Here is a 72089-nt window from a genome sequence, read left to right on the forward strand (position 1 = left end):
TATTTAACTGCTCTTTGTTATATATTTACATATTACATTTTATTATTTGCTATTGAACAACAGTATTTACCATGAATACTTGTACTATCGTTAAGTATAACTTTATTCTGGAATAAAAATTCACTTCAAGGTCAAGTTATATCTTTCAATTTGTAGGCAAGAGTCAGTGTTTCTTTAAATCAGAGTTTTATTTGTCTAACACAGTTCTAAATGAAAAAATCACTTGTGAGCTTTAGGGTGCTATAGAAGCAGGTTAATAAAGCTATTCAAAAAGTGATTCCTATGAGTATGTCTTTTCATAGTCCTCACGGGAAATTCCATTATATACTTGAAAAATTCCATTGAAAAGACCTGAGAGGAAGATGCCTAGACTGTGACATAGCCATACTTACCACGCTATTATGTATATTTTACCACCAAAATTTCTCAATGTGATAGATTTACCTTCAAAATAGAGGAGAAGCTACCCACCCCTCAGTAGGAGCCTTTAAAAAATAATCTCCCATTCAGTCCTCTCAAGCAAAGCATCATAATTCAATCCAGTAGTCTCTTTCAAGAAGAATTGTTTTATCTAATAAAATGGTTCCATAAGGAGCTTTGGTTTACATCTTTTCAGTCATTAAGCAGTTGGAGTTGGTGACATGGGAAGGTGGGTAGGCAAACTGATAGGTAGATATGCTCTCAGAGGCAATTTGTAGAAAGGAAGAAAGGTCATGTCACATTTTTTTATTGTCTTTGTTTGTAAGAAAGAATGCTGGTTTCCTGGGTGCCTTCACTCCAGCATTCAATTGAGGCAATTATTTTAGGCAAAAGACTTTCCAATGGAAGTGTTCCATTTTTCAAGGCAAAACAGGGACCTTGCACTGCACCCTCCAGGCTTTAACTTCAGCTGTGTCAGCTGAGAAGATTCTGATTCTGAATATAAAAATCTGATTCGTAACGAGTTTGACACATGCTGCTTCAAAGAAGTGAGGGAGCCTCCAAGTCTCATTCAGAGCTGCAGCCGGCAACAATTTCATTTTTGTCTTATAAGTTGTTTTTCTTTCACCCTTTTGCTTAACAGAAACCAGAAAATGACTCTGAGTGGAGCTGCAGACTGCAACAGATGTATTACACATAAATATACAGAAACATACAGAGAGCTCTGGAGAATATAAGCTGGTGTGATCCATAAAATCTGTCAATTACATACAATTCAGTGCATAAAACAAAAACAAACATTACACTGATCTTGCCAATCATTATGAACAAAAGAGCTTTACCTCCCAAGTAATGATTACGAAAGTCTGTGAGACAAAGAGAAAATAAAATCCAAAAGTGGACTATTTCTACATAATAGTAAAGGAATTGGCAGAGAATTTTTAACTTGGTAACTTTCCTCATACCCCTGCAGAGGCTTCTGATTTCTTAGTTGTACTGAATGTACTGATTATTTAAATATCTCAATGTGATAACTATTGTTAGCTTAAAATTATCCCAGTTCTGTGTACAGTTCATTTCCCATAGCTTCAGTTCAATTTCCTTCATCACATCAATATCCTTTAAACACAAAAATAGGTATGTCTAATTATTCATACTTTGTGCACTGTGGATTGAATCTTTATGTCCCCCACCCCACCTAAATTTATATGTTGAAACCTTAATCCCCAATGTGATTGTACTTTTGGATAGGGCCTTTGGGAGGTGATTAGTTCATGAGATCAGAGCCCCCTTGGATGAAATTAGTACCCTGGTAAAAGAGACCCCACAGAGCACCCTATCCCTTCTGCCATGGGAGGTTAGAGTGAGGAGACAGCTGTCCATGAAGAAGCAGTTTCTCACCTGACATTGTATCTGCCTGAGCCAGTATCTCGGATTTCCAGCCACCAGAACTGTGAGAAATCAATGTTTATTGTGTACAAGCTACCCAGTTTGTGGTAATTTTGTTACAGCAGTCTGAACAGCTAAGACATTGTGAGTCCCAGTCAATATTTTATTTTCCACAAGAATGTTTGCTCTTTATGGCTCATGCAATATTATCTAATCGTGACTCTGGCTCACATAAAGAAATTTTCTATTCCCATGTGTAGAAAAGGGAAGACATGTTTCATGAGGTAAGAAAATCCTTTTATAAGAATATAACTTATCTACTCTGACTCTACTTGAAATTCATCCTATTCCAGTATTTGGACTTTCAGTAGACCAATATTTAAATGCTAGTTGCAATTAAAATAATTAAATTTTATTATTTAAACATTTAAAATTATTTTAATGTTGGCCTTCAAAGAATATTAGTTTCAGTAATCTAAAAAATAGGTTAATCCCTTTATTACCTAGTAAAAACAGGTGAACATATATATTCATATATATATATAGAGAGAGAGAGAGAGAGAGAGAGACCAAAAAGTTCATTCAAGTTTTTCTAACATCTTATGGAAAAACCCGAACGAACTTTTTGGCCAAACCCAGTATGTACACAGACTGCTGTCTTTATGTAAATGTGTGACCATCTAAAATATTAATCAATTCAAGCATATTGAGGAAGAAGTCTTTGTCATATTCCTTGTGCCTGTCATCATGCAAGGCAATATAGAAATTATCTAAATTAATGATGGATTGAAATAAAGGAAAACAATCAATCGACCTGTTTCTTTGGCTCAGTACATGAGGAAGAATTGTTGCTGGGACAAGTAAATAACCAATTTTTAATTTAATTGAGTAAACTTTTCTTAATCTTTATAAAATTCTAATTTTGGTGAGAACCTAATATTGATAAAATTCAATATCAGGAAAACAACCACCAGGTAAACAAATAATACTTTAAAAATGATATTAATAATTAATTCACATAAAACTAAACTGGATTGTAATAGCACACTGGTCTTCCTGGAGTGACATGACTTTTCCTGTAGGAAGTCAAAAATATATATCAACAGTAAGGTGCCTGGAGGTCTCCATGAAATGCAAGTAGAATATGCACATAACAAAATCCCAAAATGAAAATACAGAGCTTTATATTAATCAGTATGAATTATAACTTTGACTTGCATTGTAATCTAAATAAGCAAGAGTGATGGGTTATGCAGGTGAGAGAGGAGTAAAAATTAATAATTTTCATTGAATCAATAAAACAATGGTATGAAATTTGGTAATTAATTCTGAGACTAGAACATTATAAGTATTAGATGCAAATTTTTGAGAAACTATACACATTGTATAGACTTCAATTTCTTACATAGTAATATATTTTGCTCATGAATACATTTTTGTATTTCTATTTAATATTTCTCTGTACCTTATTTTGATCTTCTACTTATTTTATTAATATGGGAATATATTTCACACTATGATTTATAGAATGTTAGACTGTATATTTTCTGATGCATAGTTTTCTCACAGTGAGGAAACACTTCCTTGACTGGGTTTTGGTACCCCTGTTTCCATAAAACAAAAGCAAATCAAAACCAAAGGACACAATAGAATTTAACACTAAATTAGAAAATATTATCTACTCAAGCATTTTGAGGAATGACAAAGGGAGGAATAATTATAGAGTGTATTTATTCAGGAATTACTAGCTGGTGATTAAAACCTTTCAATAGTCTGAATGATTCCCTGATGCCACAGTAATTAATGTTAATAATAAGAAGTCCCCTACATATGAATGGGTTCCATTCTGAGAGTGCTTTCATAAGTCCAGTTTGTTCATAAGTCCAACAAAGTTAGCCTAGGTACCCAACTAAAACAATCGGCTATATAGTACTGTACTGTAATAGGTTTATAATACTTTTCACACAAATAATACATAAAAAACAAACAAAAAATAAAGAAAACTTTTTTTTTTTTTTTTTTTTTGCAGTACACGGGCCTCTCACTGTTGTGGCCTCTTTTGTTGCGGAGCACAGGCTCCGGACGCGCAGGCTCAGCGGCCATGGCTCACGGGCCCAGCCGCTCGGCGGCATGTGGGATCTTCCCGGACCGGGGCACAAACCCGTGTCCCCTGCATCGGCAGGCGGACTCTCAACCACTGCGCCACCAGGGAAGCCCAAAGAAAACATTTTTAATCTTACAGTAAAGTAGCTTGAAAAGTACAGTAGTACAGTACAACAGCTGGCATACAGGGGCTGGCCTCGAGTGAACAGGCAACAAGAATTACTGAGTGGAGGAGGGAAAGGACGTGGGAGATGGTAGAGCTGAAGGGTCATCAGCGATAGGAGATGGAGGGCAAGCTGCAATTTCACTCACGCCTGATGTTGATGGCACAGGTTCTGGCTTCTTGCTGGATTCAATTCTGTCTACCCTTTGGGTAGATGTGTCTGGGTAGTGGCTCTTTTTTTTCTCATCATAGATGAGACTGCATTCTGAGCAGCTGCTGCAACCTTCGTGTACTGTTCTACTGTTCTACATTCAGGTCCTGTGCCCTCAAAAACTAACAGTGCCTCCTCAAATAAAGAAAATCCCCTTGCCATTTCCTGTGTCGTGAATCTTTTCAGTTCTTCAGGTACTTCTTCCTCTTGTCTCTCTTTGTCCTTTCTCTGGGCCTCCAATTCCATCAGCTCTTCATTAGTAAGCTCCTCGTGTTGCACAGCAAGTTCCATCGTTATCGCTTGGCGCTTCTTAACAACACCAGCTACATCGCTCCTGCTTTTACACTTGCTTCTGGATATCCTGGGCTTGAAATAAAGATATTATACCTCTGTACAGTACTGTACAGTAAAGTACACAAAAGCACAACCACTTGAGGATGCATGCACGTGACATTATACACCAGACGTGAACTAACTCGTGATTGGACAAGCAAACACATGTTCACATTTTTGAAAGTTCACAACTTGAAAGTTCATATGTAGGGATTTACTGTACCACAAAACAAACACCACGATCAAGGGGCCCTCTTCTGTTTTGCCTTTCTCTTCTGTCATTTACAAAGAGGGGTACTACAGATGAGAGACATAGCATCTATACAGGTAAAATGAAATGTCATTGACATGATAGTAATATCACCTAAAGAAAAATATTTCACTTGAAGGAATATTTGACAGAAATGAGGATGAATATAATCTTTACATTTCTAATGGATTTAAAAAAATTAGCCCTTGTTTACTGCAAGGGTAATGTAATGGTTAGTTTTATGTGTCAATGTGACTGGGCTACAGGATGTCAAGACGTTGATCAAATATTATTCTGAGTGTTCCTGTGAGGGTGTTTTTGGATGAGATTAACATTTAAATTGATAACGTGAGTAAAGAAGCTAGCTCTCCCTAATGTGTGTGGGCCTTATCCAATCAGTTGAAGGCTTGATTAGAATAAAAAGGCTGAAATTCCCTCCAGTGAGAGACAGTTCTCCCTGCCTGACTGCCTTCAAATGGCAGCAGCTGCTTTTCCTGGATCTTGAGTCTGCCAGTTTTCAGACTGGAACCACTGCATTGGCTTTCCTGGTTCTCAGGCCTCTGGATTTGGACCGAAACTACACCATAGGCTCTCCTGGTCTCCAGCTTTCTGACTTTCCCTGAAGATCGAGGGACTTGTCAGCCTCTATATTGGCATGAGGAAATTTCTTAAAATAAATTTCTTTCCTATTGGTTCTGTTTCTCTGGAGAACCCTAACAGCTAATATGAAGTCCTTTCTATATTTTTTTCTTTTTTTATTGAAGTATAGTTGATGTGTGATATTATATATTACAGGTGTACAATGTAGTGGGACTCGCAATAAAGGTTATGCTCCATTTATAGTTATTATAAAATATTGGTTATATTCCCTGTCTTGTACAATATATCCTTGCAGCTTATTTTATACCTAACAGTTTGTACCTGTTAATCCCCCGCCCCTATATTTCCTTTCCCCCCTTTCCTCTCCCCATTGGTAACCACTAGTTTGTTCTCTATATCTGTGAATCTGCTTCTTTTCTGTTATATTTACTAGCTTGTTCTACTTTTTAGATTCCACATATAAGGGTTATCATACAGTATTTGTCTTTCTCTATCTGACTTATTTCACTTAGCATAATGCCCTCAAGTCTATCCACATCATTGCAGATGGCAAATTTCATTATTTTTTTACGGCTGAGTAGTATTCCATTCTATATATAAACCACATTTCTTTATTTATCTATTGATGGACACTTAGGTTGCTTCCATATCTTGGCAATTGTAAATAATGCTGCTATGAACATTGGGGTGCATGAATCTTTTCAAATTAGTACTGTTGCTTTTTTTTGAATACATACCCAGGAGTGGAATTGCTGGGTTATATGACAGCTCTGGTTTTAGTTTTCTGAAATACCTCCATACTCTTTTCCGTAGTATCTGCACTAATTTACATTCTCGCCAACAGTGTATGAGGGTTCCCTTTTCTCCACATTCTTGCCAACATTTGTTATTTGTGGTGTTACTGATAATAGCCATTCTGACAGGTGTAAGGTGATATCTTATTGTGGTTTTGATTTGCATTTCCCTAATGATTAGTGATGTTGAGCATTTTTTTCATGTGCCTGTTGGACATCTGCATGGGTTCATGGAAAAATGTCTATTCAAGTCTTCCGCCCACATTTTTTGTTGTCGTTTCTTTTGTTTTTTGCAGTACGCGGGCCTCTCACTGCTGTGGCCTCTCCCGTTGCGGAGCACAGGCTCCAGACACGCAGGCTCAGCGGCCATGGCTCACGGGCCCAGCTGCTCCGCGGCATGTGGGTTCTTCCCGGACCGGGGCACAAACCCGTGTCCCCTGCATCGGCAGGCAGACTCTCAACCACTGCGCCACCAGGGAAGCCCGAAATTATATTTATTTTTATTATACCACATCCTGCTATTATTTTAATCAATGTAAGTACAATTATAGTGAGTACTACAAAATATATCTTATTTCATTACCACATCAAAAATCATTACAAGTACATGATCACCAAAATGGATCATTTCTAACAACAGGAGTAAGGCATCTAAATTGAAAAGTGTTGGAATGCATTTAATACAATGATACATCTCAAAGTATCGACTATGAATCTTGATACCTAGGTTTTGCAAAGTGAAATATGTCCCATCAAATAACTAAAAATATGAATATATACAGAAACTAAATATACGCACACATACAAGCACATACACTAAAATTTGGTGATTATCTAGGGTCCACATGTCATAGATGTTATATAAAAGCAACAATGAATAATAAATTTGAAAATTTAGAAAAATTCTGTAATTAAAGCCTTAATGTGGATTTTTTTCCTCAAAACTTTCTATTCCTTTATTGGCATCAATTATTTTAATTAAAAATGTGTGAATTTAGGGCTTCCCTGGTGGCGCAGTGGTTGAGAGCCCGCCTGCCGATGCAGGGGACACGGGTTTGTGCCCCGGTCCGGGAGGATCCCGCATGCCGTGGAGCGGCTGGGCCCGTGAGCCATGGCCGCTGATCCTGCGCGTCCGGAGCCTGTGCTCCGCAACTGGAGAGGCCACAGCAGTGAGAGGCCCGCGTACCGCAAAAAAAAAAAAAAAAAAAAGTGTAAATTTAAGTTCATAATGTCAGAGTTTCATTTGGTTATGGTGCCAATCTTAACAAGTAAAATGGATCAGCTGTATATCTTTTTAGTTTCTGAGCCTCATTGATGTGTGGAATAGTGCACCAATGGTAGTTACTCTACAAATATTGAATAAATAAATTGAAGGTGAAAATATTTAAAATTCTAAGACTATCATTTTATAGTCTATATATTATTGATGGTTCTCAGTTTTTAAAAAGGAAATACTTTTTCTACTGTAGATCTAATCAGGCCATAAGTTCATTTCAAATCAGTGTTCTTTCTTGTATACAGGCATAATCACAAAGACTGAAAGGTCAATATTTCTCTGAGTGTATCACCAATTTGATAAAGTTGATGCACAATGGACAAGGTTTGACCTGTCCAGATAGTGGTTATAAGAATTCCAAAATGGATCTTTGTCATTGACTGGACCCTAAGAAACTTTTTCTGAGTTTGTATTCTAGTATAAGTATTCATTTCAGAAATCTACCAGTAGTTTGTTTTAAAAGCATAAAAATATTAAGTATTATGCATATATTGCAGGAACTATGATTATGATCATGCCATCATCATCGTCATCATGATTATCATCTGTTACTAAACACATTAATGACTTATTGTCTCTATTTAATCAACTAATATTTTGAGAGCTGTTTTCTAATATACTTCATTAAAAATTTCTTTAGCAATTTTATGCATTTAGTGGTTCTATTAAAAAAAAGAGTTCTCTCCTTATTAGTTTTATTATTTATATTACTTTCGTAGTAAGTTGTAATATTTTGTATTATAACTGTAGTTACTCCAGATTTTTAAAAAATGTAGTTCTACATTTATATTCATTCTATATTCACTATCAAATTATTAACTATATTTTCATTCTAGTTGAAAGTTACAAGCACGTTGATTAGGGTTTCTGAGAAGCCGACACCAAGATACTGTTCGGAATGCAAGATATTTATTGAGAGAAACAGGTCAGAACAGGAGGGGTGATCAGGTCTGAATTCTGTGAAGGATAGAGGGAAGGAAGAATTTCAGACTGTAGAACAGTTCAAAGAAAGTTTCAGTCAGACTGATGGGGAATCCTCGAGCCTGTGTCATCATTTAGAAGAATCCCACAGTTTGACATGAATGCACCTACATTCGATCCCTGCCCCATTCAGTTAATTTTGGGAAACTACTGGGGGAAAGAGAGCTTCAAAGCTAATGTGGTCCTGGATTCTGAGTGCAGTACCTGAGGCTATCAGTCATGGTCCCTGCAGTGTAAGATAGGGATGGGCATTTGCATGACCACCACAGTCCACCCTACTTCTCTGTCCCTGCTGAGGAACAGCTCTTTATAGTGGCTTCTCTTCCTAAGAGAAGTTAGTGGCATGAACTATAGTCCCCACTGATGCAGTGGATCTCTGGGATACACTGGCACTGATCATCTTCCTCCTGTCAAATTAATTAAACAGAGAAGCCTTTAGAATGATGTGGCTTTAATGCCCTAGTGACCTTCATAAGCAAACCAGAACCTAAGCCTGTAATGCCTTGAGGTTAAGAAAATGAAAACCTAAGGACAATGAATTACAAACAGCCAACTAAGCTCTCCCAAATAATGCAACCACTTACGCTAGAGCCAATCAGTCTCTTGTTTTGCTTCCACCTCTTCTCTACAAAAGTCTTTTCCCTGGCTCCTAGAAGTGGTATAAATTTTCAGCGAGAAAGGAAGACAAATTTGGATTTTCATTGGCCCTCATCTTTGGGCCATCAGTGGTTTCAGCATCCACACTTGTTTTTAAAATCTCCTCATCTTTTTTCTTTTAGGTTTTTTTTCTTATTGTTGGAAATATCTTTTGGTAATTATAATAAAATAGATAGAATATATATAGTGTATATATATATATATATAATTTTTCCCCATACTTCTACTTAGTGATAGCAAATGACAAATCCCAGTGAATTTCACCTTTTCTGGTGATTATCCTAGCGAATACCCTGAGGTTTTTCTTAGCAGTGTATGTATAACATGTAGTGCACCTAATAATGGGTGTGCATAAGTGAGGATTGAATGGTTTCTGTTTCTTTCCTTTATGTCTGGGTAAAAGCTATGCATGGATTCCTAGAATCTATTATTGTCATTTTCCTGTGACTGCTTTCAAATAATATGGTAAGCACTACTGCCATTTGCTTTTCTTGTTTTAATTATTTTTTTCATTTATTTAAGTACGGGGTTAGAGGAGTACATTGTAGTATGTTTTAATATTTCATTACAAACTGGAACTCTGTATAGAGTCTTAAATGTCATAAAATAAAAGGAATTTGATTTCATGTTAAAGATATTACTTTCTGTGTTATGTAGTTTTCTTTAAGTAGTTAGTTTCATTTAACAAGGCAGCTATTTCAAGGAAAGCACTAGAATTGCAATAATTTTAGATTTGAGTACACTCGAGTGAATAAATTATTGAAAAAAACAGATTTATTTACTCACCTTATGAGTTTTAAAACAAAAATGTTTTGTGGAATTTTTATTTTCTTCAGTTTTACCATTAGGAATATATGTTAAAGATAGTAATATAATGCCATCTACTTGTTACTTTGGAAAATGACTTGGTGAAACTTTGCCTTGAAAGTAACAATATACAAATGTATGTGCAATTAGCATAGCTGCTATATAATACAGCAGAATAGTACATTAAATTAAAAAATAATAATTTATATTTTTTAGTTTTTCTTTCTTCCTGAAATTTTCATGAATCAAGCATTTCCAGTGCTGATACAAATTTTTAGAAGTCTATAATGTCAGTTCTCATTTTTTGACAATGCAAATGCTTTGAAGTTTGTGGAATTTTTTCCATAATATTGAGTGTTTTCCTTTAAGGATACTGCAAGACTTAGATCTTCAAATTCAGTACTATGCACAAATGTTTTATAGGCTCATTCCTTTGTGCTTTACTTGCAAAAAATAAACAAACCCAAATTAGAACTCTTTTAAAGAAAATGTTACTAATTAAGTTATAGTTTAAGGTAAATACAAATGGATTTGACTTAAATTACACTAATTTATTTTTATTCTCCCAGTTTGCCATCACAGAATTCAGGAATACAAATGCCCTTCAAGGGCTTCCCTGGTGGCGCAGTGGTTGAGAGTCCGCCTGCCGTTGCAGGGGACACAGGTTCGTGCCCCAGTCCGGGAAGATCCCACATGCCGCGGAGCAGCTGGGCCCATGAGCCATGGCCGCTGAGCCTGCGCGTCGGGAGCCTGTGCTCCGCAATGGGAGAGGCTACAACAGTGAGAGGCCCGCGTACCGAAAAAAAAAAAAAAAAAAGCCCTTCAAAAGAATAAAACCATTACATATTCTTCATTTGTTTCTTCTCTTTGAGTAAATACCAATCTTTTCTATCATGAGGCAAGCCTGTTGAGGACTTTGATAATGTAATTTCCACCACCTGTTCTGCATTCTTCATTTTCTATGCCCCAAATCACTGATGCTTCAAATGTAGACTTTGTTTATAAGTAACATCGGATACTTTCATTCCCTACATACTCTGTAGACTCTCAAGGAATGAAAGCGGTAAAAGGACCGTAAATGAAAATAAGAATGAGAAACAAAAAGAATATATCCGATTTTTTTTTTTTTTTTTTTTTTTTTTGGCGGTACGCGGGCCTCTCACTGTTGTGGCCTCTCCCATTGCGGAGCACAGGCTCCGGACGCACAGGCTCAGCGGCCATGGCTCACGGGCCCAGCCGCTCCGCGGCATGTGGGATCTTCCCGGACCGGGGCACGAACCCGTGTCCCCTGCATCGGCAGGGGGACTCCCAACCACTGCGCCACCAGGGAAGCCCTATATCCAATTTTTATGTGCAAACATGTTATCTAAAACCTAAAGATGAAAAAGGTGCAGCCTTCCTTAACCTTGCTTAGAGTTATAGATGGAGATTAAGGACAGGGATACAGCAGCATTTTAGAGATGCCTGTGATTAAAATTTGTTGCTATTTAAGATAAGACTACCACTCAGATTCTATAAACAATTATCACTAAGTAATATTTACATGTTTACTTGTGTGTTATCTCACTTAAGAAGTGTCACAACCCACTTGTGATGTAGGAATTATTATCCTCATATCCCATATAGGTAAACTAAGCCTCAGTGAGCTTCAAAGACTTTCTAAGTGTTACTCAATCAGTAATTTACTGTGCTAGAATTACAAGTAGATAATTTTACACACAGTGATATACAGCAGAAAAGAGAGGCATTTAGATTCTTAATTGTCAATGTAGTCAAGAATAAATGATGAAAAGATCTAATTTTTTATACAAAGGCCTAGGTCTAATGACATGATAAAAAGATATTGGTCTAAAAATTTTAGAATAAGACAGAGCTCAAATTGTTGACTCTTCAAAAACAAATATTATAAACAAATGGAATTTGCACACAAATAGCCCAGTGTGCATGCTGTTGATTCAGGGTCCTCTAAAATGATGACAAGAAAAGATCTTCAACATGATCTTGGTGTAATTTCCAGAAATGTCAAAGGATGAAATTCTTATTCAATATCTAAAATAACACAAAACTAAATGTAGTTTTACTATAATTAGGGAGAGCTTGCTGGTTAAGCTTAATCTCTCCAGGGAGACTCAACTGCTTATTTTCTATAAAATATTTTGAAAACATGGAATCCAAGGATTGGTGGAATTTTATAGGTAAGTGGGTTGACATAATTTGTCGATACTGAGACTGCTGTTGAGTGGTTGACATTCATAAAAGAATCCATTTTTAATTGCTTGACTTTTAGAAGCGAGGAGCCGTCATTGATTGGTAGGCGTGCAAAAGCATGTTCACTGAGGTGAGGTATTGTTACTTAATGATTAAACTGCTTTAAAAAATGGTTCCAGTGGCTGTGTGTTATCATAAATATAGACTTCCATTTATTAATTAGGTGTGTTCAAACTGGTTCTGGTGACCGTTGTTACCATGGCTACAGAATAATACACATTTTCCTAGGAATGTGGGAATATTTTTATCATACATAAGTACTTACTATTATTATTATTATTAGTCTAGGTGTTCCATGAAATATATTCTACCCCTATGTTTTGAAATGTGAAATGTGTACTCTTTGTGAAGGATGCCAGCTGGTTTGACAGATTTAATTTAAACTGAGACTTGTACTTATCTACTTCAGCTTGACTTCTGAGGGGACAGTTGTATCTTTAACTCATGTCATGAGTCCTTATAACATAGCTCTATTACTCTCACAAATATTATATAACTCTAAGTTAATGAAAACTTCTAAGCTGTTACAGACATTATGAATTCGCATTATGGCATGTGATGGTTGGAGGATCTTCCTGGATCAGTATATTTGTTCAGTTTCCTAGTAGGAATTTTTTTTCAAAATTTCTAAAGAAAAATTTCTGGTTTTTTGGTAAAGCTCATTAATTTGGAAATATTGAAAACATGGGCAAAAGCTATGAAAATATATGCACTTTGGGAATAAGAATGTTTCAGTTTAAATTAATAATGTAAACAAGATTATGCAAGTAATACTTAGTTGACATCAAAGACCTTTCAAAGATGGATATTCATATAAGCCATTAATTTAACACTAATAATGTTTATTTTTGGCAATTAACTCTACTTGACTGACTTCATTAGCCTTGTTAGAGTTTCTCTTCATGGTAAATAAATCACAATAACAATATAGTGCAGTCTTTTAAAAATAAAAATTGGTCTTCATCCAGGTAGTCTGAATTAGCAGTTTTAATAAACGTGCTTGAAGAAGTAATGCAGGAAAAATAATCTAGAATTAGGTGTCAAAATGTCTTAGCTCTAATCTCCATACTGTACTAACCAGCTACTTGACGTTTCAAGAACTAATTGATCTCCCTGGTTTTAACAAGTGCTACAATTATTTTAGCAATAAAAATTGATGGTATAATATATATGTGTATATAAAGCATTTATTGGATAATTTTGATATATGCATCAAAATTAGAATATTCAGCTGATTCACAGTAGGAGAGGAATTTGTAATTTTTGCTCAAAAGCATTCTTGCTTTCCTTTTTCCTCTGAGAGTATGAACCAGTTAATTGCAAAGGTCCTGAATCAATCAACAGAAGACCACTGATGTTTGAGGGCATTATTTAACATATGGAATGTGCTTATTTTAATAGCAGATTTAATATGTGCTTAGTTAATGATAACTTTGATCTGCAGAATAACATCTAAATTCCTTAGGAAGTTATTCTATAATGTCTACAACCTATATTTCCTGTATCATCTCTCACTCCTCTTTCTCACACTCTGTTCTAAATAAATCAATAACTCATCACTGCTCACTTGTAACTGTTTACCTCATTGTTGCAGCCACACAGTTTATTTTTCCAGTAAAACAAACTTTATCCTTTCTGTACTTGTCAAGTCTAATGCATACTTTTCATAAGGCTCTCTACTTTCCCTAAATCAAAGTAACAGCACTTATCTCCTTCTGCCTGGAACAATTTATAGCTATCTCATATAATTTTGATAGATATTAATAAATAAATAGCATCATTTGTATATGACTTATTTCCCTATATATGTTACCTAAACTTACTGATTATATATACATATAGCTACAGTCATCAAATTAAATTAAAAAGCTGGAAGTATTTTCACATAATAATCAAATTTGGGGGAATTAACTTAGTCGAGGAATATACGTTAAGTATCCACTTCTCTTTCTCTGTAAGAAATATTTTTAATATAAGAAACAGCTTAGGAGAATCCATTAGGAGTTAAGTGACTATAAACCTAATTACATACAGAATTTGCTAATGGCAGAGGCAAATAACAAGCGATGCTGGAGAGGGAGATATGAGGTCCTAATTATTAATCAGAGTGATATTTTGTAGAGAAAAGACAATCATTACTTTAAATTTTAAATAACAAAGATTTATTGATCAAGTACGGGGCAAGTTTCTACAGCTGAGATAATGAAAAAAGTTTAATGAATTCTTGTGTGAATATATCACATTTGCTAAAGGTGCATTTTTTTCTGAGGTAAAAATTACCTCTAGTCATTCCACACTAGGCTTGCAAAAGTTCTAAAAGATGATTAAATAGTAATGATACAATACATCTCAAAGTACTGTAACACCAAGAAAGAGCTGGAGCAAAGCCTGATATTTTATGGTTTGTGGAGTCCTTCAAAATTTTCTTGTGATTTTTTGTTTGTTTTGACCTTGAACTTTAAGTTTTTGTTAGAGTTCTGGGGTAATAGAAATATTATTTTAGCAATTATTTAAAAAACAAAAATACAATCTCATATGATACCACTTATATGTGGAATCTAAAAAAATATGATACAAACAAACTTATTTACAAAATAGCAACAGACTCACAGGCTTAGAGAATGAACTCATGGTTACCAGCGGGGAAGGGTGGTGGGGAGGGATAGATTAGGAGTTTGGGATTGACATGTACATACTGCTGTATTTAAAACAAGTAACCAACAAGGACCTAGTGTATAGCACAGGGAATGCTGCTCAATATTCTGTAATAATCTAAATGGGAAAAGAATTTGAAAAAGAATAGATACATGTATATGTAACAAAAATGAATCTTCTTTCTGAAAAATACAAAAGCTTGGTAAATTTGAATTTCTCTTATGCATTTTCTGTTTCTGTTTTACTCACAGGCATGTTTATTTATTTAAAACAACAAGAGTTGTGTGTGTGTGTGTGTGTGTGTGTGTGTGTGTATGTGTGTGTGAGAGAGAGAGAGAGGGGGAACAAATGTTCTTTAATTTCACTGGGAATAGATTTTTTGAGTATCTGATGAGAACTATGGAATTTCCCTCAAGAAAAATATGCAAATGTACCTATTCTATGACTGATTTTTATTTTTGGCAATTAACTCTACTTGGCAGACTCCATTACCCTAGTTACAGCTTGAACCTGACTAAAAACAAAAATATGAGGCAGTACAAAACAAAAACTATGTCGCTGTCCCAAATGTTGTCAGGCTCAGAACTAACAACCCATCCCTCTATTTATTCTTTTTTTTTTTTTTTTTCTTTGCGGTACTCGGGCCTCTCACTGCTGTGGCCTCTCCCGCTGCGGAGCACAGGCTCCGGACGCGCAGGCTCAGCGGCCATGGCTCACGAGACCAGCCGCTCCGCGGCATGTGGGATCCTCCCGGACCGGGGCACGAACCCGTGTCCCCTGCATCGACAGGCAGACTCTCAACCACTGCGCCACCAGGGAAGCCCCCTCTATTTATTCTTGATCTTGATTCTTAGGAAGATCTTTCAAATGACTGCAATTTTGTGATGATGACATTTTTTACTGACTTACCCCTGAAACTGTGGCTTGTATCCAGAGGAAAAGACAAAGGACTCCATCCTAATGCAGAATGGTTTTCTGATGGGGACTCCAGAATGGTTCTTCCTGAGGTCTGGGCAACAATTTGGTAAACCATTGGCCAATATATTGCCATTTGCTATAGATAGTTTCATATTTGGGTCATTAATTAGACCCTTCTCTCCCAGTTTGAACCTCTGTGTCTGTAATCTGAGACAACAAAAGGTGTGGGCCATCCCACCACTCACTACCTCTCTAATGTTGTGTATGAGCAGGAAGCCAGCCAGAGAAATAAATAATTGATTGGGGCAATGGCCCACTGACAAAAAATTCATGTTATGGTCAGGAATATTGAGAAATATTGCTTTCAAAGCAGTATTTTTCAATAATCCTGATTATTCCATTTTGGTTCAGCTTTTATTAAATTTGTCTAAATGTACTCTTTTTAAAAAGATGTCTATTTTTAATACCTACTTGAGGGTTAACTCTAACATAAATAGAATTCTAAGGATATGTCTCTGACAAATTAAATTTTAGAAAAAGAGTTAGATGTTAGAGTAATGGTTTTGAATTTTTAAGAGTTTCTTCAAAGAGAGAATATTTCTACAATATTCAATTTTGGCATACCACCAGGAATAAAGATGCTTCTTTCCTATAGCTATTGTTTGGAAAGTAGAGAGGGCATAAGCGACATTTTAAGGATTCACTGAAGCGCAGCTTCAAACAACATAACTAGTTGAGAATGGCTGGGAAACAAGGTCTCAGACAAATCAGCCTGGTGGGTGGCACTGAGGAATCAATCATTTCCAAGTGTTACCTTCAGGAAGAATACAAGTAGAAGAGCCGTCTCAGGCAACAACAGACTATGGCAACAAACTCAGGGACACTCTTCATGAGCACACAGAGGGTACAGAATTTTTGCTTCTACCTTAAGACTTTTTAATAATTTTTCCCATCACACACTGATACTTAACTACCACAGGCAAGTGAACAGTACACACAGCCTACATTTCACCATAATTTGGAAAGAATGGTGGGAGAGGAGAGGCATTCCCTCAGGAATTAGATCAGAAAAAAAATCAGTCTGACAGGTCAGTTGGGAATTTCACTCCTCAGGAAAGTTCCTATTTGAAGTCCATTTAAAGTACATGTATATAAAGATTTTTTTTTTTCAAAAGTCTGTTGTGAAAAGGTGAGATTTTTCTGTGAAACTCTGCTGTGAGGTAACTGGACTCTCACGTACCATTAAGATCTTGCAGAGGCCCAGCCTTTAGTCTTCATCAGCTTCTTTTAATGGAGCATTTTCTGACTGAGACTTGAATCTGACAGAAGTCAAATAAAATATGTGACCAGGTTGTTATAGATTCCCAGAACATTGTCCTTCCTTTTCTTTCTCTCTTTCCCTTTTCCTCTGATTTTGTTAATGTACAAACTTTGAGCCTTTCCCCAGATCCTAGCAATCAGTAAGTTCATAAGCTCTAAAAAGAGAACATTTTTCAATGACTTGTCCAAGTTGCTTTCTCTTCCAATTCTTACATCATTTTCACTTGTAAAACAAACAAACAACAATCAAGCAAAACGTTAGATAACTTTTGCACAATTGCCCATTTCAGTATTTTTAGGTCCATCTCCTATATGTCTTTCTGGGTTAGCCATACTATTCACTGTTTCTTAACAGTTTGCTACCTTTTCTCCTCCATGATTTTGTGTGTATTATTAATGTAATAGAAATTTACCCCATAGTTCCACTTACCATAGACTTACGTTGCAAGGATCACCTCAAAGGCCTTCTGCTCTAATAAAATGTTCCTGATTACCTTAACCATATATGATCCTACTCACCCTTACTTATTTACATAAACAAACCCCATATCAGTGGACCCCCCACTCTTGTGGATCACCTCTTTCTTCCATGTCCTACATAGTGACCAAAACATAGAATAGACAAAAGCACTTTTTCATTGAAAACTCAACTATTTTTTAGAATAAACTATAAGTGGAATAGAAGTCATAGTCCTATTTTTAGTTTTTTGAGGACCTTCCACAATGTCTTCCATAGTGGCTGCACCAATTTACATTCCCAGCAACAGTGCATGAAGATTCCCTTTCCTTCGCATTCTTACCAACACTTGCTATTTCTTGTCCTTTTGATAATAGTCATTCTGACAGGTGTGAGCTGATATCTCATTTGTGCTTTTGATTTTCACTTACCTGATGATTTGTGATTTTGAGCATATTTTCATGTGCCTGTTGGTCGTCTTTATGTGTTCTTTGAAAAAGTGTCTGTTCAGGTTCTCTGCTCAGTTTTAATCAAATTTTTTGTTGTTTTTGTTATTGAGCTGTATGAGTCCTTTATATATTTCGTATATTAACCTCTTATCAGATATATAATTTGTAGATATCTTCTCCCATTTTGTAGGTTGCCTTTTTAATTTCCTTGATGATTTCCTTCTCTAGGTAGAAGCTTTTTATGTTTGACGTAGTCTATTTGTTGAATTTTGCTTTTGTTGACATTGCCATTGGAGTCAATGCAATAAAACACTGCCAAGAATGATGTCGAGGAGCCTACCACATGTGTTTTCTACTAGAAGTTTTATGGTTTCTGGTATTACATTACGGATATTGGCCTATAATTTTGTTTTTTGGTGGTGCCCTGTTCTGGTTTTGGTATCAGAGTAATGCTGACCTTGTAGAAAGAGTGCTCCTTCTTCAATTTTTTGGAGGAATTTGGTTAGGGAAGATAGTAAATCTTTGAATGTTATGTAGAATTGATAACTGTTTATAGCATTATGCTTATCTTCCTTTCTCATTATCTTTTCTAGTTTTTGTAGGTATATTATAGTTTCTTTTTGTAGGTATATAATAGGTTTTTGTTTTGTGGTTATTAAAATGTTCCATATATACGTATATACATATATAACCCCCTATATATGTAACAGTCTATTTTATATTAATAGCAAATTAAGTTTAAATGCATTCTAAAACTCTGCATTTTACTCTACCTTATATATATATATATATATATATATATATATATATTTTTTTTTTTTTTTTTTTTTTTTTTTTTTTTTTTTTGCTGTACGTGGGCCTGTCACTGTTGTGGCCTCTCCTGTTGCAGACCACAGGCTCCGGACGCGCAGGCTCAGCGGCCATGGCTCACGGGCCCAGCCGCTCCGCGGCATGTGGGATCTTCCCGGACAGGGGCACAAACCCGTGTCCCCTGCATCGGCAGGCGGACTCTCAACCACTGCACCACCAGGGAAGCCCTACCTTTATATTTTTGATATCACAGTTTGTACCTTTTTATTTTGTGTATCCTTTAACTAGTCATTGTAGCTATAGTTATTTTTACCAGTTTTGTCTTTTAACGTTCATACTAGCTTTGTAAGTAAGTGATTGATCTACTTCCTTTATTATATGTTGAACTTCACCAGTGAGATTTTTACTTTCATATGTTTTTTTGTTACTAATTAGTGCCCTTTCTTTTCAGCTTAAAGATGTCCCTATGACATTTCCTGTAGGACAGGTTTAATGGTAGTTAACTCCTTTAGCTTTTGGTTGTCTGGAAAACTATTTCTCCTCACTTCTAAATGATAACCTTGCTGAGTAGAGTATTCTTGGTTGGAAGTTTTTTTTTTCCTTTCAGCACCTTGAATTTATCATGCGAATCCCTTCTGGCCTACAAAATTTCTGCTGAGAAATCTGCTGATAGTCATATGGAGTTTCTTTAGTATATAACAAGCTGTTTTTCTCTTTCTGCTTTTAAGATTCTGGCATTTTAAATATAATGTGTCTTGGTGTGGTTCTCTTTGGGCTCATCTTTTCTGGAATTCTCTGGGCTTCCTGGATCTGGATGTCTGCTTCCTTCTCCAGATTGGGGAAGTTTTCAGTCACTATTTCTTTTTTAAAATTTATATTTTATTGAGGTAACATTGCTTTAAAACATTATATAAATTTCATGTGTACAGCATTACATTTCTACTTCTGTACACACTACAGTATGCTCACTACCAAAAATTTAGTTGTGATCCATCACCATACAGTTGATCCCCTTTACCCATTTCATCCTTCTTCCTTAAACCATTATTTATTCAAATAAGTTTTCTGCTCCTTTCTCTCACTTTTCTCTTTCTGGGACCCCTATAATGCAAATGTTATTTTGCTAGATGTTGTCCCACTGGTCCCTTAATCTGTCTTCACTTTTTAAAGTTCTTATTTCTTTTTGCTGCTCTATTTGGGTGAGTTCCATTGCCCTTTTTTTCCAGATCGCTGATCCATTCCTCTGCTTTATCTAGTTTGCTTTTAAACCCCTCTAGTGTATTTTTCAGTTCAGTTATCGCATGTTTCAGCTGTGTGTCTTCTGTTTAGTACTTTCTTATATTTTCTGTCACTTTGTTGTAGTTCTCTCTGTGTTCATTTATTCTTTTCCTGAGTTGAATGAGCATTTTTATTACCATTACTTTGAATTATCAGGTATATTACTTATCTCCCTTTCATTAAGGTTTCTTTTCTGAGGTTTATCTTGTGCTTTTGTTTGGAACATTTTCCTCTGTTTCCCCATTTTCCTTGACTCTCTGTGTTCCTATATGTTAAATGAAAGAGCTATCTCTCCAAGTCTTAAAAGAGTAGTGCTGTGTAGGCAATGATCTGTGTCGTTTAATCACGCTTTAGTTCTAGGTTGTTTCTCAAACTGTCTCTCCAATTGGCCTGTTCAGCTGAGAAACTCATTGCCCCTTGGCAACGAGAGACTGGCACTCAAGGGGCATCCCCTGTTTAAACTGTCTGCCCCTGCTGGCTTTTGGGGACCAAAGGAGAGCAGAGTGCTAACCTCCCCCACCCCCCGCCACCTCTGGAGGGGCTAAGGCAGCATTGAAGAGGGTCAGGTGCTAGCAGGCTTGAGTGACAGTGTAAAAATGGTGCCTGCCAGCACTGGCAAGAGCGAAATAGAAGGAGAACATAAAAATGGTGCCTTCCAGGACCTCCATACTGGGAGAGAGTCCCAAAAGGTTTTTGTCCCTCTGGCAGACACTTTAGGATTAGTAAATTAATCTCTTTCACATAAGGTTTAGGCTGTTTTCAAAGTGTTGCTTTTGCATGGGTCTTGAGGTGAGTGAGTCTGTGCAGGAGTCCTTTAAAAGCAGAATCTCCATTCCCTATAGCCCTGTGGTTCTCCTGCACATAAGCCTTATTGGTTTTCAAAGCTAGATGTTTTAGGGACTCATTTTTCCAGCACAGATTCTAAGAGTTGGTGTGCCTGATGTAAGGCACAAATCCCTTTCTCCTCAGGGAGAAGTTCCATACTTGTGAGATTCCTCCCAATTGTAGGTCGCAATGCCAAAGGTGGGATATTTTGGCGAGACTGCATCTCTGCCTCTCATACTTGTCTCCATGTGGCCCTTTTATCCTCCACTGTGGAGTAGTTGTTCAGCTAGTTCTCAGGTTCTTCAGAGGGAGTTGTTCCATATGAAGCTGTAGACATGTTGTGTCCATGGGAGGAGTTGAATTCAGGCTCTTCCTAAGCCACCATCTTGGACCACCTTCCCCAATATTGTTTTAGTTTTTGACTAGGATATCTTCTCAAAGCATCTATGAGCTTCCTGACTGAGTTTCTGTGGACTGTGCAACTGTGCAGTCCAGCCATAGAAGCCTTGGATGAATGACTCCTTCATTCACATTCTGGACCTGGGATATAAGTAAAAACAGTCATTAGTTCTTAATGTCTCTTAATTAGGTAGACACTAAAAATCAGTAAACTAGTTCTCCCACTAAGTCGATTAATACTTTTTAAAATAAATTTATTTATTTATTTATTTTTGGCTGCATTGGGTCTTCGTTGCTGCACACGGACTTTCTCTAGTTGCAGTGAGTGGGGGCTACTCTTCATTGCGGTGCGCGGGCTTCTCATTGCGGTGGCTTCTCTTATTGCAGAGCACGGGCTCTAGATGCGAGGGCTTCAGTAGTTGTGGCTCACGGGCTCTTGAACCCTGGCTCAGTAGTTGTGGTGCACAGGTTTAGTTGCTCTGCGGCATGTGGGATCTTCCTGGACCAGGGCTCCAACCCGTGTCCCCTGCATTGGCAGGTGGATTGTTAACCACTGCGCCTCCAGGGAAGCCCTCAATTAATACTTTTAATTATTCTTTATTGCCTCTACCTTCATTCATGGATGATAGTCCTCAGATTGTTTTCTCAATTAAATTCATATTTGAAGGGAAGTCATATCTTCTCCCCAAATGTACATTTATTTTACCTTGCTGTCTTGAGTATGCCAATCAATGAATTAGCCATGTGATTCAGAAGTGTGTTTTAACGGTTGAACAGTGATCCAAATAAATGTAACTTCCAAGAGCATTTTTTTAAATCCTGAAGGAAAAATAATTCAAGTTAAATTTTAAGAAATTTATTTTAGTAGAAATTAATTTTGCAACTGACTGAACTAATGTACTTACAATGAATAAAATGGTGACTGATGTTTATACTTTTACTTAATTGTATATAGCCTAAAGTCATTTCTACCCACTTGAAAATGAGAATCAGTGAATAGTCTACCAATCATATAATTCAATTGTTCTAACCAGTATTTTTTTCATGGCATAGTCTTCTGTAATAACAAAGAATCTTGCCTTCAGAAATATTTTATTTTTTTAATATTATCTTACAGGAATTATCATGGAAGATTTTACTTTTTCACTGCAAGCCACTAAATAAAATGTCAAAGCATTACCTTTTTAATGTAAAGAAGACAACATTGATTCAAATACTGATATACAGTTTTGGCCATTCTGTAGACAGAATTACTGTGGAAACACCTCCTATTTTGACTCTGCATTTTGGAATTAGAAATCATTTTTATAATCAGAGATCATGAAAAAAAAAGAAAATTGGAAGCCCATACTCACTCTCCCAATTATTATCCTCCTTTCCTTTCTTCTTCCTATTCTCCTTCAAAAAATTATAATTTCTTTATAGCAATTCATGCATATATCATTCTCCTCTGAGATTTTAGATACTGATATGGTGATAGAATTCTGTATGATTCTGGGTATACTCCATGCTACCATATGAAGGAAGAATTGCTATTACAGTACTTTTAAAATTCATAAAGGACATTTCCATTAGAACATTAGTAATATAATGTAAAGTACTTAATGATTTAAGAGTACTTGTTTTCAAACAATTTATTTTCTATCTTTTTTCTGTAACATCTATATCAAATTGATAGCCTTCATAAGTAATTATATGACACTACATGAATCCACTTGTAGCAAGATAATATTATGAATATTATAAATAAATAAATATATAGGTAATTCTAACTAGTACCAGTACACATCTGACATCAAAATTAAAAATCAGAATGTAATTTTTCAAAAGCCTCTGAGCAACAAAAAACTGGACCATAAGTCAATGCATCAAAATTTGTATATTTTGGAGGAGAACATATCATGTTGTTTACTCTCCTTTTTCACATAGTTTAAATTGTAAGTTTAATTATAGAGATGGGGAAAAGCGTTGTAAGAGAAAAATAATTTTATTAAGACAGAACATGAAGTGATAGCTAAGAGCCTGATTTTTTAAAAAAAGGAAAGAAAAAGAAACTAATTTCTAGCACAAAACTCAAAGTAATAAAAATCATAGTGTGATTAATAAAAGGAAAAATAAACACTGTGCAATAGTTCATAACCTGTGCAATAGTTCATAACATAACAGTGCAAAAATTGTATCAATAATAACACTGATTTACCAAGAAATGGTTCATGTGTTTTCTGTACATGTTTAGATCATAAATGCACCCCATTCAAATGCATCACTCTGTTAACACTAGAACAGAGTGATTAATAGTGTGGAGACTCTGCTAGTCTGAGGTAAAATTCTGGCTCTAAAACTTAGCCTCTAACTTTATGTATGTTGCTTTAACTTCTGTATACGTCCTTTTCTAATACCTAAAATGTGGCTTAAAATTAACATCACAGATTTGATGTGAGAGTAAAGCAGTCTATACACCCAAAACTCTTAAGCTGATGCACAACATGAAGTAATTATAAGTAAATGTTTTTTTATTATCATTCATATGAATAACCTCATTTAATTATCACCATAACCCTGTGAAGTACAAGTGTAAAAGTTTTACATACAATGAAATTGAACCTATAAGAGAGCAATTATATTTGCCAAGTTACTCAGAGTTCAAGGGAAGAATTTAATTTGAACCCTGTTTTGTCTATCTTCAAAACCCACAAGTTTTCCTGATACACACTATTGTTTCACAATTAGCATAGCTATTGAATATATAGGAAGAACATGCATGCACACAAATGTAAATAGATAAAAATAATTAATTGATATTCATTTATGATATAAAGTATAGATCAAGGAACATTTATTTTACACCTGGACATCCAGTTGTTTTAGCACCACTGATACAAAAACCTTCCTTTTATCATTGAATTTCCTTTTCAATGTTACTAAAAATAAATTGGCCATGTATGTGTGGGTAACTTTCTGGACTCCCCTATTCTGTTTCAGTTATGTATGTATCTGTAATTTAGTTAATACCGCACTGCCTTGATTATTTTACCTCAATAATAAATGTTAAAATAAGTAGATTTCACAAACTGCTTTTCTTTTCAAAATAATTTTGGCCATTCTAATTTCATTATTTTTCCATGTAACTTTTATATCCAGCTTGTTAACTTCTGCAAAACACCCTGCTGGGATTCTGATTGGGATAACATTGAATCCATATATCAAATTGGGAAAAACTGATAAAAATTTTGAGTTTTTAAATTTATGAACACAGTATACTTCTTTGTTTCTGTCTTACTTATTTCAGCAATTTTTGAACTATTCTATATACAAATCTTGCATTTATTTGGTTAGACTTGTACCTAAGTATTTCAGGGTGGTTAGCACTATTATAATGTTATCTGTATAAATTTAATTCGAATTCCATTTTCCCATTGCTAGTATGTAGAAATACAATGGATTTTTGGTATATGGACTTTGCTTTGCCCACGTGCTAAACTGAATTACTACATCTAGTAGCTTTTGTTTTTTAATCTTTGGGGCTTCCAATGTAGCCAGATATATTTTCAGCAAATACACACAGTTTGCCTCTTTCTTTCCAATTTGTATGTATGACTGTTTGGGTTTTGTTTATTTGTTTTGTTTGCATTATTACAATGGCTAGGATATATTCCAGTCTGGGAAATTTCTATTGATATATCTTTAGGCTGTATCCTCAGTTGTATTTGTTCTTTTAACAAGCCTCTGCAAGGAATTCTTTATATTTGAAATAATTTGCATGTTATAGTTACCCATTATAAATAAATATAGGCACACATAGGTAGGTACACATACGCATACACACCCACGTGTTTGTGTGTGTCTGTGTGTGTACTGACAGAAAACACAAAAATCTGCGTCAAAAACAAAGACAGTTTATTACTCACAACAAAGGCAGAAGTCAGAGCAGTCTCTCAAGAATGTTCCCTGAGCCCCCAAATCCCAAAAGGTGACTTGAGTGCACATGCAGTATGCTGCATTATAGGAGAAAAACTCTGAAATTAGGAAACCTTAATTTTAGTGAACTATTCTCCCCTCTGGAGAGTGACCTTATTTTTATTCTGGAACTTAAGCAAATTTTCTCCAAGGAGGTTACATAGAAAGCTGTAACTTTACAACACTGGAATGTCACTGGAGAGGGAGACATCCTTAAACATTACTATCATGGAGTGTCTTATACCAGTGCTGTCCACAAATGTGGATGATTAAGCTGGGGAAAAAATCTGTCTTCCAATTAAGTCTGCATCATTTTCGGATCCTGTTTACATTTTATAGAATATGAATTAATATTCTAGAGTTTATGGTAAGGATTAAATGAAAACATCTTTAAGAAACATTCTTTTAAAGTTGCAACTCATAAAAGTTCAGAGAATTTTCTTGAAATATTGAATGTTACTTTCTGGATCTGTAATGTACCTAGAATTTTCTTGTTCTATACTGTTTAAATTCCATTAAGTCCTGTAATAAAGGGTCAGCTTCACCCAACTAGGTAGAGAAAATTGTGGCAATATTGAGTGTGGATTTTTTCAAGGACAACATGCTAATAAACCATACAATGATTTAAAGCATGCGTACACACATATATATATACACATATATGTGTGTGTGTGAAAAACAGATTGTCCTATAAATTTTATATCATATCAAGAGTGAATAAAGAAATTTAATTATAATAAAATGCTATATTTTGCCTATGAGTGCTCTTATACACTTGTGCTAAAAGTCAAAGTTCCTATGATGTTTGTGGGATGTAATTCTGTAATATGTACTATTGAGATCCTTAAAATCTTTAAAATCATTGGCCTATGGATTCCACTTTTAGTAATCTAAAGAAATTAAAAAAATTAAAATCATAAGTGCACTGGAAAATGCTCACTTCAGAATTATAACATTGCTAAACTATGTTAAAACTGAAATTTCAATCAGGACACAAATATAAAAGGCATCTGATTTTCCAAATATAAATGAGTACAGTCACATTTACAAATGACATTTCCAGAAATCAGCTTCATGTCTCTTGAATTCCTCAGCCGTAGCACAGATATATATATGTACATGATGTGTGTGTGTATATGAATTAGTATACTGTAACAATAAATCATGACTGACACTACCTACCTCTGAGTAAGTCATTTTGGCATAGTTTTATCATTTCCAAAGTAGATTGAGATATATAACTTCTCTAACTGCTATATCATGTAATTTCTACTCATGAATATATTTCCCCAAAATAACAGCAGTATATTGTGTTCCTTTCTCTTGTGACTTTAAATTAGACAATCCCTCTTTAATCCATTCAATATTCTTATAACTTTACAATCCTATTAGTTTGTCTCCTGAGAAGTGAGAGAATTGCATAGACACATATACACCACCAAATGTAAAATAGATAGCTAGTGGGAAGCAGCTGCAAAGCACAGGGAGATCAGTTCGGTGTTTTGTGTCCACCTAGAGGGGTGGGATAGGGAGAGTGGGAGGGAGACGCAGAGGGAGGAGATATGGGGATATATGTATATGTATAGCTGATACACCTTGTTATACAGCAGAAATTAACACAGCATTGTAAAGCAATTATACTCCAATAAAGATGTTGAAGAAAGAAAATGGATTATTATTTTTTCTTTGGTTCTTTAGAATTCAGTCATCCCATAAAAAAAGGGGGGGAGGGTTAAAGTTAATATGCATGGAATCCCTGTCAGTTGTCATTTTTAAAAAGTAAATGCACATTGATACTTCAAGGAGATAAGAATGTTAAAAAGCATTATGTAAAATGTGTAGCATAAAAACTTTTTTTTCAAGGAGCAAAATACCCTAAATGATTAGATTATTTAGCTCAGGCTAACAGCCATGGCAGATGAAAATGCTATTTAACGCACTATAAGACTTTTTTCTTCATCTTTTTTTTTTATTTTAACATCTTTATTGGGATATGACTGCTTTACAATGGTGTGTTAGTTTCTGCTTTATAACAAAGTGAATCAGCTATTCGTATACATATATCTCCATATCTCTTCCCTCTTGCGTCTCCCTCCCACCCCTCTAGGTGGTCACAAAGCACTGAGCTGATCTCCCTGTGCTATGCGGCTGCTTCCCACTAGCTATCTATAAATAGAAAAATAACTCAAAGTGATCATTCGTGTTCTGTGAATAACACTATCATCATTCAAACAAAGTTTCTACACAGCATAAGGAGGCAGAAGTGAGATTTAGTGTTCCACAGTTCTTTCTAGGCTATAACCTATTAACCAGGAAAATAATTGCAACCCAAACCCAGAGATTATGTTCTCAATCCAATTTTTATAGGTAAGATTTGATATAGTGGTCAAACTAGAATTATTTTATGGCATAACTATCAAAAATGTTGATATACTGATATAACAAAGAGGTAAAGAAATTATTTGAATAATTAAATTTCAATAAGAGACCTGTGGTAATAGAAGTATATTTTTCACTTTTGGAAATATTCTTCTAGCCACAGAATAGGACACTATTTTCTACATTTTTCAGGAGGTGAATGTACATTTTTTCCAGGAAACAGAAGTAGTTTGTTTATTTATTTATTTATTTATTTATTTAAAAAGCTGATTGTGTCTGTGAGGTAACTTGGCTTGATGGGTAGTGATAAATAGGTCAGAATTATTCATACAGCTGATGGACTACTGATAATTTTTTTTTTCGACTCTTCATTTATGTCATTTGAACTTCTTGTGGCTCCATTATCTCTTGTGAGATGTTAGCTTTTAATCATCCCATTGTTCTCTCTTTTCTCATAAATCACTTTTCTCTGGCTGCTGTCAAGATTTTGCTTTCTGACTTGGGCTTTTGGCAATTTGACCATGAAGTGCCTAGATAATTTTTTCTTGTAATTTATACAGTTTGGGGTTTATTTAGGTACATGGACTTAAATTTCAAAGTTTTTCACTAAATTTGTGAAAATTTTGAGCACTATTTCATCAAATATTTTGTCTATTCATTTCTCTTTCCTCCTCTTTTTGGAGTATAATTATGCCTATATTGATGCACTTGATATATCTCTGAGACCCAGTCATTTGTTTTTTAAAAAATATTTTTGCATTCTATTGTTTGATGTGGATCATTTCTATTGATTTACTGTCAGTTTCACTCATTTTTTGTTTTTGCCATCTTCAGTCTTTGGTGTCTGTCTAGTGAATATTCATTTCACTTTAAGTACTTTTCAACCTTAGAGCTTTCCATTTTCTTTTGTTTCCATTTTGTCTTTCCACTCATTGATATCATAGTATTCTTTAATCATTCTCACATTTGTTCTTTTAATTATTTTAACTATTTATAATAGCTGATTTGAAGTCTTAAGTAAATTCACAATAGCAACATATCAGAATTCATCTCTATAAACTCCTTTTTTCCTCCTTTCTGAATGGGTCACATTTTCCTTTTTTTTTTTTTTCATCTGTCTAGTAATTTTTGGTTAGTAATTGGACACTCTAGATAATATTTTGTACCAAATTAAAATTTTGTTATATTCCTGTAGAATTTGTGAGATTTGTGTTCTAGTAGACAATTAACTTGGCTGCTTTTCTCCTTTTGAAGCTGCTCATAAGTTTACAAACACACAGTCAAAGAGCAAACCTGAAACACTTAACACAGTACAGTTCTTTCTTTCAAGGGTAAGTACTCCCTGGTTTCTTTGAGGGAAGAAAAACCCTGGGTTCACTCCTGGCATTCGTGTTAAGGATCAATGAAGCATTTGGGAGGTGTATATACAATTATGAGTTTTTCTATGGTAATCTTACATCTAGGGCTTTCTGTCTTAATTCCCAGCTATTTTTCCATTCCTGAACTCTGTTCTCTGCCACATTAAGCATGTAAGGCTGTGGTTCTATGCTGCTCTAACTGTGGTATTGAAATTTGCAACTGGGGTATCAGGCAAGATGGCTACCTGTAAATTCTGCCCTTTCATTTCCCAGTCTTTCAAAGGCTAACTACCTCCAAGCTTCTATCAGATCTTCGTTGCTTACTAGTGACTTCAAATAGTTCTGCTTTCTTATATTTTGTCAAAATTTCATAATTTTATTTCCTGTGATGTGTTCTTGAAATCATGTTTCTTCCTCACTACTCATATACCTTTTAGATAAGTAGAATAGTTAAAACTTAAATGCCTAAAAATACCAATCAATCGAACTTTCATATCCCTTAATGACCTCACTTTGCGGGTCTCATAGATCACCATAATAGCTTACCTGAAAGAGTTCCAATTCAATTAAATGCAACATAGCATGTTTCAGTCATCAGGTAAACATCAGGGGTGAAATGTAATAAAGACTATCAATTTATTTTTGATGTTTATCTACTAACCACTTTTACACTTCACACCTACCTCCTACCCTTCTGCCTTACATACGAACAAGCAGATACAAAGATGTCTTGAGAGCACAAGGAAAGGAAATTCACTGGATATATTTAAAGGTGGTTAGGGGTGGGGCCAGGTGAAGGTTCCTATGCATAGTTGGCCTTCCCACTAGTGCCAAAGGAAGGAGTAGCTGATAAGGGTTCACACTGCAATACTGTGGATACAGAGAGGTAAAGATTCAGGGTCATCTTTGTAATAAATCCCTCACATTTACATTGCATATTAATATATAATCACTTGGAGAAAAATTTAATGATAATTCCCCATGTCCTCTCTCCCCCAAATATTGAAAATGAAATTTGAAATATAAAATTGACATATGAGAGATGAGCACATACCCATTAACTCTCCCCTTAAAGAAACAAAAGGGCTTATAAGTGAGAATAAAACTAGACCTTAACTAAATTTATACTACATATTTAAAAATTTTTTTTTTCCTTCAGAGAAATGTATGGTGAGGGGAAAAAAGGACATAAGTAATGGGTCTGAATTATCATTTCATTCTGTGAAGTGGTAACTCTGGCCCAGTAATTTGAATCTGTCTGTAGCTTCTAGGATGCATATCCATTAGTTTTTTTTTAATATCTTAATTGGAATATAGTTGTTTTACAATGTTGTGTTAGTTTCTGCTGTATAACAAAGTGAATCAGCTATATGTATACATATTTCCCCATATCCACTCCCTCTTGCAACTCCTCCCACCCTCCCTATCCCACCCCTCTAGGTGGTTACAGAGAACCAAGCTTACCTCCCTGTGCTATGTAGCTGCTTCCCACTAGCTATCTATTTTCCATTTGGTAGTGTGTATATATATATATATATATATATATATATATATATATATGTCAATGCTACTCTCTCACTTCGTCCCAGCTTACCATTGACCTCCCCATGTCCTCAAGTCCATTCTCTAATTCTGTGTCTTTATTCGTGTCCTGCCCCTAGGTTCTTCTTGACCTTTTTTTTTTTTTTTTTTTTTAGATTCCATATATATGTGTTAGCATATGGTATTTGTTTTTCTCTTTCTGAGTTACTTCACTCTGTATGACAGACTTTTTGAATGCCATTGTTTATACTTCTCACCAAATTTTTCTCTCATTCTGGCATCATAGTTTAGAAGAATAGCCAGATGGCCAAGCATTTTCACTCAGCATGTTTCCAGGTGATTTTCCAGCCAGTCTCTGTGTTCCCAGTTGCCTCAGTGTTATTCTGTTCAGGTGTTCGAGTTTATTCTCTGGGAACTCATCAATTTCCCCAGTTGTTTTTAAACTACTAAGGTGTAATAATGGTGGAAAAACAACAATTAACATGCTATTTCTCACCCCAGTACATTCTCACATGCTGTGTCTCCTTTGCTTGGAATACCTTAATTTCTCCTTTTACATCTGAATAATTCTTATTTGTATTTTAAAATTTAGTCCGAGCATCATTCCCAATGGGAAAATTTTCTACAATTTCATTAACACAGTTCCAGTCTTATACTCTTATTTCTGTACACCCTTATTTCCTCATGTTTACTTGTATTACACTGACTGTAATTGTTGGTTTTCTTTACATTGCCTGTACTATTATGTAAACTTCTTGAAGAAAAGACCCATGTGGAAAAGACAGTTCCTAGCATATATTTATTTAATAAACAAATGTGTCCCTCAAAGTGTTCCATTAATGACTACAGAATTTTGAGGGCCTCTGGAGGAGCCATAAAGGGTACTTGGTGATCAGGGCAAACACTGCTCCTCATTAAGCAATGGAATCTCCATTAGCCATATTAAACTTTAATTTTCTAATACTAAGAGAGGCCTGATATTCAATGAATTCTGTTCTGAGTACTCTCGGTATACCTTGTAATTTGCTGAGCACAGACAACAAAGAAGTAAATACAGACTAATGTCATAGAAAATTTTGATTCAACCATGTGAGCAAGTGAAACCAATGCAAGATACTTGCCATCTAATATAATTTCTCCACTCAATAAATGCAATAAATCATCCTAGTGTCTTCTCTATAACATGCTACCAATATGGATTTTCCAGCTAAGCAGATAATGATTTTAAATTGTGCAAAAAAAATATTTTAGCCTTTGCTCTGAAATTATGGCACTTTCTAGGCGCCAGATTTATGTTAAATCTTGTTCATATTAGGTTGCATTTATGTTTTACCCAAGCAATTTATGGATTTTTATGCAAAAGAAAATTATATATAACTAAATATATAACTATGTAAATACTTATATATAAATATTTACATGTATAGTTATATATGTAGTTTTCTTTTGTATAAAAATAAATGTGGGGCTTCCCTGGTGGTACAGTGGTTGAGAGTCCGCCTGCCGTTGCAGGGGACACGGGTTCGTGCCCCGGTCCGGGAAGATCCCACATGCCGCGGAGCGGCTGGGCCCGTGAGTCATGGCCGCTGAGCCTGCGCGTCCGGAGCCTGTGCTCCGCAACGGGAGAGGCCACGACAGTGAGAGGCCCACATACCGCAAAAAAAAAAAATAAAAAAATTAATGTGTCATGTGTATGTGTGTGTAAGCAGATAAAAACAAAAAATGATAAAAAAGCGTACTTCCAAAAACTGTACATGACTACTTCTTCAAATAATCTAATGCATACAGATAGATATGGAAATATAAATTAACTTTGTAAAACTATCTAAAGCCATGGTTGGTTTTATACAGTAGTGTAGAACAGTATCTTTTAACCTTTTATTTTGTGCACACATAATTTCTGATTATGAAAATACCAGTATACATGTGGAAGATTTAATGCTGAATCTCTAAATTCTTTCTTCACCATAATATAATTAACATTAGCATGAAAAAATCATTATTCTCTTTATTCTATCTTCCTTTCTCTGTCTCCGTCTCTCTGTCTCTCTCAATTTAGAAAGCAGAAGATTATGTGATTCACTGTTTCTCATATCCTATGGAAGAAAAATAATTGAAAGAGAAGAATGTAGACCTACCAAAGGGCAGACTTTATTTTAATAGCTCTCCTGAGATATAATTGGCATAAAATAAAATGCATACATTTAAAGGGTACAATTTGATCAGTTTTGACATATATACCCATGAGACTATAATAAAAATCAAAGTAGTGAACATTTTCAACAATTGCAAATATTTCCTTGGGCCAATTTGAATTTTCATAGTTTTATATAAATGAATTGCATAGTATGTGCTCTATATTGTGTGGATTGTTTCACTCAGCATAATTATTTTGAGATTCATCCATTTTGTGGTATGCATCCATAGTACATTACTTTTTAATTGAATACTAAGAATAAGTCACAATTTCTTTTTTATTCATCTGTTGCTAGACTTCTGCAATATTTCCAATTTGGAGCCATTTCAAATAAAGCTGCTGTGAACCTTTTTGGGCAAATAGCTTTCTCTATTCTTGAGTAAATGACTAGGAATGGAAATACTTAATCATGTCTTAAAGTACATTTAACTTTCTAAGAAATCATAATGCTATTTTCCGAAGTGCTTGTACCATTTTATATTCCTATCAGTAATGTATGAAAGTTCCGGTTTCTCTACATCCTTCCCAACACTTGGTAGGACCAGGATTTCTAATTTTAAATTTCAGATAGCTGTCTAGTGGCAAATCATTGTAGTTTTAATTTGCACTTTCGTAACTACTAATGATAGTAAGCGCCTTTGTATGTTCTTATTTGTCATTGGTATATTTTTTGTTTTGTTTTGTTTAAACATATGTTCACATATTCATCACATTTGTGTGGTACCTGTTTCATTTTGTTTTGTGTTCTTATAACTGAGTTTAGAGAATTCTTCATATAGTATGGACACAAGTTTTGCGTGTTTCTTTTTAAATCAGATACATGCTTTGCGAATATTTTCTCCCAGTCTGTCTTGGCTTTTGCACTTTCTTAACATTATCTTAAAAATGGCAAATTTTGTTCCCTTGCTTCCAATTATATTTCTAAAAATCTTTATTTTTTAAAAAATTTACATCTACAGAAAAGTTATAAAGATAGTACAGAGAGTTCCTGTAATATTCTTCACCCAGTTACCCTACATTTTTTAAAGATTTTTTTTGATGTGAACCATTTTATTTAAAGTCTTTATTGAATTTGTCACAATATTGCTTGTGTTTTATGCTTTGGTTTTTTGGCCCCGAGGCATGTGGGATCTCAGCTCCCCAACCAGGAATCGAACCCACACCCCCTGCATTGGAAGACAAAGTCTTAACCACAGGACCAGCAGAGAAGTCTCCCTACTTTTAATATTGTACATCAATATGGTATATTTGTTATAATTAATGAACCAATGTTGATACATTATTATTACATAAATTTCATATACTACTTACATCTCCTTACTTTTTACTTAATGTCCTATTTCTGTTCCAGCATCCCATCCAGGTTATTGAATTACACTTGGTTGTCATGTCTCCTTAGGCTTCTACCTCTTGGCTGTGAGAGTTTCTCAGAGTTTCCTTGTCTTTGATGACCTTGACAATTTTGAGGTGAAAATACTGGTCAGGTATTTTGTAGAATGTCCCTCAATTGATGCTAATCTTATGTTAACCTTGATCACCTAGCCCAAGAAGTGAAGAGTAGAAATCTTAGTATTTATGAAGTCCAATGCATAACTCTTTTCCTATCTCTATTTTGCTTTTGGTGACATGTCTGATAAATCTTTTGCTAATTCAAGTTCACAGAGATTTTCTTCTAACATTTTTGTATAAAAGTTTTATGATTTTAGGTTTTACATTTGGGTCTATCCATTATTTTAAATTAATTTTTAACTGGTATCAAATATCAATTAAAGTTTATTTTTTGCATATGGATATCCTGTTGTTCCAGAATCATTTGTTGAAAGTAGTATTCTTTTTCCACATATTTCTTCGCACCATTGTTAAAAAAAATTATTTTTTTACTTATGTCGGTGTTTATTCTGAATTCTGTTTCCTGTTCCACTGACCTATGTGCCTATCATGACACAAATAATATGCTGTATTGGTTACTGTAGGTCTAAATCCTCAAACATTTTTCTTCTTTTTCAAAGCTGTTTTGTCTCTCCTAGGTCTGGTTGGCTATCTGAGATTGGGCATTGGGTTATGAGACAGCAGGCCTGCTAAGACTACTGGTAAGGCAAAGCAGGCCACCTACTGACATCTCATATGGGGTGGGAGATGGGTAGACCCTGCCTAGGTCACACTGTTGAGTTCTGCTGCTAAAGGCAGATTGGCCCAGCTGCTACCAGTGAGTGTAAGTGGAGGGTGCGTTGGCCCACAGCACCCTACTGGCACCTCTGTTCCTAGGGTAGGTGTTTGCCTTTAGGGAAATCCCTACTAGGCATCCCTTTCCCCTGTCTTTTTTGAAGAGAAGATAGACTTTTCTTAATTAATGTATTTATTTTTCCATGTTTGTTGGTGATTACAAGCCTCTTAACCCACAGTTCAGGATATATGGGAGATAAAAAGAAAACCTAGGGAACGCATCATGGTGGCTTTCTTTAAACTCTGAAGTCTCTATCCAGTCTATCTACTTCTTCTCAAGTTTCAGAATGATTTTATGATTGGATGTTCCATTATTTCCAGGAGTTCAGTTGTATTTTGAGGGGCATAGCAGGGAAAATTGAATCTATGCCATTATATCCTGGGACCAGAATTCTCCCCTTCAGTTATGGGATATATTTCTGCTGAATATCAAATTACAAATTGAGCATTTGTTTTCTTCAGTACTTTAAAATGTTGTAACACTTTCTTCTGGCTTGCATTGTTTCTGATCAGATATATGGTATTATCTTTGTTTGTTCTTTTGTACAAAGTAAGTTTTTTCCTCAAACTGCTTTTTCAATTTTATCTCTACCAATGCTTTTTAACAATTTAATTACCATGTTCCTTGGTATAGTTTTATACATTTTTCTTGTGTTTGGGTTTATTGAACTTTTTGCTTATTTTATATATATATATATATATATATAATATATAAAGTTTAGATATAAACTTTTTGGGTTTATTATATACTTTTAATCAATTTGGAAATTTTCTAGTCATAATTTCTTCAAATAGTTTTTTTTTTGTTACCTCATATACATCAGGGACTCAAGTTATACATATTTTCAGCCACTTGAAGTTGTCCAATGTGCATCTCAGTGATACACTTTGAATTAGTTTTAATTATTTTTGTGTGTTCCATTTTAGATAGATTCTATGGCTGTGTCTTCAAATTCACTAATCTTCTCATCTGTAATATGTAATCTGCCTATAATCACATTCAATGCATTTTTCATCTCAGACAATATTGATTTCATCTTTAGAAGTTTCATTGTATTCTCGCATATGTCTTAGATATCTCTGTTTAGCTTTTTGAACATAATAATAATTGTCTTAATATAATATTGTCTGTTATTTGTAATATCTATGTAGTTCTGAGTCAATTTGATTGACTGATTTTTCTCCCCAGGATAACTTATTTTTCTGCTTCTTTACATGCCTGGTTATTTTTGATTGAATACCAGGCATTGTAATTTTACCTTCTTGACTTTTGCTCTGTGATGCAGTTAAGTTACGTGAAAACAGTTTAATTCTTTTGGGTCTTACCTTCAAGCTTTGTTACGTCCCTAGAGCAGTCCTTAGGAATAATTATTTTCCATTTTGGAGCAAAACTCTCTTCTGTACTCTATGTATACCCTGTGAATTATGAGGTTTTCCAGTCTGCCCAGTAGCAACAGCACAATTCTCAGTACTGGGTAAGCATTGGGCAGTGTATTCTTTAATACTTTCAGATGGTTCTTTTCCAGTCTCTGGTAATTTCCTTACACGTATTTCCTAATCACCACTCTGCTAAATACTCAAGGGAGCTCTCTGGAGCTTTCTCTCTGTGTAAATGTCTTCTCTCCAGTATTCCGTTCTTAAAATTCTAGCATTCCTGGTCTCCCCAGACTCTCATCTCTACTTGCTTAACTCAAGGAGTCTTTCGGGATGTATCTAGTTTCTGCTTCCCTGTGCCACAGCCCACAGCTTCTCTAAAAGTAGTAAGTTGGGTAAATCATAGGTTGCATCACATATGTTTCTTGTCTCTAAGGAACCATTGCCTTTTTCTAGCCTGATTTACAGTGCATATGTTTTGCAAACCATATATTATATTTTGACTGCCTTTTTTTTTTAGGAAGAGGTTATTTCAGATGAGGGTATAAATCTAGTTTCTTCCTTGGAATGGGAAATGGGGGATGGAGAAGAGAGATCTACCTAATGTTAAGAAAAATGGAAGAATAGTGATTGTTTTCTGAACAACAAGGATCAACTTCAGGTTTATGACTGTGACTTTAAAATGAGACTCCCTCATAATGCTTGGATATTTTTCTCCAACTAAATTTAGTTGCACAAACACAGTTATAAAATAGGCAAGGTAGATTTGGTAAAGCTGTAATTTTGCTGAGAATGAGAAGCAAGATTCATGTCCAGGGATAAAGGAGCTGAAAAGGGAATGATTAAATATAAGCCACAAAATGTATCGTGGCTGATAAAGAAAGCTAGAAAATCAGATATTTGAGAGATAATAAAAATTTCATAGGATAAAATGATTACATGTCCTGGGCCAAAGAATATCAGAGTGGAGAACTTAAGGGGAGTGGTCTGGGTAGATAAGAGGCAGAATGAGATAAAATCAGTGTTTACAGTAGAGTGCACGACAAAATTAGTGAAGTATTAAGGCAGAGTGTACTTGGCAAAAATGACTGTGAGCCAAAAGGTAATATTGTAAAGAAAAGGGGGATTGTTCTAGGGGTGGGAAGATAACTGCAACTATGGGGCTTCCTGGTCATCTGATATACAGAAATCAATTTTGGGAGTTGTTAGAGAGCAGGAAAGGGAAATTTCTAAAATTAGCAAGAGAAGCAATAAGGATATTTACCCTTCCCCCTCATTTCCTCCCCTGCCTCCATCTCAGCCCTAGGGATATATGTGTATATATATGTGTGTGTGTATATATATATATATATATATATATATATGGGGAATCACTTTAGAATGCTGCAAGGTAAGCAATATTCTCAGGGAAAACCAGGTTTTCACTGGAGGAAGAAAGTAAGAGAACTGTTTGCATTGAAAATCTAAAGGGTTTTACTGACAATAAGTAGTGAATCTCAGAGGGCACAATAGATAGGTTTCAGGCGTTAGAAAGGGTTGACATGACAGGAAGAGACAGAATAGGAAATGTGCAATGTCAGTGAAAGCTCGAGATACTGTATTGATCTTGTGGCAAATCCCAACAGGAGGATCACATTCATAGCAGAGGGTCCATGTAGTTTTGGAGCACAGTCATTCTCTGTTCAGCAAGTAAAAATAGTCCATTTGAGAAATAGCTGCTGACTTGTCACTAGGTCCTGCTGGAGACTAAGTACCTGACCACAGGACACCAAGAGACTGTGTTATCGAGCAACTCAGTACAAAATAGATGTTACATGTTTCACCTAGGCCTAAATGTGGGCAGTCTAAAAGCACGCAGACCAAATTAGGAGAATGTGAATTCTGTAGGTGAATATCCCCTAAAAAGCTCTTATTGGGAGGAGGCAATTTATAATATCAACAAAATTTCCTACTTTGTGGAAGTCAGTCTTTTCCCCAGCCACCCTAGCACTTACTTATTGAGCAAATGAACAAAAACTTTGTCGAGGCTATACCTGGCTCATCATTCAACCAAACTATTGCCACTTCCAAGTGTCCAAAATTCCATCAGTAATAATAACTCAAATGTATTCAAGTGGTACTATACCCAAGAGGACATTGGGTTGATTGGAATAGATCGTTTCCCTTATGAAGGATGCAGTGAAATTTCCTTACCAAAATAGTTAAGAATTTACGTTTTCTTTATCTGGTTGCCATATTTTATTTGTTCTACCATTTGTTTAACTTAATGATTGCTTCATGCATTGTCATGATTTAGGTATTAAAGTAAGCCAGATGCATTCTTCTATGACAAATAATTCCCCAAATCTCTTTTTGTCTTACTGCATTCAAGTTTATTTCTTGTTTATGTCCTAGTTAAATTCAGGTTGCTTTACTATCCTTAGTAGCTGTGTTTCAAGCAGTATCTCAGGGATCCATTATTCTTCCATCTTTGTGTCACCATCATCTTAAATAGGTCACCCGCAAACTTGCTGCTTATCAGAAAAGAGGGAAGCACTATTGAACAAGGAATTTTGTGGGCAGGACTTGAAGTGGTATACTTTAGTTCCTACTATATCCTACTGGCCAGAATATAAACCTATGGCCCAAACTGTATTACAAAGTATATGGGGAAAGAAAATGTATGGATACTGGCTAATTACATTTTATTTTTATTTGGGACTAAACAATAGCTCAATCCTTTTGCTATATTTGGGAAATTCCTGACCAGATGAGCTTTGGAGGGATAAAGACAGTTCTTTATTTCCACTCTCTGACCCAATATTGGCCAATCATTTCAGAATTTTTAATCTGGAAGAGAAGACAGTAGAAAATGTACTAGGTCAGTATATCTTATAGTTCGTTTATCCTGCTGTATCAAGCAAAAAATAATGATGCCCCATTTCAAATCGTTATCCAAAGCAAGCTGAGGGTCTTATAAAAAAAAAAAGCCAATCATTAAGACCTAGAAATTTTCTGGGATCTGATAAAACAGAACGTTAAAATTCAGCAATAAAAACAAATGTATGGACACCAAGGGGGGAAGGGGGGTAGGATGAATTGAAAGATTGGGATTGGCATATATATACTATTGATACTATGTATAAAATAGGTAACTAATGAGAACCTACTGTATAGCTCAGGGAACTCTATTCGGAACTCTGTGGTGACCTAAATGGGAAGGAAATCCAAAAAAGAAGGGATATATTTATACATATAGCTGATTCACTTTGCTGTATAGTAGAAACTAATGCAACATTGTAAAGCAACTACACTCAATAAAAATTAATTTTTAAAAATTCAGTAATAAAAATGAGGGAAGTAACTTTTGGTTTCTAGTCCAGCATGCAAGGAGCTTGGAAGTAATCACCTAGATCTTCACAAGAAACAGCTAAAAAACTGAAAATCAGCAACTCTCTGAGATTCAACAGAGAATTGAGGTCACAGGGCAAACTGCTGTCACAGAAATTAGAAACAACTGCGGAGGGTCACAGCTTACCAGACCCGAAGCCCAGGAACAGAAACTTCTGTGGGAACTTGTATTGGGATAGGGAAACTGAAACTGTAATTGAATTAATGAAGGCTCAATGTAGATAGCTTTGGGGCTTAAAAACTCCAAGGGTGTTCAGTCCTAGGAATGCTCATACATATTTTTGATTTTTACCTGCAGGTGCCCTACCAGGTTCTTGTAACAAAGGTCAGAGAAAAATCCCTTTGTGCTACTACTGGCAGGAAGGGGCAGAGAGTAGCCACTTTGAAATATGACCAGAGCATGCAGTTCCTCTTAACAAGGCCCACCTTCAAGAGAAATTGTTTTACTAAAGCCTAACTGACTAGGGTTTTGCCAGAGCCTAACTAACAAGGGAAAGGGTAATACATAATTCCAGCCTCTTGTAGCTTTCCACATGGTGGAAGAGAATACCTAACTCCAGCTCCTCTGATCTTACATGTGTAAGAATGGAAATGCCCAACCCAGCCTGGGCTGATCTTCCTCTCTCATATGAGGGAAAAACAAACAAACAAAATGAGAAGGAATTGTGAAGGTCACAGCCCATAAGCACAGATTTACTAATAGACTGAGACCTAATCATAGGATGGTAGAACACTCACCTCCTTCCATACCTTACCATTTCAATAAAGGCACATCTAAGAAAAGAATAAGTGACTTTGAAGAAATGTTAATAGAAACTTCTAAAACTAAAATGTAGAAAAAAAGAATAGAAAAGATAATATCCAACAAGAACTGTGAAATAATTATAAAAGGTACAACATATGTGTAATATGAACATCAGAAGGAGAAGAAAGAAAGAAAGGAACATATAAAATTTTGAAGTAATAATGACTGATAATTTCCCCAAATGAATGATAGATACCAATTCACAGATCCAGGGAGCTCAGAGAACACCAAGCAGGCAAAATACCAAAACAGCCACACATAGACATATCACATTCAAACTTCAGAAATCAAAGTCAAAGAAATAATCTTGAATTAAAACACTGGGGAAAAATAAAACCTTAGCAATTAAGAAGCAAAAATTAGAATTACATGGGACTTCTCTTCAGAAACCATGCAAGCAAGAAGAGAGAGGAGTAAAAATTTTAAGTATTGGGGGAAAAAATCACCAACCCAGAATTCTGTATTCAGCAAAATTATTCTTCAACAGTGAAAAAGAAATAAAGACTCTCAGACAAACAAAAACTGAGAAAACTTCTTGCTGGCAGACCTGCCTCACAAGAAATGTTCAAAGAAATCCTTCAAAAAGAAGAAAACTAAAGAAACTTGGAGCTACATAATAAAAGGAAGCATGTTAGAGAAGAAATAAATTAAACAATTTTTTTCATTATTAATTGATCCAACAGAGAACAGTTTGTTCAAAATAATAGAAACAATAATGCATGCAGTGACAATAGCTCATGGATAAGGGAAATGAATGTCAAAAATTTTAGATGGGGATGGAGGAATTCTGAATACTCTGCTATAAGGTACTTGCACTCCCTGCGGTATTATTTGGAAAAGGACTTGGATTTGTTGTAAATGTATATTGAAAACTCAAAGACAATTACTAAAAACAAGTTTAAAATTACAGTTGATATACTAAGAGGGGAGAAAAAAAAGAATTATATAAAATGCTTAATTACACCCCCCCCAAAAAAGCAGGAAAAGAATGGAAAACAGAAAGAAAGAAAGCAAAGCAAGACAGAAAGCAAGAAGAAAGGAAGGAAGGAAGGAAGAAAGAAGAAAGAAAAAGAAAACAAAGCAAGACAGAAAGCAAGAATACAAGAAAGAAAGAATAAGAAAGGAAGAGGACTTCTTCCTCGTACAGGTGACATTGTTCTTCTCTCACATACCAACAAGGATTCAATTATTTTCGTAATAATAAGACAATTTTGCTTTATATAATCTTATACTTAAAGCTTAGTTTTAATTTAACAATTTTGAATGATTACATGTAGACATTTGAAGACAAGTGAAACTTGTATTAAGCTTCATTACAAAAAATCATATACTTCATGTACATGAATGAAGAGAGGTACATTTTAAAATGTTTTCCTCAAATTTATTAGAACAATAGTGCATCAGTGTGAGAAATAGCTAAATTGACAGTGTTTCCTCATATTGCACAATGTATAAGTATACTAGGCAAAATAATCTTCCCCCCCAAATCTTCACTTTCTAATCCCTGGAACTGATTAATATGTTACTTTATTCATCTCAAAGGGACTTTGCAGATGTGATTAAGGATTTGATATGGGGAGATTATTCTGAAATATTCCTTCTTCTGCTGGGCCCAATATAATAAGCATCTTTATAAATAAGAGGTGGAAGTGTTGTCAGAGTAAGAGAAAGAGAAGTGATGATGGAAACAGAAGTCAGAGTGAAGCAATTGCTTGCATTCAACATGGAGAAGTGGACACAAGCCAAAGAATGCAGGTGGCCTATAGAAGCTGGAAAGCACAAGGGAGAGTCCTCTAGAACCACCAGAAGGAAGGCAGCTCTGCCAACACCTTCATTTTAGTCCAGAGGATCCCAGGTTGAACTTCTGACCTCCAGAACTGCAAAACAATAAATTTATGTTGTTTTAAGCCACAAAGTTTGTGGTATTTTTATTTCAGCAGCAATAGGATACCAATACTATATGTATGGAAGTATATAGATATAGATAGGTAGATATAACCACGAGGCAAATTCATTTTAGTATTAGGTACTAAAAAAGAGGTTACCTCACTTTATAAACTGTTACATTTTATATTAAGAACTACTTATGTCTTTATATTGACATATTTCAGTTTGGGTTACAGGAAACCACATAAAAATATATACTTATCTTTAACTCTGATTTCTAGTATAATAATTTCCCAATATTGTCCCATTATTACATGACTCTCCTTTATGATGTCATTTACTGTATCTTCAAGTTAATAACTATATCATATTCTATTGTAGAAGTAGTCAGTTAAGAATATTTTAAAAGTTTAAAGAATGGACAGTAATATGTGATTGATTTAATATATTTGGGTGAGGATAAAGGAATAAAATTTGATTGTCAGCCTTTGAGTGTGGATGATAATTTTAGAAGTTTTAAAATTCACAAACTTTAAAGTTAGTACTTTGTGTGCTAAATTGCAGTCTTATTTCTTTATAACAGAATTCAACTTAGCTCACAACATCCCATTTTCATTGAAGGCAAAAAAAAAAACCCTAAAACCTGATAAATGAAGGTTACTTTCAGGCAATTAAGGACAAACTGAGACAAATTCATGATTCTTCTTTGCCCCTCATTTTCTTTTTTCTCTGGGTGTGTCTGGGAAGTGAAGGGAGCTATTAATCTTCTTGTCATTGGGGAGTGGTTTCTGAGCTTGAAGTAAATATGACTAGTCTGAAATATTGGATTCATCTCTACCCATATCTGCTGTAATTTACCAGGCAATGTGACTTGTGGTCCATTCTCAGTGTCCAGGACCTTGAAGGGAACTCAGATGCTGCCCACCTAATCACTTGGCTCCATCTTTTTTTAATGTAGTGTCTTGCATGGAATATTTATCCTACAGCCTTTGCAGTCATCCCTTCATCCCATGCCGTAGCTTCCCTCAGATAAATGTGTTGCTTCACGTTCCCCAATTCTCAGTTATTTTATCTGGTACTCACAGGGGAGGGTTGGTGATAAGGATAAACTCTTCAGACCTTTCCACACCCTCAGAGAAGCAGTAGTGGAAGGCACTACTGGAGTTATATGTATGCAAAGAAGTAGAGATGTCTCAGTGCTTCTGTGTCTCCCCAGGATGAGAGGCAACCCTCTGGCAAGCTAGAAATATGCTATTTCATCATTCTCTTGCATCTTTCCTTTAATTAGTTTCTTTTTTTATTTTTACTTTTTAACATCTATGATCTATACTAGCCAGATTCTAGATCTTGATGTTTAAAGAGAGCCTTTTGAAATTAAAAATAACAAAACAAAATATGGAGCTAGAGTCTGTCATACAGAGTGAAGTAAGTCAGCAAGAGAAAAACAAATATCGTATATTAATGCATATATGTGGAATCTAAAAAAAATTGCATAGATGATCTTATTTACAAAGTAGAAATAGAGACACAGACATAGAGAACAAACATATGGATACCAAGGGGGAAAGTGGGGGGGGATGAATTGGGAGATTGGGATTGACATATATACACAATTGACACTATGTATAAATTAGATAACTAATGAGAACCTACTATAGCACAGGGAACACTACTCAGTGCTCTGTGGTGACCTAAAGGGGAAGGAAATCCAAAAAAGAGAGGATGTATGTATACATATAGCTGATTCACTTTGCTGTACAGTAGAAACGAACACAACATTGTAAAGCAATACTCCAATAAAAATTTTTTAAAAAACAAAATAAAACAAAAATCATTTCTCTCTCAATTAAATGCTTTTAAGAAAAAATGCTTCAATTAAGTACTTAGCAAAGGTGAATTTGAAACCCAAATTGATCCTGCTTTCTGAAGCAAAGACTGAAATTGAATCAATTGGCAGAAAGCTATGAGACAATTAGGAAAACTGAAAATAGTGGGAATTAAAGCATAGTAGTTAATATTTCAAGACCTGTGTCTCTATATAGAAAGATATAGTGAAGTCAAGGGATGTACTTCTTTGAGGAATAACACGAGTAGTTTGTTTTGACATGTGTTCACTATAATATTGGAAAACTCAGTACTGTACAGCATTTTGTTTTCACCGTATCACTGTGCAATGGCTTCAAGACAAAGACTCAGAGTTCTGGAGACAGTATTTTTAAATCTGCTATCTGTGTGACTCTGTGCGAGATAATTATCCTTTCTAAGCCTCAGTTTCTTTATCCCAGTACTTGTAGGATTGTTATGAGTGAGTATGAAACGGAATAATCTATATAAATATGCCAATAATATTATTAGCACACCTGTTAGCTATTGTTATTACTAGTATTATTATTGATGTATTTGAAATCAAAAGAACAGTGTACAATTCTCAAAATATGTATAACTGTCAGTACATGAACAACTGTATGAAATGCTATTGGATAAGCTTTCTATTCATTTGGCAGACAAGTTTCCTATCATTCTACTAGGTATGTGTTCTCCAGTGATCTTAATTCAGGAGAAGAAAGTTATGCATATTTGAACAAAAATGATCACATGCACTAAGTACAGATACAGAGAAGAACGTTACTTCTATGCTTTACGAATTTTATGTTCAAAAGCAACATGATATCAACATTTATCAACATTCCTATTGTGGTTGAGATGAGCAGACTGCTTAGCTATGTGTAAAAACAGTCTCCTTTTCCATTTAAATGGATTATTTTTCTCTAACATTTTTGAATTATTTGACAAACCAGTCATAAAATTTTAAACTGTAATAAACTTTGAAACATTTTAAAAATAGAAAGGTCTTTATTGAAAAATTTAATGATCAGTAAAATAAACCAAAAGAGATGATATAATTTTCAAAAATTGTGGAGTGACATAACTCAGGATAAATAATTAAATATTTCAAAATTCACATTTTTAATATTTTTAATGTTATATAGTATTTACTTCTGTCCCAATTATTTCTTTCCTACTGAAAAGAAAAAAACAGCACAGTGGATCAAATGAAGAAGAATATTTTTTAGACAGAAAATTTCAGGAAGAGAAATTTTCCATGTTCATATTATTTGAGAAATTTTCAGTTCAGAGTAGATTTTAAGAAGGGAATTGGGAAATAAATTATTAGCAAAGATATATATTATCTATATTATCTACTCTCTAATCTGTTTTAGGATTTGTAGTTTTGTTTTTTAATAGAAGACACAGCGTTTGAGTTTTATCGCTGTATGTTTGTTTGTTTGTTTATTTATTTAACTTCCTCTAAACAGAATTCTGAGATCTCAGGCAAACTCTGTGGAACAGTTAAAGTCATTGATGTTTTCTGGTTGGTTGATATATTTCAGTTCTACAGATAGAAATAAAAAAGTCTTTCCACCCACCAGAATTTCATGAACTTATTCTACACCACAGCAGTGATAATTTGGACAAAGAATCCTAACTGTAGGTCCTCTTGAAAGTATTTTTGTTTGTTTGTTTGTTTGTCTACAAAAAGAAAACCCATGGAACTCATCATTATGTAGTTTCTTAGGTCCCCAAGTCACTATCCTATCTGCCTTCTCTCCAATTTTCAGTCTTCTTATGTTTGTTGTATAGATAAAATATTTACATATGTATATATATATATATATATATATATATTTAGTCAAAGTAACATTTTAACATAAATTTTTATACTTTGCACTTTGTTCTCAACTTGTATTTTAGTCAACAGTATTTCTTGGAGAGTTTTTACATATCAGTACATATAGGCTCACATCTTTCTTTTTGGTTTCTGTTGCAGTTATTTAGAATATACAATACGAATAAATCATACTTTGCCATTTCCTTTTGTAATGCACCCTTAGATGGCCTCTTGCTTCTTATTAGTACTATAATGCTGCAATGAAAGTCTCAAAAATACGATAGGGAGAACATCTGTAAATTTCCTTAGAATAAATATCAAGTGGTTCAAATACTGGGTTGTAGAGCTTTTATCTTTTACATTGTAATAAATTCTGCCACACTTCTTTCCAATGGGACTGTCACAAGCCCACCCAGATTCAAGGTAAGAGAACATACAACACACATTTTGATGAAGGAGAGGCAAAGTCACATTATAGAAGATCATATGGGAGATGTCATTGCAATCAACTTCTGTAAGTATAATCTGCACAGTGGACTTGCTAATAAAGTGTTCTAGTACTACTGAGTATCCACATGCCTAAAAAGAAAATTCATACCCTTATTTCATGCATGCAAAACAATCAGTACAAGACAAATTCATATGGAAATGTAAAAGGAAAAACTGTAAACTACTTATAGTATCATAAAGGAGAATCATTTCAAATCTTAAGAGAGACTAGAATTACTTTAAAAAAAATCACTAACCGTAAAAAAAACAGAGATTGATATATATTTTACTACCTTAAAACTAAGAAAATCTATTCAGAAGATCACATTAAAAGAGTGAAAAGGTGTTCTATAAACTGGGAAAATATATTTGAAACACATATATAAAAAATGAATTAGTATCCAGATATTTAAAGAACCCCTTATAAATGAATATGTTTAAATATAAACAAAAAATAGAAAATGAACAAAACTCATGAGCAGGCATTTTATTATAAAGAAAAAAAAAGATATTCATCCATTATTAGTCAGGAAAATAAAAGTTAAAACCACAATGAAATACCACTTAATATATCATAAATAATAGGTAGGCAGGTATTGAAATGTCTCTTAGTCACAAATTTTGACAAAGATGTGGAGCAGTAGGTTCTCTCACACTTTGTTGTTCAAAGGGTGAAATTTAACAATCACTTTGGAAAATAGCTTGAGATTACATGATGAATTTGATTATACATATTCCTACAACTCAATTCTGTGTGTGTATATGTGTGTATAATTATAGTAGTTCTTGGACAAATGACCTATGAGCCATATGCAAAAAATATTCATGTCAGTTTTGCTAATAATAGCCAATAACTGGAAAGAAAACAAATGTCCAACAATGGTACAATGGAGTAATAAATTTTGGTATATTCATACATTGTCAAAAATAGATTCAAGCTTAAAGAATTAACATAGATGAATCTCACAGGCATAATATTGAGTGAAACACTGAGGAAGTAAACTACTATGAGTTTGGATTTAGATGACTCATCAATTTGTACATTTAAATTGACCCAGATGATCACAGGAGCCAAATAAGAAAACTTATAAGTTAAAGAACTCAAAGAATGTACCATAGAGGTCAGAAAATAAACAGAAGGAATTAGACTACTTGGTGGTATAACAGAAATAAAATAGGGACAAAATTAAAGGAAGAGTTGAGTGATGCTATAACAATAATCTGAAGATAGTGATGGTGATCCAGGAGAAAGAAAACCTACCTGGACCTAGGGTACGAGTGAATTTAAAACTTCAAAATAAGTGGTCAGGAAATTCACATTGCTGTGATTTTCTGTTTGTTTTAGAAATGTAAATTGTCTCCAATTTTACAATATTCTTCAGCAGTTTTTCTGCTTCTTTCTTTATATTTCTATTCAATGTTGCTGTATTAAAATTATTTTTCTGATGAATGTGATATGTGGTTAAGTTTCCAGTTATTACTTGTCCTTACATTCTAGTTGTCTAATGCCTAGTATAAAGATATGTAACAACTTACTTTTGAAGGAAATGCAGTAGTGATAGAAATTATTTACTTTGAGAAATTTGAAATTTTTATTGCTAAATGATTTACTTTATTGGGTGAATATCTACAAAATACCTAGTCTTATGATGTGTCTGTGCAGAATTACCAAAATAATTTTATTATTTTAAATGTCTATTTATTCTGTTTCTTTTAATTTCTGTGTTCTCACTAAACCTAGTCAAGAGGGAAAACATGGAATGAGAAAGCAGCGTTAGGACTGCAGAGAAAGAAGGATGTGAAACTTATACATTCATTCAGAAAACATTTACCAAGTGCCTAATAAGGGTTAGACATTATGGAGGGTATTATATACTACAAAACTGAATAAGACATGGTGTTCAGCCTCCATGAACTTTATAATACACAAAAGATGAAAAAAATACAATAAAATAGGACAAGTACAATAATAAGTATTATTCAATGTGCCAATTAGAGTACATTAAAGGATTGGGGGGTGTTTACTATAAGAGATGAAGAACTGTTATCTTGCAGTTTATTTTCCAAGTAACTCTTTTATTTTTATCCACCTTTTTAAAATCTGTGAGATTTAATAGGTTTTACATGTATTTAAATGGAGGAATATACTCAATATTTTATAATAGCTTTACATGAAGTATAATCTCTAAAAATATAGAACCACTATGCTGTACACCTGAAACTAATATAATGTTGTAAGTCAACTATACTTCAATTAAATAAATAGCAAAAGAAAGAAAGAGAGAAAGAAAGGCATTTCTAAGAGATTTGCTTCCTCCCTAAGTCCCCATGTTTGGGACCTGGAAGATAGGGAGTACTGGAGAGATTTAGGGAAGAAGCTTCTTTTTATAACATTTGTGCTAGACACAACTCGCTGTCCAAATTCCCCTTCCAGGAAGGACTGCTGCCTGCTTGCTATGGAGAGTGCAGTCAGCCAATGGTTAGCAACTGTTCACTCCTCCTGGATCTGTCCCAGCTGTGGAGAACTGACTAGCCTGAGGTCAACGCATATCTGGTGACTGAAAGAGACAGGGAGAGTTATAAAGACACAACCATCTTGGCCCAATGTAGGACACCCTGATGGGTTCTAATATTCCCTGAGCTTCTTGCCAGGTTGCCTGTGGTTTGTCCTCATTGCATCCCAGTAAGACTCTTCCAATGCCTGATCCTATTTCTCCCCCGCTTTCTTTGCACACATGTTTGTCTTTAATAAATATCTTGCAGCTCACACTTCATCCCAATGTGTCTTTCCAGATAACCCAAACTGCAAAATCATGATTCAGTGCCAATAGGAGCAACTGTAGTTTTGAAAAAAAGCATTGGAGTTAGAGACAGATCTGTTTCTCCATATGTCTAAAACACATTTTTAAAGTGACTAAAATTCTATAAAAATCTCTGTTTCTTCACAGGTTTAGGTGATGATCAAATTAGATAAATATAAACTGTAAGATGTGGTACAGTCTTGACTAATACAAATGCTGCAATATACACAGTGAGAGGAGTGGGGCAGTATTCAATTTCCAGTTTTTCAAGTCATATTTTGCATTATTTCCTATGTTGGGCTATTCAAATTTTTCTTTGTTTTATTGGGGAGGGGGAATCTATCAGTTCACCACTAATTTAGGAACTGAGAAATTAAAAATTGTAGCTCTGGAAATATTTACATTTTCTGTAAGATTGTTGAATAATAAAACAGATAAAAAGCTGGTCAACATTAGCCCTGTGGAGAACCCTTTTGCTGTTAACAGTAATCCTTTGATATGGTGCTAGGGAAGATAATGAGAGATTAGCTAAAGTCATGAATGCAGGATTTCTGTAAAGTGAATCAGGTATTGCAAGGCAATCTTTGAAATGTGAGATCCACTGATATTGAAGACTATGAGAACAGTTGGCACTTCCCTTTGAAAACTGCCCTTCCCTAACTTGTCCTTACTTTACTGTTTGAAGTTGGTGACAGGGATTGAGTTTAGAGGTTGGCTCAAGCTGGCACTGGGAGCTGAACAGATCTTCAGGTTTCCAACTATTAGACAAAATATGTCCTATCAGTAATTGCCATAGTTGAGCCTTCTACATATTTTATAATTCTCTCAGCACATAAAAATAAGGCCTGCAGAGGTAACTCCAACTTTAATGTCAACTTTAATTTACAAATATGATAAAATAAATTTAAATTAAAATAATAAATAATTAAAAATAAAACTAGGAAAAAATGCTGAGAAATAGCCATATAAGTAAAAACAAAAATCTGAGGAAAATATACTTCCCATTTGTGATGTGACACAACTACACAAGTGATAAAGCTCCTCATTTTGATACTTTTTCCAGAAATATTAAATATTCCAACATTATATCACAGTTCATATTTATTCACTCATTCATTTTTGTATTTGATCCCTGCTATATGTCAGGTATCATTAGACAAATCAGACAAAAATTCATACTGTTGTAGTACTGACACTTTTGTAGATGGACAAACAATAAACAAAAATGATCAACGATAATTAAATTAAAAGTTCTCATCACAAGAAAAAGTTTGGAACTATGTATGACAGATGTTAACTAGACTTATCGGGGTGATCATTTTGCAATATATACAAGTAACAATTCATTACGTGTACACCTGAAACGAATTATACCTCAATAAAATTTTTAATAATAACTAAATTATATAATTTGTTAAAGGTCACTAGTGTTATGGAAGAAAAATAGAACAGAATAAGCAATGATGGATATCAGAGAGGAGTTTGCAATTTTAACTAGGGTAGTCAGGAGTTCATTGGTCTTCACTACATGACAAACCATCCTGAAACTTAGTGATTTAAAACAACAACCTTAACTTATCATTTTCAAGTTTCCATTTGTTTCCCAGGCACTTTCTTTGCTGCTTTTGCCTGAGCTCATTTTTACAGTCGTATTCAGAGAGCTGGTGGCTAGGCTGGAAGATCCAACATGTCTTCCACAACACTGGCAGTGAGAGCTGACTGTCCACAGGGAAGACTGGGTTCTCCTCCCTGTGGCTCCTCATCCTTCCGTATACAAGACTGGCTTTCTTATGGGGAAGTCTATAAACTGTATTTCAAGAGAATGAAAAAAGAAACTGAAGGTTTTTTATGGCCTAGCTATGGAGATCACTTAATAATGCTTACTCAATATTCTATTAGTTTAAGTAAGCAAGACCAGTCCAAATTTAAGGAGTGGGAAAAATAACAAACAAACTCCATCTCCTTATGGGAAAAGTCAGAAAGTCATATTGCATAGGGCCATGCATAGTTGGTCATATTTATTACCATATTTTGCAGTTTACCCTGGCCTTGGTCTGACTTATTTCCACTTCTCTTACATTCAAAATAAAACTTTCATCTCCAAAATCCCCAGAAATCTCACTTAATTGTGGGATCAGGCTCAAAATTTAATATTTTGTGATCTGTATCTAGTCTAATACACAGATGAGGCTTACTAGTGCACTCCATCAACTGCAGCTCCACTTGACACATTTCTCTGGATCCTGTGTTGAGAATAGATTGTAAAGGGCCAAGGATGGAAGTCAGGACCCCTCTTAGGAGACTCTAGCATATACAGTGAGAAATCATGAGGGTCTGACCAGGGTGGTGGTAGCCATGGAGGTAGGTATTAGAGGTCACATTTTGAATTCCATTTAGGATATAGGGACAATAGATTTTCTGATGTGGGGTATGTGATAAAGAGAGAATTCAAGAAAAACCTCAAGGCTTTGGTCTAAACAACTAGAAGAATGGAATTCTTATAACCTGAGGAGGTGAAGACTGTGAGTAGAGCAGGTTTGTGGTAGAGCAGGAATTCCGTTTGGATGTGCAATATTAGATCTTCATGATAAATTCAAGTGGAGATGTCTGTTTAAGAACTGGGTAGACAGTGTGGAGTTGATAAGTTTTATTTTTAAAATTAGGAATTATCATCCTATAATAATATTTAAATTTATTATTCCAGATAATATTACCAAAGGAATGAGTGTCATTTATAAGAGAAATAAAGGCTGAGCATGGGAGAACTTCCATGTTAAAAGGTTTGGTATAAAAAGAAAATAACACAAGAAACTGAGAAATGGACACCAATAATTTGGATGAAACCTATAAACGTGTGGTCTAAGAACCCAAGAGGAGAAAATTATAAATAAGAGGAAGTGGTCATAATCCTACACATAAATCAAGTATGATAAAAAATGAAATTGGCTATTGGAGTTAGCAACCTGGAAGTCGTTATTTTAAATTTGGGCATTAACTCACATTTGTTGTTCTTTTTCAGTGTGAAAAGTATTTTCATATATTATATTTCAGTTAATCCTCATAGCATCCCTATGATTCTCAAGAAAAGCTAAGGAAATTATAATCTCATTAAAACATTATTCCTACTGCCACTCCATTATATTACAAAGTTTCTTCCAAGGTGGCAAGAAAATTAGATTGAAAGTAAGTACATCTCGCTTTTATTCCTGTTCCAGCTACCAAATCATTTATATATATATATATAGAGAGAGAGAGAGAGAGAGAGAGAGAGAGAGAGACAGAGAGAGAGAGAGAGAGAGAGAGATTATAAATCAATTCATTCTCCTCTCAGGGTCTCAGTTTTCTAAAACATATTTTTTAAAAGTTAGATTATAGACTGAGCTGTCAACTAATATTCATTTTAACCTTCTTCCTTTATTAGTACAGCTCCTGAATTTAGGTGGAAACATAGTCATCCATCTTAAAAGTTCATTTCACATCCTGCATATAGCTAGATGTGGTCATATGACTGATGTAAGGCTATTAGGATTTGAGCAGAAGTGACATGTGTTACATTAGGGTCACAAACTTAAAAGGAATATGCTCCTTATCTGGGCTTCCACTTTCCTGCTGGCTTATGTGCAGATGTGATACAAGTTGCCAACAGGGACAGGACCCAGAGAAGGAAGTCATGTTAGGAGTTGCAGAAGGAAAGAAACAAGAATGAGATACTCACTTCTGGATTATTAACATGAAAGAAAAAGACGATTCTATTATATTGAATTCAATGAATTTTAATTGCATTGTTGGCATTGCTGTTGTGCTGTTAAAATCTTGTAAAGTAAATAAAAGATAAAATAAACAAATGAGACCTAATTAAACTTAAAAGCTTTTGCACAGCAAAATAAACCATCCACCAAAAAAAAAAAAAAAGCCTACAAAATGGGAGAAAATTTTTGCAAACAGTGTGACCAACAGGGGATTAATTTCCAAAATATACAAACAGCTTATACAGCTCAATATCAAGAAAACAAGCAAAACCTAGAAAACAAACAAACAAAAAAAACCCAGTCAAAAAATGGGCAGAATATCTAAATAGACATTTCTCCAAAGAAGACATATAGATGGCCAACAGGCCCATGAAAAGATGCTCAACGTCACTAATCATTAGAGAAATGCAGATCAAAACTACAATGAGGTATCACCTCACACCTGTCAGAATGGCCATCATCAAAAAGTCTACAAATGATAAATACCAGAGAGGGTGTGGAGAAAAGGGAGCCCTCCTACACTGTTGGTGGGAATGTAAATTGGTGCAGCCACTATAGAGAACAGTATGGAGGCTCCTTAAAACACTAAAAATAGAGTTGCCATATGATCCAGCGATCCTACTCCTGGGCATATATCCAAAAAAAGCAAAAACACTAATTCGAAAGGATACATGCAACCCAATGTTCATAGCAACATTATTTACAATTGCCAAGATGTGGAAGCAACCTAAGTTTCCATCAAAGATGAATGGATAAAGAAGAGTGGTATATATATATATATATATATATATATAGAGAGAGAGAGAGAGAGAGAGAGAGAGAGAGAAATACTACTCAGCCATAAAAAAGAATGAAATAATCACATTTGCAGCAACATGGATGGACTTGGAGGACATTATGCTAATTGAAATAAGTCAGACAGGGAAGGACAATAAATGTATACTATCACTTATATGTGGAGTCTAAAAAATACAACAACCTAGTGAATATAACAAGAAAGAACAAGACATGGGGATATAGAGAGCAAGCTTGAGGTTGCCAGTGGGGAAAGGGAAGGGGGGAGGGGCAGTATGGGAGTAAGGGAGAGGGAGGTACAAGCTATTAAGTATAAGATGAGCTACAGGGATGTATTGTATAGAATGGGGAATGTGGCCTATGTATTGTAGCAAATATAAATGGAGTGATTCACCTTTAAAATTGTGAGTCACTATATTGTACACCTGTAACTTGATTAGTATTATACATCAACTGTACTTCATTAAAAAATAATTTTTAAAAATTTAAAAATAAAACAAATATATTGTTAAAAAAAGATTGGTGAAACCATTAAAAACTGGAATTCAATCCAAAAATTACTATCAGTGGAATGTAAAACTGAATTTAAGAGTAAAATTGTATTATTCTAAAGAGAAAAATTGCATCACTCACAAAAATGAAGAATTTTTGAAAACAAAGACAATTATAAAATGTTGCCAACTAAGAGTTGGGATAATTTTTATATATCTGCATCATTTAAGAAAAAAATCATCTTATGTTTTAAAATCATATTTATTGAGATAAAAATTAAATACATAAAAATGCACTCATATCAAGCATATGTTTCAATGGTTTTAATCAATTTGTGCATCCATGTAGCCACCAACACATTCGAGATGTAGAACATTTCCATCACTCAGAAAGTTTCCCTTGTGCCTCATTCCCTCACACCCAGTACCTAGGAAACAATTGACCTGTTTCTGTTAATTTATATGAAATTTGTCTTAAAAAGAGTTTCGTACAATGTAATAATTCAGTCTTCGAATGAAATGGAATAATTCAGTCTTGGTGTGTGACTTTTTCACTGAGACCTTGAGATGCATCCATATTTTTAGGTGTATTTAGTAGTACATTACTTTTATTGCTGAATAGTACAGTTGACCCTTGAACAATGCAAGGGTAAGTGGTACCCACCCCAAGAAGTCAAAAATCTAAAGATAGGGCTTCCCTGGTGGCGCAGTGGTTGAGAGTCCGCCTGCCGATGCAGGGGACACGGGTTCGTGCCCCAGTCCGGGAAGATCCCACATGCTGCGGAGCGGCTGGGCCCATGAGCCATGGCCGTTGAGCCTGCACGTCCAGAGCCTGTGCTCCGCAACTGGAGAGGTCACAACAGTGAGAGGCCCGCGGACCGCAAAAACAAACAAACAAAAAATCTAAAGATAACTTTAGAGTAAGCCCTTAGCGCTCCCTATCCATCATTTTGCATGGACAATTCAACCAACTTTGAGTCATGTAGTACTGTATTACATATTTTTTGAAAAAAATTCACTTATAAGTGGACTTGTGCATTTTAAACCTGTGTTGTTCAAAGTTCAACTGTATTTCATTCCATTTTATGACTATCTCAAAATTTGTTTAATTAGTCACCTGTTGGTGGACATTTGGGTTGTTTTCCCAATTTGATCTACCTTATGCAGATTTCATATAAACAGCCTCATACATGTCTTTGTGTAGACACACATTTTCATTTGCCTTGGATAAACACCTAGAAATGGAATTTTAGGCATCCCAACTACTAATAAAAAATTACTGGAATTCATTTCTTATGCAGACATATTTCAGATGGCACAAACTGGGATCCTAACATAATGTGATGCATAAAGTAAAAACACACACACAAAGAGTTAAGTAATTACTCATTGTCAACTGATATGAGTCTTGCTGACCCCCAAAATTATTATAATATAGGAGGAGACAAAAAGTCAAATCTACTTAAATCTTGGTAAAGTGATGAATTTTTTTATAAAGACAAAGTAAGTGCTGTCATTTTCTAAAAGAAATGTGATTATATTCTTATTTCAAGAAGGCTTTGAATGGTTCCTGTGGGTATAATGTAATTTCTCTATTAATATTCTGACAGTGATAATAAGAAGATCAAAGTTCTGAACAGACACACAGAATATGTGGACCCTGTGGATAAATCTTTGACATAAGCACCGAGAGTAGCAATATGTTTTAGTTATGCTTTTGGGTACATTATATATGTATTTTTAATGCACAGTACAAATAAATGTTCATGTTTTTAAATGACCTGCATCTGCTGAGGCTGAGTCTATAACAGTTTTATATTTTTTTTAACAAATATCATAGAATTCAGTTAACACTAATCTGGTTTTTTACAACTGACCTCACATTTATCTAGGCTTCACGTGCTTTCAGTGTTTCCAAACTTTTGTACTTAGACATGTATAATGAATGGGCTAATAATCTGACAAATTTAACTGACCCTGATTTTTCTGTTATCTGCATGGCCAGATACCAATAAAATAGTAGTTGTTATCCTACTGTATGCTAAAATCCAGAACACTGACAACAACAAATGCTGTCGAGGATATGGAACAACAGGCATTCATTGCTGATGGGAATGCAAAGTGGTATGGCCATGTTGGAAGACAATTTGGCAATTTCTTACAAAACTAAACGTAGTCTTAATATACAATCCAGCAACTGCACTATGTGTTATTTACCCAAAGGAGTTGGAAATGTTTGCCCACACAAAAACCTGCACACAGATATTTATAGCAACTTTATTCATAATTGCCAAAACCTGGAAGCAATCAAGATGTTTTTCAGAGGATGAACAGATAGATAATCATTGTTACATTCAGACCAATATAATATTTTTCGGTGCTAAAAAGAAATAACCTATTGAGTCATGGAAAGACATAGAGGAAACTTAAATGCATATTACTAAGTGAAAGAAGACAATCTGAAAAGACTACATACTGTACTGTTCCAAGTATATGGCCTTTCTGAAAAGACAAAACTATGGAACAGTAGAAAGATTGGCAGTTCCAGGAATTAGAGTGGAGGGAAGGGTAAGTAAGTGGGGTACAGAGGATATTTAGAGCAGTAAAACTATTCTGTATAATACTATAATGGTGGAAACATGTCATTATGAATTTGTCAAAATCCATAGAATGTACAACACCAATATTAAACCCTAAGGTAAACTATGGACTCTGGATAATAAAGATGAGTAATGTAGGTTCAAAATTGTAACAAATGTAACACTCTGGTAAGGAATGTTGATAAGAGGGGAGGTTATGCATGTATGGGAGCTGAGAGTATATGGGAAACTCTATAACTTTCTCAATTTTGTTGTGAACCAAAAACTTCTCTAAAAACTAAGGTCTAGTTTTAACAAGCTTTCAAATGAAAATTTTTATTTAAAAAAATTGTCACTTTATAAGCTGTATTACAACAAGATAATATGATGTAAACAATTTTGCTCCCAATGCTGTATAAATTAGTTCTGGTAGAGCAAGGCACATATTAAACATTCATTTATTTAATCTATTCAAACTCCTGAAAGGAATCTAACACTAGAACAGTTACAAACTATAGTTTCAGCAAATTCTCTGAATTTAGGCAATAAGCCATTCAGATAAAGAGCATGCCTGAAATAGTAGTTATGAGGACTCTGTCTAGTCATCATCAAATTGCCTCATTAGTTATTTCTTAAAGCCTGTCAATTCAGTGTCTAAATATAAAAAGATTTTATGGGGAAATGTTAATTTTTTAAAAAACACTCTTATAATATATGAGGCAACTTTGTCACAGTCAGTCCAAAAAAAAAAAAAGAAAGAAAAAAAGAAAAGAAAAAAGTTAGCAAGTGCCCAATTCTTAAATTCAACACTTTCACACTTTCTCCTAATTCGATTCTAAGATATACATCCCCAGTTGGCTATTAGTCCCAATCTTCATGGTATCAATTTCTTCCATTTTTATTCATATATTCATTATTCATAATTTACAGTAGAAGAACCTAGTTTGTACAAAAAGTAGTCCAATAATATAAGAAAATGTACAAACTTTAGAATATAAATTAATAATACAAACACAAATTCTACAAAATTATGAACCAAAGAAAAGTTGACAAAAAAATGATAATATGAATATATTACTAAGTTAAGGAAATAAATTGAGGACAAATAAAGCATCTCTATAGACATTAATAAGGTAAATGAAGTATCAGAGATTGAAAATTGAATTACTGACATAGAAAAAAGCATTTAAGAGAATTACACTGAGTGAAAAAAGAAAGACAAAGATTAAAGCCTTCAGGAAGACAGTCATAGATACAGAGAACAAAGACCTTCCAAAATATGAACAAGTATCCCTATGGCTGAAACCAACAAATTGGGTAAAATGAGTTGAAATATAATAAAAAAATTCTTGAAATAATTTGAAAACGCCCATATATTCCAGGTAAAAGGAATATAAAATAATGTACACTAAGGCCTTTAAAATTTTTCAATTTTAATAATAAATTACTTTGTAGTCATCTAGAAATAAGGGAAACAAATCATCTATAATTAGTTGAAAAAACTAATTCATGTCAACATTAAAAACATTAAAAATATTAATTTGAAAAGATACATGCACCCCAATGTTCATAGCAGCATTATTTACAATTGCCAAGATTGCGAAGTGTCCATCAATAGATGAATGGATAAAGAAGATGCAGTTGTATATAAACAATGGAATACTACTCAGCCATAAAAAAGAATGACATTTTGTCATTTGCAACATGAATTGCTTGGAGGGCATTATGCTTAGTGAAATAAATCAAAGAAAAAGAAACACTATGTTATCACTTACATGTGAAATTTTAAAAATGAAACAAATGAGGGAATATAACAGAAAACAAACAGATTCAGAGACATATTCACAAAACAAACTAGTGGTTACCAGTGGAGGGAGGGAATGGGTAACTGCAAAATAGGGATGGGTATTAAGAAGCACAAACTATTATGTATAAAATAAATAAGCTACAAGGATACATTATAGAGCACAGTGAATATAGCTAATATTTTATAATAACTATAAATGGAGCATAAACTTTAAAAATTGTGAATCACTATGTGTTACATCTGAAACTTGTATTGTAAATAACTATATCTCAATAAAAAAGCAAGTGATAGAAGAATTAAAAAGAAAGAAAAGGAAAGAAAAAAACAATAAAAATCAGAACAAAATATAGCAATATTGACAAAATTATCAAGGAAGTAAACTTGAATTGAGAATATTATACACACTGAATTTTTGTTCATTTTTAAAGAGAGTGGACATGCATTATAACATATAAGAATAAAGATAAAAAAGCACTTGAGCTCTTTTAAAATATTAATTATTAAATCACTCACACACATAAAATACAACATACAGCTTCAATATTTTCTTATAACTAACACAATATCAGACTCCATTTCAGCTCCAACCCTCTTCTTGATCTATCCCCTCACTTATGGAATCCAGTGAAGATTCATCTAAATTTCCATAGACCAAAACTGCAGAGAGTGCTAGGTGAAAGCAAGTCACCTTACTGAAATTTGTCATAAGGAATAAAAAGAAAGCATACATTCAGAGAGAGCATGATGAAGATGCAGAGGCTGCAACTGCAATATCTGTAGCTGTGGAAAAATCAAATTGAGAGAGTGGAGGAGGAGGAAGTCAGGATACAGTAAATTCAAAACATGAGTAAAAAATCATAGTAATGGAACTGAACTTAGAAAACTTGTAATTTAACCAGTTGAGGTTTTTAAAAAACATTTATTTATATTTTATTTATTTATTTTTGGTTGTATTGGGTCTTCATTGCTGCGCACGGGCTTTCTCTAGTTGCTGTGAGCAGGGACTACTCTTTGCTGCGGTGTGTGGGCTTCTCATTGCAGTGGTTTCTTTTGTTGCAGAGCACAGGCTCTGAGTGCACAGGCTTCAGCAGTTGTGGCGCATGGGCTTAGTTGCTCCGTGGCATGTGGGATCTTCCAGGACCAGGGATCAAACCCATGTCCCCTGCATTGGCAGGCGGATTCTTAACCACTGCACCACCCGGGAAGTCCCACCAGTCGAGTTTTGTTTGTTATTATTTTTCCCTATCATGTGACAGAGTTTTAGCTAAAGAATTGTTTTATTTTAGCTCACTTGGTAATTTTATGGATTCACCTGGCTAAGTTTCTATATTCCCTTTGTCAGGGTGCCACATTTTGGTTGAGGAAGATATATGAAAAAGCAGGTGATTAACTTATACCACAAAGCTAATTTTGATTAGTAATTATATATGTGTGTACATATATATATAGTATTATATCTACTATATACATTATGTATACTATATAATACTTATGTATATAAAACATATTATATATAAATCATGTTATAAAATGTCAGAGAAAAGTGTAATGCGTTGAATATTTTTGTTTTCTGGAAAGTTTTCTAGAAGAAACAAATCATAAATGAGGAAGACAATACAGACTGTGTTGATTGTCATTAATAAAAAGTATAAACAAAGAAGATGTCAGGGTCGCAGTGGTCACCTCTGACTTAGGAAACAAACAAGAAGAAATAGTAGGAGGTCTTTTTCCAGGAGACCTAGGATGAAAGGTAATATTTCATATAAGTGGTAATATGAGGGAGGGGAGTGATCAGAAAAGAGAAAGTAATACTAAAAGGCAAAAAATACATCAATAAATGCCCTCATACAATGTGGCTTCCTGGAAAAAAAAATTTTTATGAGGGCTAACAGATGTGAATTTTAAGAAAAATATCTCTTTTAAGGAATTTATGGCTCTGATATTAGAATAACTAGTGATGCTAAAAAGCTTTTGACTTAAAAATTAAGTTTTAGAATAAAAGTGGTAATGATAGAAGTAGTCTAACTAATTGGAGTTTATAAGTGAAACTAAACCTCTGACTAAACCTCTTTTTAAAATTTGCAGTCAAAATTAATTTAGCAGTTAATGTTACAAAATACACATATGATTTAGTATTTAAAAGCTGTACGAGGCATTAAATAAATATATGCTGGTTGCTGTTAATTTAATTAAACCCACTTAATGATAAACATCAGGTCTGCTGCAGAGGGACGTCTTAACTCTATAGTAGATAACAGCAAGTTGTCTCAACTGGAAAATTATGTGATTAAGAGTTAAGGAGGGGGCTTCCCTGGTGGTGCAGTGGTTGGGAGTCCGCCTGCCGATGCAGGGGACACGGGTTCGTGCCCCGGTCCGGGAGGATCCCGCGTGCCGCGGAGCGGCTGGGCCCGTGAGCCATGGCCGCTGGGCCTGCGTGTCCGGAGCCTGTGCTCCGCAACCGGAGAGGCCACGACGGTGAGAGGCCCGCGTACCGCAAAAAAAAAAAAAAAAAAAAAAGAGTTAAGGAGGTTTTCAATTATTCATTAGCATTCTTCATTCAGCTGATAACTTGTATCATACTATGACACTTTAATAATCACTTATTTTTCCATAAACATACTATTTCTAAGCTTATGTAACATCAAAATATTTTTTTCTGTAATTCATGATTCAGGCTTGTTAAATTGCTGTAGTGTAAACATATTGAAGGTCATTTTCTTTATTAACTCTTGGGCACACTTTCTTCTGACTATTTTATAACTAAGAAAAATTAAAATGTCAGGACTATCTCAGCTAGTAAATATAAGGCTCTTTCTTCATATGTTATTTTGTATCCAGAATTTTGATGATACTCCAAAGGCAATACTTATCTATGTTGAAAATTTGGATTTATTTTGATAAGTCCACCCAATAAAATAAGAGTTATATTATCATGCTTTAGTTTGAGGATTCATGCAAAACATTTTATTATTTCCTTTCATGTTTGATTTGTTTCACTTTGATTTAAATTTTGTGAATTTAGTAATATATGCTCATAGTAAAAAATAAACAGCACAAAAGACTGTATAAGTAAAAAGATATTCTTCATTTCAATTCTGCTTCTGAGGCTCATGATCCTTACTTACCAGTTTCTGTTTTGTTTGTTGGATTATGAGGTATAGCAATGCAAACATACTCTTTTATACCCCCCTCCATATTTTTTCAGTACATGATGGAAATTTTTCCATATCAGTACTTGCAGATCTGCCTCATTTTTCAAAGGCAAATAGCATTGCATTGTATGGATGTACCATAATATATATAATTAATTTCCTTAAAAATTATTTTTAAGACTTTGTATTAAAGGCACATTATATTTCAACATTTTTAGTGTAAATTCCATGGAATATGCATGATCTTGAGAATATCCTCAGGTGGTTTTTGTAAAAGATACATTTCAAACTACTTTCTTCCTCACCTACTTGAGTAGTGCAGTTAAAATCACAGAACTATATCAGGGTCCAGAGAGATTACCTCTAGTCTGATGACTCCCCAAAAATACATTTTGTGGCATTTGAGGAACTGTTGAGTTAAGCAAAATAAATATGTATTCCAATGCCTTTCCTGGCTGATGTTTCCCCTCTAAATCAGAACGAGAAAATAATTGAGTGATTATTCTTTCAGTGTCTTAAGACTTTTATACAACCAGTACCATTCCAGATGCATAGGAAAGAAGTTAATTCATTAGGACTTAATTCTTACTGAGAGCCTTGGTAGAGAAACAACACTATTCACAAGTGGCTATCATACACATTATAAACATTGTAGGGGAGATAATAAATGTCGGGCTTTCTTTTTCTAGGGTTATCTTCTGAATATAATCAGTTGCCATACAAATAATACAGAAAAGGAATCTGAAAAGGAGAAATAAAACAAACCACCAAAATTTACCTAACATTTTCTCTAATCACTCAATCCCAGTAGATTGATATTTTTAATCTACATTTTAGTAAGAAAAAATTGAGATTCATAGATACCATTTTCTCCAAGGCCACACTTTAATAAGTTCCAAAACAAAGATTCAAATTCAGATCTTTCACTGATATTCAGGAAGAGCTTTAAATTCTCCTATAAAGGTGAAAGAGAAGTCACGGTGTGACATAGCTAAATTCACAGTAGCAAAGATTTCTATAGCCAAGGTTCAGATTAAGTTTTCTTTTATGAACTTAAAAATTTGCAACTGTTGTTAAATTCAACTTGTCCAATGTGTTATAATTAATCAGAAAATGGCATAACTTGATAGAATTAATTAAAAAATAGCTACTGCTCTTTGATGAAAATTGTGCTGCTTATTCACCTTCATTAGTGTGTACATTCTCTGGAGTGCACATTGCTTCTGTGTTATCTTTTTTCTTTCAGTTTTCTCTGTTCTTTAAACTTCCTGTTATCATTTTATCTTAAAAAATATATTTTAGTTCATTAAAATGTGTCCCTTCACATCTACGAAACAGAGTTCAGTGTTCAAAAAATTGTTTTCCATGTAATTCCAAATTGAGAGTACAAGTGAAATCCAGGGATATAAGATGCGCCCGAGTTCTCCCTATCATGATTTTTAATTTTCCCCGTAAAATTGACAGCCCTGTCTAGGCTTTTTCTAAATTTTTGGTCCTATCATACCCTTTACCCAATTGGAGAGTTCAGGTCAATTTAACACACATTTTATTCTCCTTTTTATCTATGGAAATTGTCAAAGGAATTGGATCACACAGAGCCAGTTTGACTTTGAGCTAACAAATCTGCTTTACCTTTTACTTTTAAACATTATGATGTATTTTGCATAGATTAAATGTTTTTGCTTGGTATTTCGATTTTGCTTCATTTAAATAGCTACTTAAGAAATGAAAAATCCAGAGATTTGCAATATATGCCTACATGGACTTATATAAAAGGATGTGCATTTATGAATTGCCTATAATTATTGAAAGTAGGCATATTTTGTCTTTCACTACCCAAGATAATCCAGGATTTCAAACTATTCAGTAAAAGTTTTAAATTTGAATACAAATAATTTCTCCTTTAAAATTAAATCTCTAATGAAAGAGAGCAGATGGGTATTAGCATATAATTTCAATAAAAATGGATTCCAAATTCCTATGCCAATATATTCAATTAAAAAATACAAAGACAAGGGGGGAATGTGCATAATTTATCATAGTAAATTGTGTATATGTATTTAAGAAATAACTATTAAATACATGTAGTTTCCAATATCTTCTGTCTAAAAGTTGTATAATAATCTTGCTTAAAAATCAGCATACTATAGAAGAAGCTAACGTTAATATTGTAATCTATAAAATTTTTAAATCAACCAGAATAACATTTAAATTGACAATAAGTTTATAGTCACAGTTTAAATTTTCAAACTGTCCAAAAAGATAAATGTACACAGGGCTTCCCTGGTGGTGCAGTGGTTGAGAGTCCACCTGCTGACGTAGGGGACACGGGTTCGTGCTCCAGTCCAGGAAGATCCCACATGCCACGGAGCGGCTGGGCCCGTGAGCCATGGCCGCTGAGCCTGTGCGTCCAGAGCCTGTGCTCCTCAATGGGAGAGGCCACAACAATGAGAGGCCCGCGTACCGCAAAAAATAAATAAAAAAGAGAAATGTACACAAAGCCTGATTGTTTTGTTGATATTTTAAAATTTCAATGATTGAATGATAATAGGAAAACTAATATATATATATATATATATATATATATACACAACAAAATTAGAAAGTAAAATGAACACAAAATATCCTATAGCTGTAGATTATTTGAAAACACACACAAACAAGTAAACAAATAAACAGTGAATTCCCTAACCCTTACTCAAAGAGGATCTCAAATGCAACATGTCCAAAAAATTATGAGTAAGATCTGACTCGTTAGAAATTAATAGATACAGCCTAGGGAATGAAAATTCATTGCCTGAAATTCTTACTAATATTTGACAAAATAGTAATACTCAATGAGGAAAAAATAGTCTCTTCAATAAATAGTGATGGGAAAACTGGATAACCACATGCAGTAAAGTGAAAGTGGACCCCTATCTTACACCACACACAAAAATTAACTCAAAATGGATGAAAACTTAAACATAAGACCTGAAACCATAAAACTCCTAGAAGAAAACATGGAGAAAAAACTCATTGACATTGGTCTTGACAATGATTTTTTTGTATATGTCACCACCAATAGCACAAATAACAAAGACAAAAAAAAAAAAAACAAGTGAGCTACATCAAACTAAAAAGTTTTTGCACACCAAAATAAACAATCAACAAAATGAAAAGGCAACTTATGGAATGGAAGAAAAGATTTGCAAACCATGTAACTGATAAGGGGTTAATATTCAAAATGTATAAAGAGCTCATAAAGTCAGTAGCAAAATACAATCTGATTTTAAAATGAGCAGAAGAACTGAATAGACATTTTTCCAAAGAAGACATACAAATGGCCAATAAGTACATGAAAAGGTGCTCAACATCATTAATCATAGGGGAAATGCAAATCACAACCACAATGAGGTATCACCTCATACCTATTAGAATGGGTATAATTAACATTGGTTAGAATGGAGAAAATGGAGCTGTTCTACACTGTTAGTGGGAATGTAAATTGGTACCCCTACTATGGAAAACAATATTAACAAATTAAAAATAGAACTACCAAATGATTCTGCTGTCCCACTTTGGGGTATATATCCAAAGGAAATTAAAACAGGATCTCAAAGAGATATCTGCACTCTCATGTTCTTTGCTGTATTATTCACAATATGTGAATATTATTAAGCCACGAGAAAGAAGGAAACCTGCCATTGGCAACAACATGGATGGACTTGGAGGGCCTTATGCTAAGTGAAATTAGCCAAACAGAGAAAGACAAATACTAAGTGAAATCACTTACGTGTGGAATCTAAAAAAGGTGAAATCATAGAAGCAGAGAGTAGAGTAGTGGTTACCAGGTAGTGGCAGGATGGGGGAAATAGGGAGATGTTGATTAAAGAGTACAAACTTCCAATTAGAAACAAGAATTTCTGGGCATCTAAAGAATAGCATTGTGATTACAGTTAAGAATACTGTATTATACACTTGAAAGTTGCTAAGAGAGAATATTGTAAATATTTTCACTACAAAAAAGAAATGGTAAGTATAGGAGGTGAGGGAAGTGTTAGGATGATGGTAATCATATTTCAACATATGTGTGTCAAATGAACACATTGTACACCTTAAATTTATACAATGTTATATGTCACTTATAGCTCAATAAAGCTGGAAAAAAGAAACAAAAAATATTATCATAAAGGAATTAGGATCCAAAATTAAGAATATAGAAAGGAACAATGAAATAGAAACTTCAATACAGATTAATAAATGTAAAAACAGAAGTAAATGCCAGACTTACTTCATAGAAATAATTTGCAATTTCTCTTTGTCCTTAGAAACAGTTAAGACATCATTAGAATTATCTATTACTTAAAGGCATTGTACTATTATAATCTGAAACTTCTTATTCAAGTCTTGTGTTTCTTAAATGAGTGTATTTTTGATGATTTTATTTCTTCCCTGGTAATTTTATGCTTAGATTTCAATCCTGATAGGATTAGTTCTTGTCATGTATATTTACCCTAGAAAAATAACAAATGATATCCAGGTTTTCAGAATTATTCGCACAGAACTCGTGATTCTTTGAAATAACTGACAGATAATTTCTCCATTATCATTTTATGTTTATGAATTTGTTCTTACTCCATCCTTTTCTTCCTTGATTTAGTAGGTTGATTTATTTTGCAATTCTTATGAAGATCTGATCCTTATATTTAATATGCCTATAATTTTTCCTATTTTTAAATTCATTGATTTAAATCATTAAGTTATTCAAATAATAACAAAAATAGTAATAGGCAAAATACACTATGTATTTACAATCAGTTAAGCACTGTCCTAACTGTTGTCCTGCTAGGTAAGTATCTTATTATATCAATTTCATGGTAAGTATAAGTAAGCTTAGGAAATTTCAGAAAAATATGCTATGTCACATAGTATATAGCACAGATAGGATCTGAATGCCTTTAATTTTTAAAAGTCGAACGCCTTTAGATTCAAAGCCATTTATTCTACATCCTTTACCCATCCAAGGTTTTTAAGACATTTTTTGTCTGACTATTGAGCAAACAACCTAAAGTTAACAAAATACAATCATTGAGACAAAAAATTCAGCAGTTAATTGTTTTTTCTTAATTTCAGGTATCTTACTTAATAGACCTGATTAACTATGTACTAATTTATTTATAATTCAGCCATCTCTCTGCCAAAGCCAACAACCAAACATATCTAGAGTCGATTTCCCATAGCCTTATTCTCTAAGGAATTATTCTGTGAATTTATTATCTTAGAAATCCTTCGACTACACTTGCCCGAAAAAAGAATTAGTATCCTCATTACATAGATGTGGACTTTGAAGAGCATAAAGGTTATGACTTTTGTAAATTTGAACTTAAGACCCCCGACTCAGAGTCCAGTGTTTACTCCACTTGAGTATGCTATTTCCCCAGGGCTGGTCAGAAAATGAAAAAGGATAAAGTTTAGCAATATAGAAACTGTCAATATTTTCTTACTTTTTCAACCAAACTTTTTACAGTTAGAAAGAGAGAAAGGAAGCTCGTATGAAAAGAAAAAGCCCTCTTTATTTAAAACAATAAGTAAAAATTTTCATGGACTTAAAATTTCATCTTCATTTAATTAATTAATTAATTAATCTATTAAGTATATGAAATATTAAACTAGATCTAAAAGTCAGAACTGTTTTTCAAAAAGTATACTTAATGAAGTGCCACCCCCAATTCTTTTTACTTATTTCCATCTCTCCATCCTTTGTGCCACATTCCCACCCCCCCCATAGATAAACATTCTTATTTTTTTCTTGTTTAAATTTTGTCTTTTATTTTGCCCAATGAGGTACATATATTCTTGTTTCTCCTTCTTTCTATGTGAAAGGTACCGTGCAATAAATAATCTTTTGCATTTTGCTTTTGTCACTTAGCCATATATGCTCTAAAAATCACTCTATGTCAGTTGATATATTGTTTTCATTGTAGTCTATTGGGTGGATAATAGACTATAGTCTATTCAACCATTCCCCTTTGTAATAACAGATAGGCTGTAATTTTTGCAATTACAAACAATGCTGCAATATATACACTTGTATAAATGGGTTTTCACTTTGTTAGAAAGGTTTATCCTCAGGGTAAATTTCTAGAAGTGGAATAGCTAGGCTAATGGGAGTTTCCTTCTAAATGAGTTCTACCAGTGTGCATTCCCATCACTAGTGTATAAGAGTGTCTGTTTCCCCACAGATGCACTGAGAGAATGTATTGCTGTACTTATAATTTTCATGTATTTGACATTTCACCTATCTAATATGAGAAATGGTATCTTAGTAGTTTTAGGGTTTTGTGGTTTCCACCCCTGCTGACATTCCCCATCTGATAATGCATGCTTTCCACTGTTTTCCTTAGAGACTTTAAACATATTAATAACTTATTTTATATTCATTGTGTTATAGTTTCAACATCTGGGTGATCTCTCAGTCTGGCTCCGTTTATTTCTTTGTTTCTTTACTTTTTTTTAACTCCTTTTTTTGGTTGAAAGCTGGACTTTGTGTATAAACAGTAAAGATTGATGTAAAAAAATACATTTATATGGAAATAAGCATCCTTCTTCCCCTACGATTTCATTGAGAATTCAGTAGGTGTTAAGTTAACCTGGTCAAGAGCTGAACTGGTTTTCATATTTTGTTCTTATTATTATTCTAAGGGCACAACTGCCTCTAAATTCCTCTAGCATTATTCTGTGCCTAAGTAAGGGGTGGGTTGCTAGAGGCTTTTTCTCAATGTTCCCATTCTGCCCTCAAATTTAGACTTTCCCTATTAGCCAAAACCTCAGAGAGAATCTCTCTCCAAACTCTTGCCCCATCCCCAGTGGTAGCTCACATTTAAGTGGAATTCAGTGCTTGCTAATAAGGTGTGGGGAGAGTGGTAAGGTGGGGACATTTCCTGTTTTATTTTTGCCATATAGGTAGGTACTATATCTCTCAGTCTCAGGGCTGGGGATTTTATAATGATCTTGCCCTCCTCAGTGGTGGTGAGGAATTTCCAAAGGTCTGGGCTCTGTACGTTTTCCCATCCCTTCTTCAGGGGTAGAAAGCTTCTGTTTGTTTGTTTATTGTTTTGTTTTGTTTCCTTCATGTAGCTGCTTAAGAGAAATAACAGAGACTTGGTGAGATTTTGTGCCTTTCCCACATTAGCAATTCCCACCCCAACTGACCTGCACAAGGAGAGAGACCTCTTCTAGTCTCCTGCCCTATCCCCAATTTTTTTTTACTGCAAATTTCATTTCAGGGAGATCCATGAAAAACAGCATAAGAGTGAACATAAACTCCTCTGCGTCTGTGATTTCCCAGGGCTCTATACAATCCCACTAGCCCATACCCAGCCTTCAGCAATGTACTAAAAAATGTACCTGAAATCTACTTAACCCTTCATGGTGGCTAAGTTTTCATCCTGGGCTGCAACCAAGATAAGGCAGTGCTTTGTGTTCCTTTTCTCACTGAAAGTACCTATTTTTCCTTAGATTTTAGGCTAGTTGATTACCCTGAAATCTCACCTTTCACATGGGTTCAAGGGAAGTAATGATTTTGCAGATTATATGGCTTTTTCCTAGCATTAGGGTGGGATCGGTGCATCTTAAGTAAAAGGTGGAAGCCTTTTCCATTTTTCTTGTAATGAGTAATAAAATTGAACATCTATTTCAATGTTTAGGTATTTTTAATATATATATATATATATAGTCCATTTTATTTTATTATTTTATTTTTTATTATATCTTTATTGGAGTATAATTGCTTTACAATGTTGTGTTAGTTTCTGCTGTATAACAAAGTGAATCAGCTATATGTATACATATATCCCCATATGCCCTCCATCTGAGCCTCCCTCCAACTCTTCCTATGCCACCACTCTAGGTAGTCACAAAGCATCGAGTTGATCTCCCAGTGTTATGCAGCAGCTTCCCACTAGCCGTCAATTTTACATTTAGAGTTTCTGATGATGGCCATTCAGACCGGTGTGAGGTGGTTTTCATTTGCATTTCTCTAATGATTAGTGATGTTGAGCATCCTTTCATGTATTTGTTGGCAATCTGTATGTCTACATCAGAGAAATGTCTATTGAGATCTTCCGCTTATTTTTGGATGGGGTTGTTAATTTTTTTAATATTGAGCTGCATGAGTTGCTTGTATATTTTGGAGATTAATCCTTTGTCAGTTGCTTCATTTGCAAATATTTTCTCCCATTCTGAGGATTATCTTTCCATCTTGTTTATGGTTTCCTTTGCTGTGCTAAAGCTTTTAAGTTTCATTAGGTCTCATTTCTTTATCTTTGATTTTATTTCCATTACTCTACGAGGTAGGTATATATGCTGTTTACAAGACACCCACTTCAGACCTAGGGACACATACAGACTGAAAGTGAGATGGTGGAAAAAGACATTCCATGCAAATGGAAATGAAAAGAAAGCTGGAGCAGCAATTCTCCTATCAGACAAAATAGACTTTAAAATAAAGACTATTAGAAGAGACAAAGAAGAACCTTACATAATAATCAAGGGATCAAACCCAAAAGAAGATATAACAACTGTAATTATTTATGCACCTAACATAGGAGCACCTCATTACATAAGGCAAATGCTAACAGCCATAAAAGGGGAAATCAACAATAACACAATAATAGTAGGGGACTTTAACAGCCCACTTTCACCAATAGACAGATCATCCAAAATGAAAATAAATAAAGAAACACATGCTCTAAATGGCACATTAAACAAGATGGACTTAATTGATATTTATAGGACATTCCACCCAAAACAACAGAATACACTTTCCTCTCAAGTGCTCATGGAACATTCTCCAGGATAAATCATATCTTGGTTCACAAATCAGGCCTCGGTAAATGTAAGAAAATTGAAATCGTATCAAGTATCTTTTCTGACCACAACACTATGAGACTAGATATCAGTTAAAGGAAAAAAACTGTAAAAAATACAAACACTTGGAGGCTAAAGAATATGATACTATAACCAAGAGATCACTGAAGAAACCAAAGAATACCTAGAAACAAATGACAATGAAAACATGTCACCCTAAAACCCATGGGATGCAGCAAAAGCAGTTCAAAGAGGGAAGTTTATAGCAATACAATCATACCTCAAGAAATAAGAAAAATTTCAAATAAACAACCTAACCTTACACCTAAAACAATTAGAGAAATAAGAACAAAGAAAACCAAAATTAGCAGGAAGAAAGAAATCATAAAGATCAGATCAGAAATAAATGAAAAAGAAATGAAGGAAACAATAACTAAGATCAATAAAACTAAAAGCTTGTTCTTTGAGAAGATAAGCAAAATTGATAAACCATTAACCAGACTCCTCAAGAAAAAAAGGGTAAAGACCCAAATCAACAGAATTATAAATGTAAAAGGAGAAGAAACAACTTACATTGGAGAAATACAAAGGATCATGAGAGATTACTACAAGTAATTCTATGCCAATAAAACGGGCAACCTGGAAGAAATGGACAAATTCTTAGAAAAGCACAACCTTCCGAGCCTGAACCAGGAAGAAACAGAAAATATAAATAGACCAATCACACGCATTGAAATTGAAACTGTGATTAAAATATTCCAACGAACAAAAGCCCAGGACCAGATGGCTTCACAGGAGAATTCTATCAAACATTTAGAGAAGAGCTAACACCTATCCTTCTCAAACTCTTCCAAAACATAGCAGAGGGAAGAATACTCCCAAACTCATTGTACGAGGCCACTGTCACCCTGATACAAAAACCAGACAAAGATATCACAAAAAAAGAAAACTACAGACAAATATCACTGATGAACATAGAAAAACCCACAACAAAATACTAGCAAACAGAATCCAACAGCACATTAAAAGGATCATATACCATGATCAAGTGCAATTTATCCCAGGAATGCAAGGATTCTTCAATATACACAAATCAATCAATGTGATACACCATATTAGCAAATTGAAGGATAAAAACCATAAGATTATCTCAATAGATTCAGAAAAATCTTTTGACAAAATTCAACACCCATTTATCATAAAAACCCTCCAGAATGTAGGCATAGAGGGA

Source organism: Orcinus orca, chromosome 5 (genome assembly GCF_937001465.1).
Source record: "Orcinus orca chromosome 5, mOrcOrc1.1, whole genome shotgun sequence".
Classification (NCBI taxonomy): domain Eukaryota; kingdom Metazoa; phylum Chordata; class Mammalia; order Artiodactyla; family Delphinidae; genus Orcinus; species Orcinus orca.